This window comes from Lepidochelys olivacea (assembly GCF_965140295.1).
Source record: "Lepidochelys olivacea isolate rLepOli2 genome assembly, chromosome: 3".
Taxonomy (NCBI): Eukaryota; Metazoa; Chordata; order Testudines; family Cheloniidae; genus Lepidochelys; species Lepidochelys olivacea.
The window spans coordinates 108,141,607-108,213,695 of NC_140413.1; the positions used below are offsets into that span (position 1 = coordinate 108,141,607).

The 72,089-nt window shown below is 41.7% G+C and overlaps 1 long non-coding RNA gene across 2 annotated transcripts; it reads right to left on the reverse strand.

The window, feature by feature from the left end:
• Positions 1–2,862: 2,862 nt before the first annotated feature.
• On the reverse strand, positions 2,863–48,278 carry LOC311518163. 2 transcript variants are annotated; one of them, XR_014710904.1, is made up of 5 exons: positions 48,171–48,278; positions 47,964–47,991; positions 47,607–47,716; positions 26,815–26,958; positions 2,863–3,019 (listed from the first exon to the last, which is right to left on the reverse strand). It is a non-coding gene; the product is annotated as an uncharacterized lncRNA (long non-coding RNA). The 2 variants fall into 2 exon arrangements; XR_014710905.1 differs by lacking the exons at positions 2,863–3,019; positions 26,815–26,958 and adding an exon at positions 32,163–33,132 and having other exon boundaries at positions 48,171–48,276.
• Positions 48,279–72,089: the final 23,811 nt, after the last annotated feature.

Here is a 72,089-nt window from a genome sequence, read left to right on the forward strand (position 1 = left end):
GGCTTTTGGGACTGACCAATTACTTGCACACTAAAGAAGAGTGCAGATAGACAGCTGACACATAAGTAGAGCCACAGTCACACAATAAACAGAACACATCCTTAGTTTGGGAAACAGAGGGGCTTGTTAAATATGAACGCCAGTGGTGAATGGTTAGGCTTAAAAGAAAAAATCTAGCCTAACAGCCATGTTTGCCTCTCCACTGTTCTCTGCAGCCTCCATTGTATTTTTTTCTCTCTGTAGCCAAATGACCTCTAAACCTTGCAAACAGCACACAGAGCTTTTTTCTTCCTTCTCTGTGTAGACTATTATCCTTTCATCTTGAAAGGTCACTGAGTATCAGTTGAAGAAATATACCACTTAGCTTTGAGTGTTCCCTCTGTTTGAAGTGATTTGCCTGTTTGTTTTATAAATGGGGGGTCTGTCTACAAACAAATTGAAAATTAGTTAATCGCCTTTTCCAGGCAGTGTACTGTAGGTGCTGTGCCATAAGAAGAACAGGTTAATCCTAAAACAGATTGAAATACTTCATCAGCTGCAGCCACACACAGCTCAGTGACTCAGTGCGGTGATGAGGTGGTTGGGCATTCTGAGTGAACATAGTTCTAATTTTCAAATGCTGGTGTTCTCACAGCTGCTCATTCATCCCACTTTTGCAGTAACTAATATCCTGCACTAAAATGAGTTTGCTAGATCATGGGATGCACATATGCATATTTCAAGCCCCAGGATGGTGAGTCTAGACAAGTCAGAAAAAAAGCATTAGAGTTACCAATTGTACAGGACCAAACACGACAAAGGAATACAAAGTATTGTCTGATAATATCAAGCACTGAAGTGCGATTTCTGTTATGTATTTGTAGAAACTTATATAATTAAAAAATCCTCTTTTAGATACATTTATAAAGAAATTGTATAACCAAAACAGAAAAAAAAATCCAGTTCACTTTCTTTGCATTTGTTGTTGACCAAACAAACATTACATTAAAGCTGGTTTTTATGAAGTTTTCCATGCAAATAGATTGCAGTATAAACTAGCAAATGTATTTTATTATCTTATATAATTTTATAGACTTATTTTTTTAAATGTCAACTCTCTGCATTTCTAATGTATTCAGAAAGCAATGTGAAAAAAATGGAAAACAAAAGGGAGCACGATAAACAGGTAAGTAAAACAGGAGCCAAGTTCAGAGCTGCATGGTAGCAGAGACTTAGAGCACAGCAGGCTAGAGTGCTATAGATTCACACCATGGCCTGCCATGGACTAAGCCTCTGTGTCGACAAGCCCTAAGATTCTGGTTTCAATTCAATAGGTTCTTTTATAGTGTATTAATTCATAATATTAGATGGCACAGCCTTTATGTAGAACTTATTTTGATGGTGAGAAGACAGTAGGACAGATTGATATGACTGTCCAGTTCAGAAATAGAACTGATAGGCATTTAAAAGAAATAGATTTCTGTTTTGACAAACTAGGTTGTTTTTTGTGTAGGTGTTTTTTTGAAATGTAAAATGGCTCGGTTATTCCAATCTCTTAGGTGTTTAATGTCCAACATCACAAAATCACTACCAGAACACACACTAATTGGCAGACTTGCTAGTAACAGGAGATAAAGAATGAATGGGTAGGGAAACTCTCTCAGACTTTGAAGTGGATCTTCCAGTTAAGAGTTGAGACACTTTAATAGGGTAAAAACAATGAGGAGTCTTCGTGACACCTTAGAGACTAACAAATTTATTTGGGCATAAGGTTTCATGGGCTATAACACACTTCATCAAATGCATGGAGTGAAAAATACAGTAGGCAGGTATATATATTATCGCACATGAAAAGATGGAAGTTGCCTCACTAAGTGGTGGGTCAGTGCTAACGAGGCCAATTCAAACAGAGTGGATGTAGCCTGTTCCCAAGAGTTGACAAGAAGGGGTGAATATCAACAGAGGGAAAATTAATTTTTGTAGTGACCCGGCCACTCCCAGTCTTTATTCAGGACTAATTTAATGGTGTCAAGTTTGCAAATTAATTCCAGTTCTGCAGTTTCTCATTGAAGTCTGTTTTTGAAGATATTTTGCTGAAGAATGGCTGCTTTTAAGTCTGTTATTGAGTTTCCAGGGAGATTGAAGTGCTCTCCTACTGGTTTTTGAATGTTACAACGTTACAATATGTGATGTCTGATTTGTACTCCATTTAGTCTTTTGCATAGAGATGGTCCAGTTTGGCCAATGTACATGGCAGAGGGGCAGAGGAGAGCACTTCAATTTCCCTGGACACTCAATAACAGAATTCAACACGAAACTGCAGAACTGGAATTAATTTGCAAACTTGACACCATCAAATTAGGTGTGAATAAAGACTGGGAGCGGCTGGGTCACTACAAAAAGTAATTTTCCCTCTGTTGACATTCACCCCTTCTTGTCAACTGTTGGGAATAGGCTACATCCACCCTGTTTGAATTGGCCTCATTAGCACTGACTCCCACTTGGTAACGCAACTCCCATTTTTTCATGTGCAGTAATCTATATACCTCCCTACTGTATTTTCCACTCCATGCATCTGATGAAGTGGGTTTTAGCCCACAAAAGCTTATGCCCAAATAAATGTGTTAGTCTCTAAGGTGTCACAAAGACTCCTCATTGTTTTCGCTGATACAGACTAACACGGCTACCCCTCGGAAACCTGTTTGATGGGATAGTATGAGTCATGCTTGCCCCATCTCTCTCCAAGCTGTGTATATCTTTTGGGTAAATACGGCACTTCAGTTTCCAGGGATGTCAGGCTGGCACCTAACAAAAACACTACAAACATCATATTTTTCAAAGAATTGGAGTCTGAACATTGTGTGCAAGTTTTTTTGTGAAGCATTTAATCCTTGGTTTGATGACAAGCACATACAGTGATTTTGAAGACATATTGATGTTCTAACTTGCCATAGTGAATACTCCAGAAAGCAAAAAAGTACCATTTACTGGAAGGCTGCTTTGTTTTTTACTCCATGTTTCATTCTGCAGCTCAGAGATCCTAAAGGAAAAAAAGTGAGTCATTGGCATTGCTGTTGTTCTTATGTCATTACTCTTCCTTTCAGGACACTGGAAATTAACCATGTCTAAGTGTAGCTATAAGATCCTTGACTATTATACAGGATAAAAAAATCCCTTTAAGAAAACCCAGAGAAGTATTTCTTCTGTGCTGATGCATTTAGGATATGTTCACAGAGCCACAGAATAAAGGACTTTGGATCAAGTGAAGTACTGCGTGATTCAAGGCTGCTGAGCAAAGTGATGTATTTCGCCACAGACAAAGTTATCCTCCAGAATGTTAGACAAATGTGCAGTGTTTGCAGTGGCAGTCTGTTTATAGACCAGAAGAGTAATGACATCTCTATGTAGAAAGAAAATTTGCCCACATCAAACATTTTTCAAAAAAATAAAGAAAGGTAAGGACAGCTGATTTCAACTACTGCTGCTATATGTCCTTGGTAAATGTTTATCCATGATTTGCATAACTTCTGTTCAAATGACTACATCTTTACAATATGCTTTGCATTTTTCCTTTGCTTTAAAATTATTATTATTTATTTGTGTTAAGTAGCACCTAGATACCTCAACCAAGATTGGGACCCCATTGTACAAACACACAGTCCCTGCTCCAAAGAATTTACAATCTAAATACATAAGACAGACAAAGGGTGGGAGAAAGGAAGCATTATTGTCCCAGTTTTATAAATGAAGAGCAGGTAACTATTATAATGTATTTACTATATATACTCTATCATAAGCCAGTTCGTTTATAAGCCAACCTCCCTAAAATGGATAAGTAAAATGGAAAATTTTTATGACCCATTCATAAGCCAACCCTATAATTCAGGGGTCAGCAAACCTTGGCTCCTGGGCCACCAGGATAAGCCGCTAGCGGGCTGAGATGGTTTGTCTACCTCGAGCGTCCGCAGGCACGGAGGTAAACCTAAGTAATCAAAGTGTCCTGGCGCGCCAGCTGCTTACCCTGACGGGCTGGGACAGCAACTGGTGGGGAAATTTTTGGGTGGGGGGGAGAAGCTGTGGGGTCAGGGGAGTAACCCGTGACCACCCCCTAGACCGGGACCCCCACACTCTCCGGGGAGGGCCAGGGGAGGATGTCTCTGGCTCGGCTGGAGCTGCTCTGGCAGGCTGAGCAGTGTGGCCGCAGCCTGCTCTGGCAGGCCAGACCGGGCAGCGTGGCCGCAGCATGTTCCAGGAGGCTGGGCCGGGCGGCATGGCCACAGCATACTCCAGCAGGCCGGGTGGTGTGGCCACAGCCTGCTCTGGGGGGCAGGGGTGGGCGGTGCGGCTGCAGCCTGCCAGACCCGGAGCTGCAGCTGCTTCGGAGGCTGGGGGGAGAACAGCATGGCCAGAAGCGGAGAGACTCTGGCCCTACCTCTTCCCTTCTGCCTCTGCTGGCTGTGCTGCCTCTCCTTGCTCCCTCTGTTGGGGGAAGGGGCTGTGTCCCACCTCTCCCCCTCTCTATACCCATTCATAAGCCGCCCCCCTTCTCTGGTGCTTCCCTTTTTTACTAAAAAAAATTCAGCTTATGAACAAGTATATACACAGTAGTGTCCAAGGCCCACTGTGTTAGGCTGTGTATAAACATATAACTAAGACAATCGAAGAGCTTACAGTCTAAGATTGTGATTTGCCCAAGATCACAGAGGAAGCTTGTGGCAGAGCCAGAGAGTGAACCATATCTCGTAAATACCAAGTCAGTGTCTTACATGCCCACCCTTCCTCATCCTTCTTAATTTGACACATGCCTCCCTGGATGCTGAACTGATTGAGGTTAAAAAAAATCCGGATTGAAAGTTTGTTCAAAACTTGAAATAAAACCCAAATGACACTTTTTTTCTGATGTTAATAATCTCCCTTTTTTCATTATTAATTTTCATTTGCAGAGACCCCAGCACAGGTTCTGGCTGCGCTCAAAAGTGGCAGTGCATGATAGATTTTGTTCAAGGTATTTTGAGCGCATATGAAAGTAGGAAGTACCATTTCACAAGATAGTTTATCCTCAAAAAGTCCAGCTCAGATGGCAGACTCAATCATTTGACACTTTGTAAAGTTAGTCATATATTGGGACCCAAATTCTATTCTTAGCCAGACCTACACAACCACCACTGAAGTAATGGAGGCTGAATTTGTCACTTTTGAATGTTAACATTTGCACTGCATTAGAAAAAGAATGCAGCAGTTACAATATAGTCCTCCTGGCTTTAAATGTGACTGAAAAGATGTGGGATTTTAATCAAACCTTAATATAAGTGGATTCTCAATATAATAGTTACTTTTACAGAGCCCTACCAGCTAGATCAGGATTAAGCAACAGGCATTTCAATAGTGATCTACAAAAAAGAACTTTACAAGAAAATGGTAGCTAAGCACACACAATATAAGGATTGGCAGGAAGAATCCTCTTAGTGTCCTTAGTCAAATATTACTCTCGATTACTGTGCAGGACAGAGGGAGAAATGGGCAGTTGTAGACCTTTTGTAAATTTCACTGTGCAGCATATAATTGGCTTTACTGGCCACTGTATTGTGCTGCTCAGTTCACCAGGAAAGGCCAGAGAGATGGGCAGACAGATGAGGAGTATGGCAACAGTTACACCGGGATGTTTATTGGAGGTTCCTTGCCATTAAAACACTACCCTAAGCCTGCCATTTTTTTTCTTGCCTTTCTGTTGGCTTTCCCTATTCATTTATACTTTAAGTTCCAGGTTCCTGAAACTTGTGGTTTATTGTGATACGTTTAAAAATCCAACTTAGCACGTGGCACCTTCCTTTTTCTCAATGGTAGCAATGAGAGTCATCAACCAAGCCTAGCAAGATAGTGTGATATTTAATGGCACATTCTGGGCTGCAGGATTGTTTTTCAACAAAATGGTGAGGAAAGAAATTGTGCACAAATTGTAGAGAGAAACAATGCAGGCAGATGGTGTCTGAGCTGTTTAGTGCATTATGTATTTGTAAACAAATTATGTAAATTTTAAAAGGAAAAACTACAAATTGGTCTTTAAGACATCTGGTAAAAAACAGAATTTATTAAGCTAACATTGAATGAATGGAAAATAAGAAATTGAAAATACACAACCGTATTCTTGGTTCTCTTTTTAAAATTCTCATGTCCTCCCAAAATTGGTGAGATTGAAGTTAAAACTAAGCTGTTTGTGTCTTTCAGGTGATTCAAATATTGAAAGATGAGCCAGTATGCTGCTGCCAGAACTACTCATTTAATATTTGTTTTACAGGAACACTCAAAGGCTGTAATCAGGATCAGAATTCATTGTACTTGGTCACATACAAAGTCACAATTCCTGTTCACCTGGAGTTAATTGCAGGACCAGGGCATAGAAAAACAAATGGCACATAAAAGATGGGAGGAGAGATATACTATCAAATATCTACAATTTAATTATAGGAAAGGATGATAGCACTGCCTATAATTAAGGTTGCCTGCCCCTTCCCATTAGAAGGCCCTGTTTTCAGTTGCCTATACCTTTGATAAACGTTAACCATTTGGGCTGACATTTTTCATGCCTGGTGTCCACCTCAGGGTGAATTTTTTCTGAAAAGCTTTTGTTTCACTGTTCAATATTTTGTTTTATCCTCATTGTTGTGTGTAGCGTTAGCACTTACGTAGCACACCTATTCAAACCTGCTTTGAATACAGAATTATTAATTTCTGCACAAGCTTTTCTATGGTGTTCATCACTTGAGAGTTGGTGGGTTTCACAAACAATCTTCACAACTTACCTGTGAGATGGTATTATCCCTATTTTGCAGATAGGGAGCAGAGGCACAGAGAGATTAAAATTAAAAAATGCCCACTAATTTTGGATGCTCAATTTGAGATAAGTACATAATTTTTCAGAGTTCTTAGCATTATATATCAATGTATTTGTGCAAAGCACAGCTCTCATTGACTTCAGTAGCAGCTGTGCACTTCTGCGAAACAAACCCCAGGGTCTCAAGTCAGGAACTTAGAAGATGAGAAACCCTCAATTAGTGACCACAGCTGAAAAGTTTGGTCTAAGTTATTTGCCTAGCATTACATAGGAACTCCGGCCTAGGCAGGGATAGAATCAGATTATTCAGGGCAGCATTCAACTGCCTGAACAAGACCATCCTCTCTCTTCTGGCAATCCCCTGCCTCATTCAGTACACACCTTCCAACTCCTGCAAGAAATGAGGAAGGGATCCCACATACAACAGACTCCTTTACTACATAACCCTGATTCATCACAGGATGCACAGAATGAGGCAGAGGTTCTGTGGAAAAAAATAGCACGTGATCAGGTAACTAAAGACTGTATACTAATGCATATACACGAGGACAAATTAAGTTTAGGACAAAGAAAAGAATGACACAAGAGCTACATTTCTTCAACAACCCAGCTTTACATTAATTTTAATTCATAAACAAATTAATTGTAAATTAAAAGGAAATTTATTTTGTCCTCAAGGATTAAGGCCTATAAGTTTGAGGATGATATGTTGTATTCTTCATACATAACAGATGGGTTGAAAAAGAATTCTACCTTGATTATGGAGTTGCAACCAGTTCCTCTATTATAAAGGACCTCTTTTTTTTCTCCCTTCTAACTAGAGCTGGTAGAAAAAATGTTGGTGGAACAGTTTGCCACCTGTAGATGCAATTTCATCAAAAATGATACTTTTGCAGGAACATGTCAATTCTGGTAAAATTTTCAATGGGAAAAATTCAAAATGAATTGTTTATACTTTATTGTTTAGATTAGTTTCATTTTTACTACTAGTTTATAAAGTTTAATATTTTATGTATGTTATACATAATAATTACTCATTTATATTTTATTAAGGTTTTGACATTATCAAAACAAAATTTTGATGGTTCTGAATCAAACTTTTCTAAAATGTTCATTTAGTGGAATATATTGAAACAGAAACATTGGCTTTTTTTTTTTTAAGGAGTTGGAACAAAAACAGATTTCTAAATGTCAGGATTTCCTCCAGAATGGAAATTCCAGTTTCTAACTAGCTCTATTCCTGACTTATTTAACAGTCAGCCTATCAAAGAGAGACAGCCCTGGGTGTCACTTATCTTGCATATCCTTCTTTCTCCTTACCTAGCTCACAGCGGTATTATACTTGTCCAATTTCTTGGACGTGTCAAAGCTATTGGCATATGAGAAACATTCCCCACTGTAACTGGTGTTTTCCTATGTGTCTCATGATATATTCATTGCCTGTATCTCAGGTCCCTTCTCTATTGGATTAATTGTTTTGAATAAGCAACCTTTAATCAACTATAAACCTTCCTTGGAAAAACCATCACACAGTAATGGTGCCTCTGTCCATATTCATATCTTATCACCCCAAATAAATGCCTTATTGAATCAGAATGCATCTCCTCCCTCCAACAACAATCTGCTTTTGGTGCTGGCTGCTTGCATGATCCTTCTCGTTCTACTCTGGAAAAAGACAGGAGGTTTATTTAAATCATTTGGATAATGCACATCTTACTGATTCTTGTAGTAAGAGTTGTTATTTTTGTAGAGGATCATGTTAGTTGTCACTGCCTGTAATATTATGTGTCACTGAGAGGAAGAATATCAAGAATTACTTGGAGTATTAGCATTGTTGGGTAGAGCAATGCTTTGGGGAAAAAACTATATCAGGTATTTTCTACTGCAGTGGCTGGACTGCATTCCCAAAACCTCCAGAAGGATTATGGGTTTTATCCATGTGTGGTCACTTTCATAAACTTCAGTCTGGTCTTCAGTATTAGAAATAACCATTTAGGAAGTCTGGGGCTGTAACCAAATAATTATTGGACTTTGATTTGCAGACATTAGCACATTAAACAGAGATAATGTGACATGAGGAAAGAACATTTATTGATCCTATACAGGATTGCTTTTCAGCTTGGTTTCTTTGTAAGGCACTGACAGAATGAGATCAAATACTGAGCATTAATGTTTATGGATAAGAATTTGTTTTATGTGCTATCCCAGAAGTGTACCTTTTTTCTTTTCAAAGAAGGGTTTCTATGCCAGTATGTTCCTTAAAACTCAGACTCTTCCAAGAATATGTGAAACACCAAATGATGTTGTAGAATTACACATAATTAGTGGAACTGATTGAAATGTCTTGACTAATTTTTTGCCTATTAAAATCGCTTGTTTTCAAAAATAAAATTTTGGCACAAAAATATATAATATTAATTTCCCTGGTTTCCCCCCATTTTCACTGGCAAAATGGAACAAGGAGGGAGAGAAAGGGTCATAGAAGGGGGAAGGAGAGTGTGGTTCTATAGAGAAAAATTGCAGCATAAGATTCTGTATTTTTCATCCCTCAGTGATTTCAGATGACATTCCTCAGTTTATAAATCAAATAATGTTTTCTTCTAACCAGCACTCATGTAAATGCAGACTAGACTCAGAGTCAAGGTAGTGTCAGGACCCTGATATTTAACCCTGGCCCACCAGAACCTTAGGTGCTGGGCCATAGTGATGCACTAAATCATAACCCCTTACCAAAAGCCTTAGTGCTAAAGGCCTACAGACCGACAGCAGCCACACCCCAGACCCCTGACTGGAGGGACAGGCAGAACTTTTATTGGGTACCTGGACTACATAAAGACACCAGGAAGAGGAAGGTGTCTGAGCAACAGATCATTGTCTGCTGGTTGCTGCCCAGACCAGCTTGACTTTACTGCTCTGCCTAATCCTACATTATTTCCCTGCTGCCTTGCCTGACCCTACCTTCCCACTTCACCTGATCTCGTCTCCCCAACCTACTGACCTGGCCCCTTTGATTGGATCTTCTGGCTCCTGCGAAAACTCCATCAATTGCCGTGGACTGCCTCTGAGATTAATTCATCACCTTTCGACCCGACCACCTGTGCACACTTGACTACAGCTCTAGACTGTCCCTAGCCCACCGTTGCCACCGGGCATTACAATTTGCTCAGATTCCTTCAGTCTTCTCCTAGGCTCAGCCTTCCAGAAAAGGGTATTGTAATGGAATGCTAAATTATATTATACTGTTCAGCCACTAGATGGTACTGTGTGGAAAATACCTTATTTAAACAAAGCTCAGCCATACCTGGCAGAGCATTAAAGGATCTTATGATGAACACATCTGGTGTATAAAAGTAAGTTCTGTAGCCAGCCCATATGTGTACAGGGACATGATGTCAGAAGTAAACTAAGAACAGGAATGGAAGGAAAACTGCAACAAAGGTTGCAGACAGAAGAAACTAAGCAACAAAGATTTCAGGATCTCATCAACATGCCATTTCTCAATACCCCAAATAACTTCAGCTTTGACAAACCTTCACAGTGGACAGCCTGGAAGCAGTAGTTTGCAAGATTTTGAATTACAAACTCCACAAAACTGGAGATATACAGGTATCTTCTTAAATGTATACTGTGGGTAAGCAAGCAGAGCATATCCATAAATTCTTTGACTTTACTGAAGACAGTCACAAAGATGACTATGGAAGGATTCTGGCTATGTTTGATGCATACTTTATACCTCAGCGAAATGTGATGCATGAAAGAGCATGTTTCCACCTGAGAATTCAAGAACCAGGGGAAAATGTTAAATGTTTTATAAGAGCTCTGCATACATTGGCCAAAAACAATGATTACAGGAATGCAAAACAAAAATATCAGAAACTAGCTGGTTATTGGGTTAACAGATTAAAACTTTTCTCAGCAGTTACACTGGAAGACAGATTTAACTCTAGCCACAGCTATACAAAGAGCAAAGCAGTCCGAGGTGGTGAGACAGCAAAACCTAGAGCAACTTGACAAACTTGAAAACCCTGAAACAAGCTTAGAAACTTGAGTAAGCAGACATTTGAGTGTTAAAAGTCATCATAAAACCCTTGTCTCCTTGCCTCAGAACTCCCAGACAAAAAGCAACAAATTCCAGCCTACTTGCACAAAATGTGGAAAAAAGTCATATCCCAGAGATGATGCATGTCCAGCCAAAGGCACACAGCGTAATAAATAAATGAAATATGGACTTTTTGCAGCTGTTTGCCACACCAAAGCAGTCAGGGATTTGATTCATAATACAGACAATCAACAGTCACAGTTTCTGCAGTCTATTACTTGTGATGACATAGAACTTACCTGGAGAGTGAAATTGAACTTCATGGCAAGATGACTGACTTCAAAATAGATTCAGAAGCTGACGACACAGTCATCACAGAAAAGACTCAAAATCACCTTCAACCCCTCCCAGAGCTGAAATCACCTGCCACAGCTCTGACTAGCCCTGGAGGTATTCTGAACTGCATGGGACAGTTCACCTCAGAAACAATGTACAAAGACAAAAGCTATGCATTTAGAGTGTTATGTGACCAAAGGATGACAGACCAAATAGTCTTCTCTGCTTCAGCCATGACAGGCCTAGTGAGAAAGGAAGAACTCAATGGACTATTTGGGAATATTGGACTTTTCAAAGGAAACCCAGTACTAATCAACTAAAGAGACCTCTACAAGGGAAACCTTGGAAGAGACTAGTTGGATATTTATGCAAATTCAGATGACATCATTACCTGGTTGTGATGGTTGATTTCTCCAGGTAAATAGAAACAAAGTACTTGAAAGATATAACATGTCACAGTGTTACCGAGAAACTGAAACACACTTTTGCTCACTTCAGTATTTCAGAACAACTAATAATGGACAATTCACTGCAGCAGAATTTGTCATTCTGAATGAAATATGATTTTGATCAGCCTACATTACCCACAAGCGAATGGAGAGGCTGAGGGCTGTACAGACAGCCAAGAAAGTCCTACAGCAGGAAGACCCATTCCTTGCACTTCTGAGTTACAGGTCAACACTGATATGGGCTAGTGGATATAGTCCAGCACAGCTTCTGATGGCATGACAACTTAGAACTACTGTTCCAACTTTGGAAAAGAACCTATTTACAAAATGGCCAGACATGGACAGTTACCAAATTGGATAAAAAGGCTAAAAGAGCTTATGAACACTTTTACAACAGATGTTACTCAGTTAGGTCTAGAACCTGGTGACTGTGTGTCAAACTGAGCTCGGTATGGCCACTTTGAATATCTGGTGATGCCTTTTGGACTTACTACCATGCCCAAGACTTTTCAGCATCTAATTAATGATGTCTTATGAGATATACTGGACCACTATGTGATCGCCTTCTTAGATGACATTCTAATTTATTCTGAATACCAGCCTATGCACAACCAGTATGTGTGTAAGATCCTAGAAAAAATCTGCCAACGTGGTCTCTATGTTATGCTGGAGAAATGTCTTTGATCAGCCCACTGTGGAATTCTTAGGCTACATTCTCTCCACTGAGGGAGTCTACATGGGCTCCCAGGAGGTGGAAGTGGTTTGCTCTTGGACAACACCAAGAAACATTTCAGAAATTCAGCACTTCAGTGAGTTTGGGAATTTCTATAGATGCTTTATATGGGACTACTTCTGAATCCTGATCCACATATCCTCTCTGCTGTGACAAGTTTCAGAGTAACAGCCATGTTAGTCTGTATTCGCAAAAAGAAAAGGAGTACTTGTGGCACCTTAAAGACTAACCAATTTATTTGAGCATAAGCTTTCGTGAGCTACAGCTCACTTCATCGGATGCATACTGTGGAAAGTATAGAAGATCTTTTATACACACAAAGCATGAAAAAATGGGTGTTTACCACTACAAAAGGTTTTCTCTCCCCCCACCCCACTCTCCTGCTGGTAATAGCTTATCTAAAGTGATCACTCTCCTTACAATGTGTATGATAAGGAAGTTGGGCCATTTCCAGCACAAATCCAGGGTTTAACAAGAACGTTGGGGGGGTGGGAGGGAGGGAGGGGTAGGAAAAAACAAGGGGAAATAGGTTACCTTGCATAATGACTTAGCCACTCCCAGTCTCTATTCAAGCCTAAGTTAATTGTATCCAATTTGCAAATTAATTCCAATTCAACACTCTCTCCCTGGAGTCTGGTTTTGAAGTTGTACTATCGCAACTTTCATGTCTGTAATCGCGTGACCAGAGAGATTGAAGTGTTCTCTGACTGGTTTATGAATGTTATAATTCTTCACATCTGATTTGTGTCCATTTATTCTTTTACGTAGAGACTGTCCAGTTTGACCAATGCACATGGCAGAGGGGCATTGCTGGCACATGATGGCATATATCACATTGGTGGATGTGCAGGTGAACGAGCCTCTGATAGTGTGGCTGATGTTATTAGGCCCTGTGATGGACCCACGAGACAGTATGCATGCGATGAAGTGAGCTGTAACTCACGAAAGCTTATGCTCAAATAAATTGGTTAGTCTCTAAGGTGCCACAAGTACTCCTCCTCTCTGCTGTGAAACCCACCAAGTTTACTTGGACATCAGAAGCCCAAGAAGCCTTTGATTATCTGAAGACTGCACTCACCTCCACACCCATCTTCATACATACTGACCCAAGCCAGTCATTTGTCCTGGAAACCAAATGCTTCCAAAGTCACTATTGGGGTGATTCTGTCCTAGAAACAGGTCTCAAACAAGAATTTCATCCCTCTGTGTGCTATTCCTGCAAACTCACTCCTGCTAAGTACAATTATGAAATTGCAGACAAGGAGCTACTTGCCATCAAATGACTTTTGACACCTGGAGTCATTATCTAGAAGGTGTTCACTGATCACAAAATCTAGCATACATGCACTCTGTGAAAGCCCTAACCCACTGACAGCTCTCCTTTTTGCTACGTTTGATTTTTACTATCACCTACCACCCTGGTTCCCGCAATGGCAAGGTAGACCTCTGTCCCACAAAGAGGAATACTCCAACATTCCTAAAGGACCTTAAGAAGGTCACTCCTGCATCCTGAAACCACATAACTTTCTCAGAGGAGCATCGCTATCAGATTTGTTCATGACCATACATTCTGCCCTACCAAGTGACCCCTTCACACAGACGCTTCAAACTTCCAACACAAGTTCACACAAAAGGATGGACTCCTCCTCATTCACGGGCACATTTACATCCCTGAGGGACTCCACCATTTGGAGGCCCTACACATTTGCTGTTATGTCCCTTGGGTTGGACACTTTGGCCAGATAAAGGCAACTCCCAGAGCACATCAGTCATTCTTGTGGACAACACTGAAGTCTGATGTTCAATGTCAAGTCTTGAGGCACCTGATGCTGTACCAAAGTTCACTGAACTAAATCCCTTGGGACGTTAATACCCACCGAGACCCCATAGGGACCAGGGCTATCATTACAATGGACTTCATTGTTGAATTCTCAGAATCTGAGATGTCACACCACACTGACAATTGGTGATCAACTGACAAAGATGGCACTTTGGTGTCCTCGGTTGTGGGAAGAAGTGCACAGGGAACACCTCCTCGTCACACATGTTCCATCTCCATGGCATCCCAGACCATCTCACCTCAGATCAGGGTTCCCAGTTTGTGTCTTGGTTTTGAAAACAGGTTTTCCACCTCCTAGATATGCTTCTCAATGTATCGACTGCCCACCATTCATAAATCAACAGCCAGTCAGAAAGAGTGAACCAATTATTGCAACAGCACCTGCTATGCTACAGAAAATACCACCCAAATGACTAGGTTTCACTGATTCCATACTCAGAATTCCCATATAACAACGTAGACCATGTCTCAACCAAGATGAGCCAGTTTTTTTACAAAATGATGGCTTTTACCCCTTTTTTCACCCTACAGTGCCCACAGAACCCACAGGTCCTACAGCCTCAGGCCTGGTTCATTAAATCCAACAAACATAGGAAGAGTTGAAACAATACCTATTTGCAGCCAAGATGCTGGCCATCACCGACAGGACGGCCCTACATTTGCAGTAGGACAAAAGGTATGGCCAAGCACCTCACGACAGGCCGACTTGAATGTAAACTGGATTACCAGTACCTAAGACCTTACCAGATCTGCAGGCAAATCAACTCATAAACCTTTGAACTTCAACTTCTCTGCTACCTTAAGGTGCATCCTGTATTCCATGTCTGTTCTTAAACCCTTCCCCGACAACCCCTGTCTCAAATGTAAACAACCTTCCCCTCTGCCAGTCCAAGACCAAGAAAAGTTCCTTGTCCACAAAATTCAAGACTTCCATATACAGAGAGGGAAGAGATGGTACCTTGTCAACTGGGAAGGATATGGGCTGCAAGAACCAGCCCCTTATGTGCACACTCCCAAAAAAGCCAAGAGCCTTCCACAGAGCTCAACTGGACAAGCTCAGTCCTTCGGTGCCCCGAGGGAGGAGGGGTAATGTCAGAAACCTGGTATCGAACCCAAGCCTGCTATGTCCTTAGGAGGCATCTTCAGCTGCTGTGACATGGTGATGCACTGAACCACCACCCCTAACCAACCACCTTAGTGCTAAAGGACTAAAGACCCACAGCAGCCACACCCCAGGTCCTTGATTGGAGGGAGGGGCAGTACTCTCATTAGGTACCTGGACTACATAAAGGAAGAGGAAGCAATTTGAGCAACAGACTATTTCCTGCCTTTTGATGCCTGGCTTGGCCCTGCATCCTTGCACTGCTGACTCACCTGGCCCTCTCTTACCACCTCACCTGACGTCACCTCTCCAACCCTCTGATCCAGCCCCTTGGATTGGATCTTCCAGCTACTGAGCCCTACAAGAACTCCAACCATTGCCCTGGACTGCCTCTGCTATTTGACCAGCTCTGCATTCTTGACTACTGCTGTGAACTGCCACCTACCCTGCCTCAGCCACCAGGCATGGCAGGTAAGTTCTTTCCTTGTCATACCTCAACACAAATAAAGATTCTGCAGAATTAATTCCTTCCCTCACTTGCCACACGTGTCAATGTGACTGCTTAATTTGAAAACAACAATGTTGCAGTGGTGTAAATGGTGTGAGTTTTTGACTTGTATCTTTATTATTGTATTGATTTATGAGAAGGAAAGAACCAAGCTTGACTTTCAGAGCCTAGGAGGAGTTTTCAATTTGTGACAGATACACATGGAATCCTAAAATGCTGTTTTAACAGTCACTTTTAAGACTAAAACTGTACTTCATTTAACAAATAGTACTATAGTGAACGCTTAGAAGTGGAGGGTGAGAGAAGGGTTGGAAGACGCAACACTAGATGGATGGTTGTCATACAAGATGATATGATTAGCTGTGGAGTTTCCAAGGAACTGTATGAAGACAGACGGCAATGGAGAAAAAGGATTTGAAAAGCCGACCCTATATAGAGGGGACAAAAGCTAGAAGATGACAACTATAAGTGACTATTGTAAATTAAATGTAAAAATGCCAAGGAAAACAAAGATAAATAAGGTCTACTTTGAAATATAAGAAGAATCTGACTGAACAGCAAGAAGGCGGTCAGTCTACCTAGGGACAAATGAAATGTTATGGACTCATAAGATCAACTGTATTAATTTTTCATCTCAATATTCACAAAAGCAGCAAAGGGGTAATAGCCCAGCAATTGTCTTTGATACTTTCTTGTGGCCAGGAAAGTAAAATGTCAAAATTCTTTACCACTTCAGTGAAAACAAATAGATTTATAGCAGGCAGCTTCTACTACTCTAAACTGGCAAACCCTTGGCTCAGATCAATTATATCCACAGTATAAAAGATTGTAGTAGATGAGGAAAGCCTTTTAGAAAGACTAGCTGATAGCTCACTTGGGATTGGAATAGTGGAGATGATGGAACCTGGAATGTTTTGAAACTGTTTAGAAAATCCCCCAAAATGATGAGGTCTGATCCAAATGTGGTGAGGGCTTCTCATTCCCTTTTCTGCCCCAACACGATTCTTAATGCACCATCCTTTTCTTCATTTCTCCATATCAACAGATCTTTCACCCTTCTACTTACAGTCTGAGTCTCAGTTCTGCTCTCTTCCTCTTCTATGCTACAAGCAGGATTTTGAAAATCTACTTTATATATTGCTGCCCCAGATATTCTTTAACTTCACTTGTGCCATAATGTAGTCTTAATACAGAGGAGAAAGTATATTTTCTCTGTCAGGCCTTCAGAGAGGAATTTTGTAGCCTCTGAATTCCTGCAGAGAATCCAGGAGACTATGCAACACACACAATACATTGTCTTTGCAATTTCCAATACTGAGGGACAAGAAGAAATGCTCATACTTTTCAGCTGTCATTAATCTAGTGTATTTTTATATAAATATTTATAATGAATCTATATTACTTGGAAATTCCCGGAAGGAACAGAGTGATTTCAAGCCACTTTTTGATATATAGTAGTGCTTAATAAGAAAGAAGAGTTCCGGTATTGAATTTGACTAGCATGTATGAAGCAATATAGGTAAGACTTTTTTTAAACTACAAGTGGATAGAATGTTGAATAAACTGCTGAGTCAGCAAGAGAGATAAGTAGTGTACAATAAGATAGCAATGTAATACAGAAGCTGAAATATCTTTAGAAAAGGAATATAGGCAGTTCAATGACTTTTTTTTTGCATGAGGTGATGAGAATAGATGGCTATATACTTCCAAGATACATGAAAGAGGATATTGATTAACGATATGATGCACTCTAGGCTCTCATCTTCCTTCGGGGTTGGTTGGGAGCAGAAATTCTCACATTTGATAGCTCACTAACTCTGTTTATTCCAATTCTGTTTCTATGGTATAAGCCACAGGAGGCATAGCACAGGTATTATATTCCTAACTAAAACATAGTAAAGAGATATCTCCAATGTGCCCTCCAACAGGGAGGTAAGAATAATTTGTGCCAAAATCAGAGCCGATTTTAAGGTGTAGATTTGGACTTAAAGCACACTAGTCTAAATCGATTGATTACAGTGGAGTCATTGCACTGGTGCGACTGAGATCAGAATTTTCCCGTAACAATCTAAGGGATTCTAAGTGGGGATAGCTTAGAAGGAGGCATATAGCAGGAAAAGCAACAGGAGAACAATACGAATGTCTGTGACAGTTTACCACGCTTGTAACTTTTACCTTCTTGCATCTTCTTCCAGTTCCTCAGCATGTAAAATTACACTAGCTTAGATTTCTTTACATTTGCTTAGCTCCAGCTCATGGATGGACTGTTGTGATGATTTGTATTATACTGATTTGGCAATCCCACTACAGTTAAGATTGCATCACGAGTTCTGTTAAAGGTTCAGTTCCATGCTTAATTGGATTCTTTTGAAATTTGGTGACTCTCAGGAGAGTGCAGGGTAGGGTTAGTGATCCCAATTTGGGGTCATTTGACTGGAACTGCAGAGATATAAGCCCCACCCCAAAAATAGCCATTTTGCAAAAGTTTCTAGGTGGGGATTTTTTTTTCACAGAGCTGGAGCTCAAACTATGTATGTGATTGTCACTGGGTCTCAGTAGGTCACAGTTGAGAATATCAGATTCAGGACAAACTTCTGAGAAATAGGGCAGACTCACCCCAAACTAGTGGTTATTCTATTATTAGATATACCAAGCCAGTAAAAAAGTAAACTTCTATCTCACCACACTGGCTAACAGTCTCCTTAGGCACTCCAGCACTCATTTCACTACCCAGACACTAGACTTTATGATGAGTGGTTCTTTAAACCAATTTCATCAACCAAAGGGTCCTTCTAATCCTAAATGATCATCCACATAGCCAGGTCAATATATAACTCTGAATTTACCCAATAATCATTCTGTTGCCAATCCTTTGGTATCTAATATCTAAAGGTTTATTTATAAGAGAAAAGAAGGAGAGAGTTAAAATGGTCAAAGAAGTCTCATACATAAAATGATTGCAAAGTTTTTGGATCAGGTTTCTAGCAGTGATGTTATAGACTGCTGGCTTGTAAATGCTATGGTAACTTCCAAAACGTTGGAAGGTCCTCAGTCCTTTGGAATGCTCTTTTTAGTGTAAGTCTATAGTCCAAAGATCAGAGCAGGAAAGAGGCAAAATGGAGATGCTTCCAGGGTTCTTTATACCTTCACCCATGTGGAGGGGATGCTCTCAGTCTTAGTTTGTGGAAAATTATAGGCACAAGATAGAGTTCAGGGTCACATGAGCTAGTCACAAGCCCTTGCATGTTTTGATGACTCATAGGAGTAGCCATTACCCATGTTCTGGCTAAAGCATCCCCCCAGGAAGTCTCAAGTCAGCAGGGAGGGGAGATGAGCAGGGAGAAAGGAGGCATGGTCCCTTCAGTGGGGATGGGGTGGGGGCTTCGTTGAGGTCTGAGGCTCCTGGAAGGTGGTGGGGGTAGAGCAGTGGTGGGCAACCTGCAGTCCACGGGCCACATGCAGCCCATGAGGGTAATCTGATTGCGGGCTGCGAGACATTTTGCTGACATTGACCGTCCACAGGTGTGGCCTGCCCAGCCCCGGCAGCCAGTGGCCATGGTTCACCGTTCCTGGCCAATGGGAGCTGCGGGAAGAGGCAGCCAGCACGTCCCTGCGGCCCGCCGCTTCCGGCGGCTCCCATTTCCCAGGAATGATGAACCATGGCCATTTGGATCTGTGGGGGGCCATTCCTGCGGATGGTCAATATCAGCAAAATGTCTCACGGCTCGCAATCAGAGTACCCGGATGGGCCATAGTTTGCCCACCACATGGGAGTAAAGACAGATGCTCCTGCTTTTCTAACTTTGTGTGGATTTTAACTCAAACTCTTAAAAGTGAATAGATACTCTACCCCCTGATATTTGTGTGTCCCAGATGTATATAAAAATATACCTGAAAAAATAGCCATTTTTCAAAAAAGTTTCTAGGTATGTTTTGTTTTTCTACAGAGCTAGAGATCAAACTATTGCTGTGATGCAGGTCAATATCATTTCAATTAGTCAATTTTTACTCAAGATAGTGCATGGCACCCACTAAGACTTTGGTATTTCAGAGCATGTTCACTTCTTCACTTGCATAACTTTGCAGTCTGGAAGGATTACTGTGCACATGTGCCAAGAAAAATGGGGAGAAGGTGTAAAACAGAAACCTCTTGGTGCCAACTGGGTTAGAGGGATGTCCTGGGTTTACAAAAGGTGTCATGTAAGGGCTCTACTGAAAGCCTATGTCACACTGGTCATCACAACGACTGTGAGATGTATGGGCAGATAATGTGAAAGGAGTTATGTATGTAACCTGAAAATTACATTCTTAATGTATATAAGTTAAGACAGGTCACAAGAAGGTGATGAACAGATTTTAGGCAGGAAGGGGGTAGTAAACACCTACCTGTCTGGCAGACCACTGTGTATGCATATGTCTCCAGGCCAACTCAACCAGGATAAAAAACATGGGACGTATTTGATGACAGGCTATGTTTCCTGCCAGGTACAGGCCCTGAGGACTTACAAAGACAAGGGAATTCCAAGATAAGGGGACCTCCAGAGGGCGAGGGACCATACTCTGTAATAGCATAAACAAAGTGGAGAGAGGCAAATTTTCATCCTTCAGTCTGAGAAGACAAGCTGCCAGCAGGCCTGATCTTATGAAAGAAAGGTGTCAGCCCTCCTGCTTGAATAAAACTGGTAAAAGGGACTTGAGGTAAGCTATCCTGTAGGAGACTAGATAATGTCTTATAATTAAGTTTAGGCTCTAGAGAATGGGTTATGTTTTTGTTTTATATGTAACCATTTTTTCCCAATAGTCTTATTCTTGTTGTCACTCAAAATCTGTCTGTGTGCTGCATGTTATGTGGTCTGTTGATCCTGAGTTAAAACAAGCTGGTGTGTACTGGTTCTTTGGGAGAAGCGAGTAGGAGAATTCTGTAAGTGTTCAGTGGAACAGGGGCTGGGCACTCCAGAGGTTCACACAGAGGACTCAGAATTTGGTGCGTGCCTATCACTAACCTGTGGAGAGAATTAGGGCTGTGGAGGCCTGGAAGTAGTGCTTTGATTGGTAGATGCAGGTGGAGTCAGTGAGCTGACTCACAGGAGGCACAGACAAGACTTCCTCACATGAAGGGCTCAGGATAGCAAGATACCTCACAATCCTGGGTACCCTGGGGAGTGTCACACCACTTTACGCTTGTTTGGATAGTTCGAGGAAATGTATCAATTCAATTGCTTATGGTGAATACCCTGCCACTGACATTTCTTGTCCAAACCTTTTTACACATGTGTAATAAAGATTTACTAACATGTTGCTTGCTACAAGCTGTCTCTGTTATAATATGCTTTATGTTATGGGGAGGTTTACTGTGAACAGAGCAGAATAGTGAGCAGCTGGTTTAATCAAAATTGTTCTCAGGTGGGGAGGAGCTGGAGAAAGAGGAGGAATGGGTGGACAGGGACAGGATTCATCGATTCAAAGGTCAGAAAGGATTACTGTGATCATCTAGTTTGACCTCCTGTAGAACACAAGCTATAGAACTTCCCCAAGAGTATATATAGTAGGAAAACATCCGGTCTTGATTTTAAAATTGCCATGGAGAATCTACATGTTTCAATGGTTAATTACCCTGACAGTAAAAAATGTACACTTTATATCCACTCTGAATGTGTCTACTTTCAACTTCCAACTATTGAATCATGTTACACCTTTCCCAGCAGGATGGAAGAGCCCGTTATCAAAAATATGTTCCCCATATAGATACTTATAAACTGTGGTCAAATCAGCCTTTAACCTTCTTTGTTAAGCTGCATCATAGAATATCAGGGTTGGAAGGGACCCCAGAAGGTCATCTAGTCCAACCTCCTGCTCGAAGCAGGACCAATTCCCAGTTAAATCATCCCAGCCAGGGCTTTGTCAAGCCTGACCTTAAAAACCTCTAAGGAAGGAGATTCTACCACCACCCTAGGTAACGCATTCCAGTGTTTCACCACCCTCTTAGTGAAAAAGTTTTTCCTAATATCCAATCTAAACCTCCCCCACTGCATCTTGAGACCATTACTCCTCGTTCTGTCATCTGCTACCATTGAGAACAGTCTAGAGCCATCCTCTTTGGAACCCCCTTTCAGGTAGTTGAAAGCAGCTATCAAATCCCCCCTCATTCTTCTCTTCTGCAGGCTAAACAATCCCAGCTCCCTCAGCCTCTCCTCATAAGTCATGTGTTCTAGACCCCTAATCATTTTTGATTACTTCTTGTTACTCTTAACATCCCTTGCTAGCTGCAACTCCAGGTGTGATTTAGCCTTCCTGATTTCATCCCTACATGCCCGAGCAATATTTATATCCTCATCCCTGGTCATTTGTCCAATCTTCCACTTCTTGTAAGCCTCTTTTTTGTGTTTAAGATCAGCAAGGATTTCACTGTTAAGCCAAGCTGGTCACCTGCCATATTTACTATTCTTTCTACACATCGGGATGGTTTGTCCCTGTAACCTCAATAAGGATTCTTTAAAATACAGCCAGCTCTCCTGGACTCCTTTCCCTCTCATGTTATTCTCCCGGGGATCTTGCCCATCAGTTCCCTGAGGGAGTCGAAGTCTGCTTTTCTGAAGTCCAGGGTCCGTATTCTGCTGCTTTCCTTTCTTCCTTGTGTCAGGATCCTGAACTCGACCATCTCATGGTCACTGCCTCCCAGGTTCCCATCCACTTTTGCTTCCCCTACTAAGTCTTCCCGGTTTGTGAGCAGCAGGTCAAGAAGAGCTCCGCCCCTAGTTGGTTCCTCCAGCACTTGCACCAGGAAGTTGTCCCCTACAGTTTCCAAAAACTTCCTGGATTGTCCGTGCACCGCTGTATTGCTCTCCCAGCAGATATCAGGATGATTGAAGTCGCCTATGAGAACCAGGGCGTGCAATCTAGTAGCTTCTGTGAGTTGCCGGAAGAAAGCCTCATCCACCTCATCCCCCTAGTCCGGTGGTCTATATAAGACTCCCACCACGACATCACCCTTGTTGCTCACGCTTCTAAACTTAATCCAGAGACACTCAGGTTTTTCTGCAGTTTCATACTTGAGCTCTGAGCAGTCATACTGCTCCCTTACATACAGTGCAACTTCCCCACCTTTTCTGGCCTCCCTGTCCTTCCTGAACAGTTTATACCCATCCATGACAGTATTCCAGTCATGCGAGTTATCTCACCAAGTCTCTGTTATTCCAATCACATCATAATTCCCTGACTTTGCCAGGACCTCCAGTTCTCCCTGCTTGTTTCCCAGGCTTTGTGCATTTGTATATAGGCACTTGAGATAACCCGGTGATGCCCCTCTTTCTCAGTATGAGGCAGGAGCCCTCCCCTCTCACACGCTCCTGCTCGTGCTTCCTCCCGGTATCTCACTTCCCCACTTACCTCAGGGCTTTGGTCTTCTTCCCCCGTTGAACCTAGTTTAAAGCCCTCCTCACTAGGTTAGCCAGCCTGCTCGTGAAGATGCTCTTCCCTCTCTTTGTTAAGTGGAGCCTGTCTCTGCCTAGCACTCCTCCTTCTTGGAACACCATCCCATGGTCGAAGAATCCAAAGCTTTCTCTCCGACACCACCTGCGTAGCCATTCATTGACTTCCACGATTCGACGATCCCTACCCCGGCCTTTTCCTTCCACAGGGATGATGGACGAGAACACCACTTGTGCCTTATACTCCTTTATCCTCCTTCCCAGAGCCATGTAGTCTGCAGTGATCCACTCAAGGTCATTCTTGGCAGTATCATTGATGCCCACGTGGAAAAGCAGGAAGGGGTAGTGGTCCGAGGGCTTGATGAGTGTCGGCAGACTCTCCGTCACATCGTGAATCTTAGCCCCTGGCAAGCAGCAGACTTCTCTGTTTTCCCGGTCAGGTTGGCAGATAGATGACTCAGATGAATATATGAAGCTCTTTATGGCTATCACAATAAGGCATGTTTTACCAATCCTTTAGTCAGTCTTGTGGCTCTCCTATAAACCCTGTACAATTTATCAACATCCTTCTTGAAGTGGGGACACAATATTCCAGCTGTAGTCTCACCAGCCAAATACAGAGGTAAACTAACCTCCTTGCTGCTACTCTAGATTCCCCTGTTTATGCATCCAAAGATTGCATCAGCCTGTTTGGCCACAGCATTACATTGAGAGCTCGTGGTCAGCTGATTATCTATCACCATGCCCAAATCTTTTTCAGAGTTACTGAGTCCCAGGATAGTGTCCTCCACTGTAAGTGTGACCTACATTATTTGTTGCTAGATTTAATATGGCTAAATATAAATGTATAGAACACAATGTTTGTGCCCAGCTTTCCAAGTGATCCAGATCGCTCTGTATCAGTGATCTGTCCTCTTCATTATTCACTACTCCAATTTTATGTCATCTGCAAACTTTATTTTTTCTTCCAGATCATTGATAAAATATTAAATAGCACAAGGCCAAGAACTGATCCCTGCAGGTCCTTATTAGCAATACAACCATTTGATGATGTTTCCCTGTTTATAGTTACATTTTAAGACCTATCAGTTAGCCATCTTTTAATCCACTTAACATGTACCATGTTAATTTTATATCATTCTAGATGTTTAATCAAAATGTCATGCAGTAACAAATCAAACACTTACAGAAGTCTAAGTATATTCCATCAATACTACTATATTTATCAAAAAATATTTCTCTTTTTTGGTGAGATTACAAGTTAGATTGACATAATCTATTTTCCATAAATCCATGATGATTGGCATTAATTTTATTACCCTCCTTTAATTCTTTATTAATTGCATCCCATGTCAGCCACTCCGTTATCTTGCCCAGGATCAATGTCCAACTGGCAGGCCTATAGTTACCCAGGTCATCCTGTTTACCCTTTTTAAATATTGGCACCCCATTAGCTTTCTTCCAGACTTCTGGAATTTCCCCAGTGCACTAAAACTTACAATATTAGTGGTCCAACAAGCTCATCAGCCAGCTCTTTTAAAACTCTTGGAGGCAAGTTATCTGGACCTACTAATTTTAAAATGTCCAATTTAGTAGCTGCTGTTTAAAATCCTCCTGAGATACTAATGGAATGGAAAGAACATCATCACCACATTATATGACTATGTATTTTTCCCAAATCTAGAACCAAAATATTTATTGAACATCTGCCTTTTCTACATTATTATTGATAATTCTACCATTTCCATCTAGTAAGAGACCAATACCATTGTCAGAATTCTTTTTGTTCCTAGTGTAGGGTTTTTTGTTTTTGTTTTGTTTTGTTTTGTTTTTAATTCTTGTTAGTGTCCTTAACTCTGCTGGGCATAGATTTCACCTTGTGTCCCTTTGGTTGCCTTATCAATTTTCTAAACTTCCTATCAGAGAGGTAGCCATGTTAGTCTGGATCTGTAAAAGCGACAAAGAGTTCTGTGGCACCTTATAGACTAACAGACGTATTGGAGCATAAGCTTTCGTGGGTGAATACCCACTTCTTCGGATGCAACCAACAAAGCGGGTATTCACCCACGAAAGCTTATGCTCCAATATGTCTTTTAGTCTACAAGGTGCCACAGGACTCTTTGCCACTACACTTCCTAGTAATGAATACAAATCAAAGCTATCAAATTCCTCTCTCTTCAATGTATTTTTTATAGCTGCCTTCATTTTTTTTAAAACCAAAACAATTCCTTGATTGTGGCTTTTGGGGCATCTACTAAAGTGTTAAGCAATTTCTAATTATTATTCTCACTTACTGATTTAGTTGTTCACAGCTGATTTGGCTCAATTGTTTTCAGCTTTGTAAAATTGGCCCTTTTAAAAGCATGGAGATACAGGGCTCAACTTTGGTGAGCCTCAGAGCTTCAAGGAGAATGCAGAATGGGCATAAGCGTCTTCCTCAGTTCACACTGAATGTAAAGATTTTCAATTCATCCCAGAGCTCTTGTTCTGATCACTTGAAGGTGAAGATACAGCATAAGTTGTGTGAAAGGGCAAAAACAACCATGTATGCATTAAACTGCATTTGCTAGAAACCTGGTAAATTTCAATTCCACAAACCAGTAAAAGTGGTTCAGAGGGAAGATTTGTCAATCTTGTACCCTACACTAAGTGATTATGGATATCAGCCATATTTGAATAGATATTCACTGACCGTACTGAGGTGTTTGTCCTTTGTGACTTGAAGTGAATACTGGTAGATGTTAGATTCATATGCATATTAAAATCAATTCATAGTCCATTTCCTTGCTCTTACATCAAACCATGAACAACGTTTATACAGTGAATTGTTTATTCTCTGTGTATGGTTTTGTTTTTAAGCTTTCCTTACCAAAATCTACTGTATAAGTATCGTAGCAAAAAAAACCTTGTTTACACTTTTTTTTCCCCACACTAAAACAACCTAGCCCTACCATGGAGCTCCCAGACAAAACTACTTGTTAGTTGCTTGCATTCCTTCCCATTAGTGTACATTTTTCTTTTTAATCAAGTATTTTAACATCATGTGTAATGTGTTGAATTGACTGTAAAAGCAGAACTATTCCTGACTTTTTGAAATGGTAAGTGGCACTGAAACAGTTAAACTGTTTCTTCCTTTTCACATTGGAATAAAGTTAATAAGCAACCAGTGACAGGCTGTAGCTGCAGAAGCTAAAGTTATAAGTAATCCTAAAGGGAAAGAGGAAAATTGTTCCTGACAAGCTGAAATTCCATTATAAAACCTCCTGTATGTTGAAGAGCCCTGAGTTGTTCAGGGCATGAAGCTTGTTTCAATGTTTAACTAAACCTGTTTATAAAGAAAATATCTTACCCAATATCAGTTTTCCTAAAGCATGCCCCTTAACCCCAGTTTTTTGTTTCTTTTCATTGTTGGCATGGAAACCAAGAGGTACTCCATTAGACTGATCAATGCATGGTTACATCAACATAACATTTTCAGTCAAGTTCCCAGGAGCCTTTCTCCTGAATCTGTCATTTTGATTCAGATAACTAAATCAGGCTAAGCACTGCAATGATAACGGATGACTTGCCTCATTAGCTGGCTCCTGCTGCTTGACTCTGTCAGGAAGCACCACAGTGACTGTCTGGGTTCCTGGGAGAGAGAACTGGTTTCCCTGATATTGCTTTGGTGTCTTTTCCCCTCCCCACATTTCTATCAATTCTTTTGTCTCTATCTATAGAGAGAGAAAGAAAAAAATACCGAAAATCTTTATGCAGAGAGAGTAAGAATTTCTCGCAAATGTTAAATAAATAGCTGATTACATTTTGAGTAGCATCCTAATAGCAGTACTGTATATACATTCACCACTAACTCCATACTTCCTATTCTCTTTATATAGTCTTGAGGGTCACTCTTTTTTTCATCAGTATGCCTGTGATGGAATTTATAAACCCTGCAATGGGACACAAGGGGTTAAGGAGCAGTTCTGGACCCAGGTGGCGATGCCCTGCTGCACCTGCAGAGCCTGCTCCAGCTGGAGGAGCTTAAAAGAGAGTCAGACAGCTCAGAAAGGGGCAGAGTGGGTGAAAGGACTGACCTATATTGGGAGCTCCTCAGTAAGGGGCCTGCTGGAGTCCTAGCTGCAGGGGAGAGGTCTGCAAGCACCAGCTCCCTTAGAAAAGTCCCTTAGGACTTTACTAAGCTCTGAGGAACTCCATTGTCTGGGGACCATTTGTGATGCTGTTTAACTGTGCCCTGAATTAGGAATCAGAGTAGCAGCCTTAGTTAGTCTGTATTCACAAAAAGAAAAGGAGTACTTGTGGCACCTTAGAGACTAACCAATTTATTTGAGCATAAGCTTTCGTGAGCTACAGCTCACTTCATCGGATGTAGCTCACGAAAGCTTATGCTCAAATAAATTGGTTAGTCTCTAAGGTGCCACAAGTACTCCTTTTCTTTTTGCTGAATTAGAAAGTGGCCCAGAGAGGCAGCTAGGAAACACACTTAAGTGTTTGATATTGCTGCCTCTTGTAGGCCTCTGGGCTGGAGCCTGGACTTCCCTCCCAACACCCTTCCCACAAAGAGGGCACAAACACCTTCACCACTGAAGCTAAGGGGGATTGAGACATTGTAAGACCTGAGGAAAATGCTCACAGCACACAAAGGCTTTGACCTGGGCTGAAGACCCTTTCCCTTGTGGGGGACATTAGGCTTGTATATATTTTGTTGGACTCCATTACCCCCAGACACCTCTCCCCACAGCCCCAGAATAGGGGGTGGACTCAATTGGTAACCTGGCCAAAAGGCTGAGTCAACCCTCCACCAGAAAAGAAGACCACAGATGGCATGACTGCATGGCCCCACAGTATGCTAACATTTTTATGGCGGACTTAGAACAACGCTTCCTTAGCTCTCATGCCCTAACGCCCCGACTGTACTTGCGCCACATTGATGACATCATCATCTGGACCCATGGAAAAGCAGCCCTTGAGGAATTCCACCATGATTCAACAATTTCCATCCCACCATCAACCTCAGCCTAGACCAATCCACACAAGTGGTCCATTTCCTGGATGCTACGGTGCTAATAAGCAATGGTCACATAACCACCACCCTATACCAGAAACCTACTGACCACTACACTTTCCTATATGCCTCCAGCTTCCATCTGGGACACACCACATGATCCATTGTCTACAGCCAAGCTCTAAGATACAACTGCATTTGCTCCAATCCCGCAGACAGAGACAAACACCTACAAGATCTCCATCAAGCATTCTTACAACTACAATACCCACCGCTGAAGTGAAAAAAATAGATTGACAGAGCCAGAAGAGTACCCAGAAGTCACCTACTACAGGACAGGCCCAACAAAGAAAACAACAGACCACCACTAGCTTTCACCTTCAGCCCCCAGCTAAAACCTCTCCAGCGCATCATCAAAGATCTACAACCTGTCCTGAAAAATGATCCATCACTCACACAGATCTTGGGAGACAGGCCAGTCCTCGCTTACAGACAGCCCCGAACCTGAAGCAAATACTCTCCAGCAACCACACACCACACAACAAAAACACTAACCCAGGAACCTATCCTTGCAACAAAGCCCGATGCCAACTCTGTCCACATATTTATTCAAGTGACACCATCATAGGACCTAATCACTTTAGCCACGCTATCAGGGGCTCGTTCACCTGCACATCTACCAGTGTGATATTCGCTATCATGTGCCAGCAATGCCACTCTGCCATGTACATTGGCCAAACCAGACAGTCTCTACGCAAAAGAATAAATGGACACAAATCTGACATCAGGAATCATAACATTCAAAAACAGGTAGGAGAATACTTCAACCTCTTTGGCCACTCAGTCAAAGACTTAAGGGTGCCAATTTTGCAACAGAAAAGCTTCAGAAACAGAGTCCAACAAGAAACTGCTGAGCTTGAATTAATACGCAAACTAGATACCGTTAACTTGGGTTTGAATAGAGACTGGGAGTAGCTGGGTCATTACACATATTGAATCTATTTCCCCATGTTAAGTATCCTCACACCTTGTCAACTGTCTAAATGGGCCATCTTGATTATCACAAAGTTTTTTTCTCCTGCTGATAATAGCTCATCTTAATTAATTAGCCTCTTACAGTTTGTATGGCAACTTCCACCTTCTCTGTATGTATGTATATATCTTCTTACTATATATTCCATTCTATGCATCCAATGAAGTGGGCTGTAGCCCATGAAAGCTTATGCTCTAATAAATTTGTTAGTCTCTAAGGTGCCACAAGTACGCCTGTTCTTTTTGATAGAGCTAGACACTGGGGAGAGTTGTGAGCCAGGTACCTAACCACTAGGCCGTACTACCAGTTAGCTCCTCCTGTCAATGCCCTACTTATGTTAATATCCAAAAACACACTTCTATATTAACTTTGTGTTTAAATATACTGTAAGTATAAATACAATACATTCAGATATTGTAAGTTGTATTACTTATGAGTGTGACACCCTGGCACCCCAATATTTGCTACTGTCATGTAATTAGGATATGTTTTGTACAAAGTATGCTTTGTGAGGAATCATTCAAAAAGTCTTGATGTGCTGGACATTAATAGCTCATTTGATTGTACATGCTATCATTGTATGTGAAGTTATGAAGTTTGGCTATGCATGTGTTACTGAAACATGCTGTGAGGTTGAAAACACCCACAAGCAGCCTTTCAGGTACAACAGTAGAAAGGCCAAACAATGTTAATGTCTCACTGAGAAAACACACACAACCACAAGGATTACCCCAGGAACTGTGTACAATAGAAGCCTCTCAGAGATAGCACTACATAATAGGAACTGTTTGACCCAGGTCACAGCAAGTGGGAAGAAGATATAAAAGAGGGAAAATGACATCATGGGGGTACCTCATTCTCCCTACAACAATGCACCTGGAAACACCTGAGGAATAAAGACTGAACAGGAGGGAAGTGATGGTCCCAGGCTAAAAGGGATTTCTAACCTGTGTACGAAATCCTGGGAAACCCAAGATGGAAGCCAAGGCAGCTTGAGGCTTAAGAATCTGCCAGCCTATTTATCACTCAGGGTAAGAATTTGTTAATTCATGTCTTACCTATCTAGTATGTTAAGCTCAGTTTGCGGTTTTGTTTATTTACAAGGTAATCTGTTTTGATCTGTTTGCTATCACTTAAAATCTCTCCTTTTGTAGTTAATACACTTATTTTGTGTTTCAATCCAAACCAGTGCGAGTTTGACTAAGGTGTCTGGGGGAAATCTCAGCTTGGTTACCCCAAGTGTGCATGGTCCTTTTCACATTGAGGGAGAGGCAGACCCATACACTGGCCAGATTTGACCAGGGCAGAACAGTATTGCTCTGGGGTCTTAGGCTAGGAGGCTGGTGGTTAGAGAGCCTGCATGTGACTGCAGCTGGGTGTGTCCCTACCTGCGTGAATGCTGGGGAAAGTGCAAGCTTTGAGAGCTTTGCAACTTGTCACAGCAGCACAGAGTGAGAGGGAGCCCAGGTTGGTGTGTCAGAGGGCTCAGTGATACTCCAGTTCCAGGTGGCACCCCAGGGACAAACCCTTCTCAATGGATTTTAAATTGCAATCAGCACATAGCTCGTGGGTGCACCCCAGGAAATAATTTGACCAAATGTAAGACAAAGTGAGGCCAAAGTCCCACTTTTTATCTATATACTAATGGAACAAGGAACAACTTATTGACTTGTATAACACCTTCTGCCTTTGCAGGTAGATGCCTTAAATATAGAAAAATTTAGAGCCAGATCCATTAAATAAGCCACCCACAAATGCTGGTACTCCCTGCACCTGTGCTATGCCCTGCATAGATGTGCTCAGAGCAAAGAAGAGTGGTTGGGATTTCTCATCTAACTATATTCCATGGCATTCAGGATTTTAAAGATCATCCTACAGAGGAAAGATGGTATAAATAATGGCTGGGGTGCTAGCCTGGAATAGGGGAGACCCAGGTTTAATTCCTTGCTCTGCCACATAGTGGTGTCCCTGTCAATTTTATAATCACACAGTATCTTGGCCCACTTTTTGAAACTTGCTGAAGACTGGCCACTTGAAAGAGCTTCCAGCCAACTGAGCAAGTGAAACTGACAGAAGGCTGGCTGAGTATATTTGTATCTCAAGGACCTCACTTTAGCAATCACCTGTTGATACCTTCCTTCCCTAGACCATCTAGTGATAACTCCCTCTCCTTTGCACCAGCCATAACCCACATATAGAGTCAGACTCAGAGGATAGCAGGGAAGGGATTATTTGTCTAAGGAGAAAGTACCTTTTTCCTCTTGCCTCCCATGCGCCACGCTGGTACACTCTAAAACAGGCCCCTGTGCATTCTGACACACACACACACACCCTGCATAAAATATGCTGTTTCTTCCTGTATTTCCCCCACCCATTTTCTTAGACTAGTTTGAGGGGCTGGATGAACAGGGGATTCACCTAAATGAAGTTTCTTATGGGACAATGACTGACTGAAAATCCCACCTGTTAAGATTAAAACCCAATCAAGCTTGAAGTTGTTAAATGGCCTTAATTTGAATTAATGAGAAAATTATGTGAGCAAAACCTCACTTCATTTATTAGTTAGAGGAAGGTGATGAGAGATTTCTTTAATGATTTTCATACTAATAGGAAGACTCATTTCTAAGTATTCAACCACTTAAACTGTCTCACATTGTTAGAGTCAACATCAGAAGCTTTTTTTGTTGAACGATCACAGGTATTTGATTCTAGCTTCTCTGATCTTTGAAACAACTGAATACTACTATAACATTTCCCTTAAAAGCACTCTGTGAAAGACAGGCAGATCAGAATAAATAACGACAATAGGATTGCAGCTTATGCTATAGAACAAAAAACAGAGCAAATACGTTTGGTGCTCATGATTGTTTACTCAGCATTTATTAGACTGTGTACCAGTTAAACATTATGTAGAAAACCTGTTGTACAAGGATTCAAATGACTAATAAAAGTCTGATTTTATTTAAGTTAAGTTAGAGCTATAAGGTTACAAAGCTGTTTCTTTATGGCCTTGAGTAGTGAGGCATCTAGCAAAACACCAGCGCTTCACAACAACCTGAGGTTTGATGCCCTTGATCCATGTTGAGAGCATATTGCCAAGTTCCTCAAAGTATTTTCATTTTCCCACAAGGATCACTTAAGTCTTTGCTACACTGGAATTGAGCCAGTGGCTCTTTTTACAGCTGGTGATTCCTTCTAGGAGTTGGGACGTCTAAGTGATGACAAAGGATGTATTGGTGGAAGTGTACAGTTGAGTATTACCAGCATATCAGCACTGGACAATTAGCCATGTCAAAGGCTGCAGAAAGGTCCGAGTATCAACAGGCAGGTTTGTTTGTTTTCCAAAGCCAAAAGCCGCTTGTCCATTAGTGCCACTGAGGTTATTTCTGTGTGGTTTCCTGATCTGAAACCTGATTGTGATTAAGCTAAGACACTAACAAAGGACAGTCTGGAGTCCGTAATTGCTGTTCCCACCTCCACCTCAAAATGTTCTAAGATATTTCCTTCTTCTGGGTCTCAAGGTGTACTTGACTTGTGTTGACTGTGAGTGAGATCCTGGCACTACTGAAGTCACTTCAGAGTTTTGTCATTGACCTCAATGGCAGATCTCTCTCTCTGCACCTCTCATTGTTTGGGAATTAGTGGTCAATGGGCCACTGGAGCCATATACTGCATCTGGGGATACATGGTGAGAGTGATGTATCAGCTCCCCTCATGGGAAGTTCTGATCCAGGGTGAAATTATACCATCTCCTGTAGCAAATCACTATTTCAAAGGGAAAATAATTTTCTCCTCTCAGCAAATGAGTTTATCCCAGATAGAAATTCATAGTACAGCCAACTCCAAGCACTGAAAAAAAAAATCACAAGTCAGGAACCCTAAAATCATATTTGTTTAAAAAAAATCTGGTTTTGCTTTGTCTTCTGGGCCTTTAGGGTGCACTCTTCATGTCTTCAAGCTTTTATCCAACCATGCACCCATGAGTTAGAAGTGCATTTTTTTAAAAACGAAAACTGAGATTCTCATGGAATCTGAGGCTTTAAGAAAAAATACCAAATATCGTCAGGCTAGCAATAAGTCACGAGTTGACAACCCAGTTTGTCATTTTCAAAATGAAAACATCTTTGTGGTTAGGGACAGTCTTCTGCCCGAGAACGGTCTTACATTTTACAAAAATCCCTGAGTCGTCATCTGCACACTTTCGTTTTTTAAATCAACAATTAGGATTTTCTTGCACAATTTTCTGAGCAAGCTCTTGCATCTGCTTCTAACCTTTCTACGATGTGACTTTACTAGCTATTTCCCCCACAGGTTTAAGTAGAATATAGTATTCTCCTTTTAGCTAAAGAAAGATGAAGATTAGCACTGTCTCCCAGTCTGAGATTCCCTCTTTTCAGCAGTAGATTCCCTTAGGGTAACTACTTATTGAATCAAATAAAGTTCTCAACATTCTGTGTCATCCTGACTTCAGGAAGCTGAACTATAGTGATTTTTCTAGACTCAGAACATCTTACTTCTACCCATTGCAATGTAGGCAATACCAAGTATTCAAGAAATCTTTACCCTTGAAATAGATGTTTAAAATTCTGTTGACTGGCAAATTTTGATCTGTGCAAAAGAAAACAAACTCTTTCTAAAGCCTTTTGGTATGCATGGGTTTCGGGAAACTCAGTTTCCCAGTCTAACATGCCCTTGCTGTGATGCTAAAAGTTCAGTTACTTCAATCATATTGCATTTAAGGCATTTTCTCTTTAAGACATCTGGAGATAAACTGAGCCTTTATGAAGCAATGTGAATCTGCTATTTCAGAGATACCCACTCTTTGCTAAACTATTTAATATCTCTACATTCTATTACGTAGCACCTGTGGCAAATCACCAATAGCAGTGTGTGCTCCAAAGTGAATTACAGATTCTGCTGGCTTTACACAGATATTATCTTCACTTCCCAAAGCAGTGGCTATTAAAATTGCCCAATCATTTCCATTCTAAGTTTCTCAGAGACTAAAGCTTCCCCCTCACTGGACTAAAATATCTAGGCCTCATCTGTGTCAACAGGTAAATTGTTTTGGAAAGTTTGAGGGGAAAACAGTTCTGAGTTTCAAGTGTAAGAAATACATGTTCTTAATTAAGAATATTCTTATGACTTATCTTTTAAAATAGTGCTAGCTCTTAAAATGGCTGACTAAAAGCTGAAACATTGCAAGGAAAGATAGGGGGAAGGCCTTATGAGGTGAATTGCTATTGAGCATTCCCATGAATACTGCTTTTTCACTTGGCTGAGTTGTGAGCCTTCAAAAAAAAAAATCAGTCTGCACATGTGCAGGGGGCTGCACAAGCATTGCCTTATTTTTCATACATCTCTTGTAAACATGCATTGGGCCAAAGATATCAGAGTTCACTGTCCAAAGCGTAGAGGGTGGAATGCACACTTTAGGAAGCTTGCACTGAATATTGTAGGGGTCAATAGAGCCATACTTCATTCAGTGAATACTTAAGTTGAGCATTGGAAAAAGGTATCTAGCAATAGTCTGCCAGTATCAAGACAGTAGATTATCTAAATATTAGTAAGTAGTATACAAAACTTTAAAATAGTTCTTGTAAGATCATGAACATATAGCAATCTTAATTCTAAATCCCAAAAAAGGATGTTGTAGTCCCCCAGGATGAAAATGAATATTTTAGAGGAGATGAAACAGGAGAGCCAGGTACTGAAGTCAGACAGAGAAGAGATTTGGATTTATATTTTGAGAATTTATGTTTAGTTTTTACAATAGTGTCTAATGGCTCTTTATTTAGTGAGAGGGATTAGCCTAGATCAAGATAAACTAAGGTTAAGTGGCAGAACTGAAACTCATCAGCAGGTAGTGTTTTCCAAAAATCAGTGCAGTGTCAGGGACAGTTATATCATTTCTGTGGCCTGCTGAGTTTCCATATGAACCAGGTTAGTACAGACAACACTTCACAGAGATAGCATACTTAAATACATAGATGACAGCTGAAAAGCACCCTCAAGTATTATTACTCATTAAGTTACTTAAGGGTAACTATTAAAGCTAAGAAAAGAAAATGTGGAAGAATCATTCATATGGGGTTAGTTAGTCAAACTCTCAAACCTCACTAAAAATTTAGATGTAATTTAGCTCAAAGGATGGGTGAAGTTTTGGGAGCCTTCTGATGTATAATACATCTGTTTTGCTAGCACAGTAGCAATATATTGTTGCCATTTAGCCATGATCCATTAGAGCATTTTTAACACAATGTTCCATCTTAAACCCAAAACCCTTTAACTTAAAGATGCTGAAGTATTTTCCTCACATCCACCCTTAAATCTAAATATTGGCATAACATTTAAAATAGGAGAAACTTCCATATCAGGTGGTGTAGGGTGCCTAGCACAAGGGAGAACCATTCTTGGCTGGACATTAAGTACTGTAGTTTGCTTTTAACTACACTGATACCAGATATCAGAGTAGCAGCCGTGTTAGTCTGTATTCACAAAAATAAAAGGAGTACTTGTGGCACCTTAGAGACTAACAAATTTATTTGAACATAAGCTTTCATGAGCTACATCCGATGAAGTGAGCTGTAGCTCACGAAAGCTTATGCTCAAATAAATTTGTTAGTCTCTAAGGTGCCACAAGTACTCCTGTTCTTTTTACTGATACCAGAAAACATCAGCAGAGGAATTGTCTGAGCAAAAGCTCAATCACTCATACAAGGGTATATGGATCATCTCATTCTATGATCATCAATGATAGATATTCTCTAGGTTCCATCCAGCTGAATTTACTTGGATGGCATCAAGAACAATTTATTTCAGTTAACTGAATAATAATCTTAAAAGTATCTTGTTTTAAGATAGTCTTATGAACTATAAAATTACACATTGCACTTATATACACAGCAATGAAGACAATACTGATTTCTGGGTGACCAACTTGAGACACTCACTGCTGGAGCCACCTAGTAGTCAAGCCGGGGCATCTCCTTTCTGGACAACCATTGCTGACAGCCACTCCAACCCTGTAGTGGCCTGCTCCTTCCACAACTCAGCCCTCCAGCTAGGCTGTTCATTTGTGTCTGTCCATTTAGGGGTATATAAAGAGTCCAGAGAGTAGCCCTCTTAAGCAAGGGGCTCTGGGCTTCCCCTTGGATCAGGGTTTCATAGTCCAGACCCTTCTGACTTCAGGGACTCCTCAACTGGATTCCCCACACCAGGGGGAGACTTTAGGTACCCGCAAGGGATTGGTAGAGGAATCCCAGTCCACCCTCTCCACCAAGTTGTAATTTAGGACCCAGTGGTAAGCAGCTAAGTCCTGCATCAATTAGAAGTAACAGAGGAGGAGGAGGACCTTGGTGTATTGGTTGATCATAGGAGGACTATAAGCTGCCAATGTGATATGGCTGTGAAAAAAGCTAACAGTCTTGGGATGCATCAGGAGAGGTATTTCCAGTAGGGATAAGGAGGTTTTAGTACCGTTATACAAGGCACTGGTGAGACTTCATCTGGAATACTGTGTGCAGTTCTGGTCTCCCATGTTTAAGAAGGATGAATTCAAACTGGAACAGGTATAGAGAAGGGCTACTAGGATGATCCGAGGAATGGAAAACCTGTCTTATGAAAAGAGACTCAAGGAGCTTGGCTTGTTTAGCCTAACTAAAAGAAGGTTGAGGGGAGATATGATTGCTCTCTATAAGTATATCAGAGGGATAAATACCGGAGAGAGAGAGGAATTATTTAAGCTCAGTACCAATGTGGACACAAGAACAAATGGATATAAACTGGCCACCAGGAAGTATAGACTTGAAATTAGACGAAGATTTCTAACCATCAGAGGAGTGAAGTTTTGGAATAGCTTTCCAAGGGAAGCAGTGGGGGCAAAAGATTTATCTGGCTTTAAGATTAAACTCGATAAGTTTATGGAGGAGATGGTGTGATGGGATAACATGGTTTTGAATATTCATGGTAAATATTCATGGTAAATAGGCCCAATGGACTGTGATGGGATATTAGATGGGGTGGGGTCTGAGTTACCCAGGAAAGAATTTTCTGTAGTATCTCGCTGTTGAATCTTGCCCATATGCTCAGGGTTTAGCTGATTGCCATATTTGGGGTCGGTAAGGAATTTTCCTCCAGGGCAGATTGGAAGAGGCCCTGGAGGTTTTTCGCCTTCCTCTGTAGTATGGGGCACGGGTCACTTGCTGGAGGATTCTCTGCTCCTTGAAGTCTTTAAACCACGATTTGAGGACTTCAATAGCTCAGACATAGGTGAGAGGTTTTTCGCAGGAGTGGCTGGGTGAAATTCTCTGGCCTGTGTTGTACAGGAGGTCGGACTAGATGATCATAATGGTCCCTTCTGACCTTAGTATCTATGAATCTAAGTGTTTTGACCAAAACTATGACTATAAGAGTTATGATTTTATTTCATTTATCGAGGTTTCTCTATACTTGGATCTGTGCTGTATGCAGCTCGTCTTCTTACTACAGTTTGTTACAGAGTAGCGTATAATCTTCTGTAGTCACTATCTCTCATAATCTTCTTTATCAGTTTGCCCTTCTCTCTTTCTTATAAGTAGAGAATAGCTTTGTCTTATTTTTTTCCATTTTTAAAGCTTTAAAAAGTAGTGATTATACTAGCCTGTCTATCTAAATGCACTTTTACAGGATTCTCTGAAAATGTCTTCTGTGTCTGGGTGATATTATCTCTAGCTATTGCTAGAGAAACATCAGTTCTGTCAGACAAAGACATATACTAGATTGTCACTTGTCTTAGCTCTGATATCTCTTGGGAGTATTTTGGATCATACTGACATTTATTTCAGAGGTTCACTATGATCATCTTTAACAGGGTCATATATAACCAAGTTACTCAATCATCTCTCTCCTTTTTCAATTGAATTCTCTTGTAAATCAGGTTATTTGGTTGGCTAAATGCTTTACCTCTTTTTCTGATACCTTGCCTGCATTGTCCTCTCTGTATCATACAGTGTTTGTACACAGTTCTGACAAAATGAAGCTGTTTTCAATTCTGCTATATTTCTCCCTAATTATACTTTCATACAAAACAAATTGTAAATGTACTGATAATGGATGGAAACTATCTTAATAAATCCCCTGTGCTGCAAGATATAGCATTGCTAGGCTCTTTTGTTATACAGTAAGTAGATTCAACCATTCAAAATAAATGTTAGACATTAAAGGGATGTTATTTAACACAGTGAATAATTAAAATATCCATTTCTCATACAGATGCTAGCACTGCTCATATATTTTGCCTTCTTCTGTATTGCCATATTCTCTTGCTTAATGGAGAATCTTCTGTGAAAAGTAGTAAACACACAAGTAACTGAAATGCAAAAATGTGCAACAATTCTTTGTACGTAAGTCAAGGGAAAGATACATGTTGGTTTCAGTGAGCATTTGATCAATCCTTTGTATAGCATCTTCCATCCAAGGATTTCAATGTGCTTTTAAAAACTTCCAGCTTAGCCTCACAACACTCCTGTGAGGTACCATAGATAAGTGCTATGCCTATTTTACAGATGGGCAAACTGAGGGACAGAAAGTTTCTGGGGCCAATTTACCACCTCTTTATTTATTTTTCCCAGATAAGGGACTGAAAAGTCCATAAGGGCTGTCTGGCAGAATTTCTGTTGGTGGGGATGCATTCAGCTTTTGCCTCCTTGTGGAAGTGACAGCAAATCTAACCCCTGAAACCATAGCTCTCCTAAGATCTATGTAGATCAGGACATTGTGCCACTATACAGCCATCTAGCGCCACCTCCTGAATGAGCCATACTCCTATCAAGTACCACAAACGACCAAACTGCATTAAGTTAGCCTAGAAATCCCTTCAGAGAAGGATGAGGTCATGGAAAGCAGCTTTCATTCACCATCCACTGAACCTGATCCTATGGCACAGCCAAGGACTGGGTGAGATGAGAGAAAGAGATGGTGAGCCAGTCCTGTGGCATGCTCACCCTATTCCCCTCACCCCTCAAGTCTCAGGGAAGAGCAGCATGTGGCCATATGTGACTTGCCCAAGACCCCACAGGAAATAGTCAGCAAAGCCAAGGAATAAAGCAAGGTCTCAAGCTAAGAGTACAATCAAATATAGAGGTGTCTAAATGCCATCAGTTGCATCAGCACTTATAGGCACTTGCAAATTTGGAATCTGCTTCTAAAGCTTTCCTCCAAGTTAAATGTTCTGGAGTTAGTTTTTGTGGAACTATTCATGCAATAGAAACTGCTTATATTTCTGCATCAGAGCCACAGGATCATCCTTCTAGGTGCCTCCTCCTTCCACTTCAGTCTAGGGCCAGCCTAGTGGCTTGTAGCCAAGTCTAGGATTCTGGCAACCTAGGAGCTGACTTTCCAGAAAAATACAAGGAATCTGCATCCCACCTCTGTTCTAAGATTTCAATTAGTTATAGATATCCCCCCAACAGACTGCTTTTCTGAATATATGCAGCAAGTCTGTCCCAGACTTGTATTTTTAGCTTAAATGCTTGTTTGCATTATTTGACTAAGCATAAATTGTGTTCTTGACTACATAACATTTAAAATAAATTCAGTCTTAGGAAGTTTTGAAGAGTTATTAAAGTGTTAAAATTATACTTTTCTCTCTGATTTTATGAAACAGACTTATGTAAAGGGCAGTATTTAAAGATGTCAAATTTTAGTTTGAGTGAAAATGCAATGATTTGACAAGAAAGCAATATCTTTATTATTTGTGTTTTTATTATTATATTTTTTCCTTTTCTTATTTCCTGTCAAATTTTGAAAAGAACAAAAACATTATGCCACAGCAACTTCTAATTATGAGGCCCTACAATGCAGTGTGTCACCAATTCTTAAGACAATACAATTCATTCAACTTTCCTCCTTAATTATACATTTCCTTTGTAAAGTGTACTATTAATAATTATCCATTTCATTCATTTGTATATGTCTAAAATAACCAAGGCGTTTTTCAGTGTTTAAAGTTAGGCACTACTAGTAATACAAATAGGTCCAATAAATTAAAATTGCTGAACGAAAGAGGCAACCGAAAAATTTTGAAATTTCAGTGAATATGTTGAAAAGTCAGTTTAACAAAAATGGATAAACTCACCTTTTTTGCTGAAGCACTCACTAGCTCTCACTGACTTCAAAGGGTGCTACTCAGCATTTGTGAAAACCAAGACACTTATTTAGGCTCCTAAATAGGGATTTAGATGCTCTAACTATAGGCAAAAAGAAAAGGAGTACTTGTGGCACCTTAGAGACTAATCAATTTATTTGAGCATGAGCTTTCGTGAGCTACAGCTCACTTCATCGGATGCATACTGTGGAAACTGCAGCAGACTTTATATATACACACAGAGAATATGAAACAATACTTCCTCCCACCCCACTGTCCTGCTGGTAATAGTTATATAAGTGATCATCAGGTTGGGCCATTTCCAGCACAAATCCAGGTTCTCTCACCCTCCACCCCCCCACACACAAATTCACTCTCCTGCTGGTGATAGCCCATCCAAAGTGACAACTCTTTACACAATGTGCATGATAATCAAGTTGGGCCATTTCCTGCACAAATCCAGGTTCTCACATCCCCCCCACCCCCATACACACACAAACTCACTCTCCTGCTGGTAATAGCTCATCCAAACTGACCACTCTCCAAGTTTAAATCCAAGTTAAACCAGAACATCTTGGGGGGGGGGGTAGGAAAATACAAGAGGAAATAGGCTACCTTGCATAATGACTTAGCCACTCCCAGTCTCTATTTAAGCCTAAATTAATAGTATCCAATTTGCAAATGAATTCCAATTCAGCAGTTTCTCGCTGGAGTCTGGATTTGAAGTTTTTTTGTTTTAAGATAGCGACCTTCATGTCTGTGATTGCGTGACCAGAGAGATTGAAGTGTTCTCCGACTGGTTTATGAATGTTATAATTCTTGACATCTGATTTGTGTCCATTTATTCTTTTACATAGAGACTGTCCAGTTTGACCAATGTACATGGCAGAGGGGCATTGCTGGCACATGATGGCATATATCACATTGGTGGATGTCCAGGTGAACGAGCCTCTGAGTGTGGCTGATGTTATTAGGCCCTGTGATGGTGTCCCCTGAATAGATATGTGGGCACAATTGGCAACGGGCTTTGTTGCAAGGATAAATTCCTGGGTTAGTGGTTCTGTTGTGTGATATGTGGTTGTTGGTGAGTATTTGCTTCAGGTTGCGGGGCTGTCTGTAGGCAAGGACTGGCCTGTCTCCCAAGATTTGAGAGAGTGTTGGGTCATCCTTTAGGATAGGTTGTAGATCCTTAATAATGTGTTGGAGGGGTTTTAGTTGGGGGCTGAAGGTGACGCCTAGTGGCGTTCTGTTATTTTCTTTGTTAGGCCTGTCCTGTAGTAGGTAACTTCTGGGAACTCTTCTGGCTCTATCAATCTGTTTCTTTACTTCTGCAGGTGGGTATTGTAGTTGTAAGAAAGCTTGACAGAGATCTTGTAGGTGTTTGTCTCTGTCTGAGGGGTTGGAGCAAATCATAGAATCATAGAATATCAGGGTTGGAAGGGACCCCAGAAGGTCATCTAGTCCAACCTCCTGCTCGAAGCAGGACCAATTCACTGTTAAATCATCCCAGCCAGGGCTTTGTCAAGCCTGACCTTAAAAACCTCTAAGGAAGGAGATTCTACCACCACCCTAGGTAACGCATTCCAGTGTTTCACCACCCTCTTAGTGAAAAAGTTTTTCCTAATATCCAATCTAAACCTCCCCCACTGCATCTTGAGACCATTACTCCTCGTTCTGTCATCTGCTACCATTGAGAACAGTCTAGAGCCATCCTCTTTGGAACCCCCTTTCAGGTAGTTGAAAGCAGCTATCAAATCCCCCCTCATTCTTCTCTTCTGCAGGCTAAGCAATCCCAGCTCCCTCAGCCTCTCCTCATAACTCATGTGTCCCAGTCCCCTAATCATTTTTGTTGCCCTTCGCTGGACTCTCTAATTTATCCACATCCTTCTTGAAGTGTGGGGCCCAAAACTGGACACAGTACTCCAGATGAGGCCTCACCAATGTTGAATAGAGGGGAACGATCACGTCCCTCGATCTGCTCCCTATGCCCCTACTTATACATCCCAAAATGCCATTGGCCTTCTTGGCAACAAGGGCACACTGCTGACTCATATCCAGCTTCTCGTCCACTGTCACCCCTAGGTCCTTTTCCGCAGAACTGCTGCCTAGCCATTCGGTCCCTAGTCTGTAGCTGTGCATTGGGTTCTTCCGTCCTAAATGCAGGACCCTGCACTTATCCTTATTGAACCTCAGATTTCTTTTGGCCCAATCCTCCAATTTGTCTAGGTCCTTCTGTATCCTATCCCTCCTCTCCAGCGTACCTACCACTCCTCCCAGTTTAGTATCATCCGCAAATTTGCTGAGAGTGCAATCCACACCATCCTCCAGATAATTTATGAAGATATTGAACAAAACCGGTCCCAGGACCGACCCTTGGGGCACTCCACTTGATACCGGCTGCCAACTAGACATGGAGCCATTGATCACTACCCGTTAAGCCTGACAATCTAGCCAGCTTTCTACCCACCTTATAGTGCATTCATCCAGCCCATACTTCCTTAACTTGCTGACAAGAATTCTGTGGGAGGCCGTGTCAAAAGCTTTGCTAAAGTCAAGAAACAATACATCCACTGCTTTCCCTTCATCCACAGAACCAGTAATCTCATCATAAAAGGCGATTAGATTAGTCAGGCATGACCTTCCCTTGGTGAATCCATGCTGGCTATTCCTGATCACTTTCCTCTCATGCATGTGCTTCAGGATTGATTCTTTGAGGACCTGCTCCATGATTTTTCCAGGGACTGAGGTGAGGCTGACTGGCCTGTAGTTCCCAGGATCCTCCTTCTTCCCTTTTTTAAAGATTGGCACTACATTAGCCTTTTTCCAGTCATCCGGGACTTCCCCGGTTCGCCACGAGTTTTCAAAGATAATGGCCAATGGCTCTGCAATCACAGCCGCCAATTCCTTCAGCACTCTCGGATGCAACTCGTCCGGCCCCATGGACTTGTGCATGTCCAGCTTTTCTAAATAGTCCCTAACCACCTCTATCTCCACAGAGGGCTGGCCATCTCTTCCCCATTTTGTGATGCCCAGCGCAGCAGTCTGGGAGCTGACCTTGTTAGTGAAAACAGAGGCAAAAAAAGCATTGAGTACATTAGCTTTTTCCACATCCTCTGTCACTAGGTTGCCTCCCTCATTCAGTAAGGGGCCCACACATTCCTTGGCTTTCTTCTTGTTGCCAACATACCTGAAGAAACCCTTCTTGTTACTCTTGACATCTCTGGCTAGCTGCAGCTCCAGGTGCTATTTGGCCCTCCTGATATCATTCCTACATGCCCGAGCAATATTTTTATACTCTTCCCTGGTCATATGTCCAACCTTCCACTTCTTGTAAGCTTCTTTATGTTTAAGATCCGCTAGGATTTCACCATTAAGCCAAGCTGGTCGCCTGCCATATTTACTATTCTTTCGACTCATCGGGATGGTTTGTCCCTGTAACCTCAACAGGGATTCCTTGAAATACAGCCAGCTCTCCTGGACTCCTTTCCCCTTCAAGTTAGTCCCCCAGGGGATCCTGGCCATCCGTTCCCTGAGGGAGTCGAAGTCTGCTTTCCTGAAGTCCAGGGTCCGTATCCTGCTGCTTACCTTTCTTCCCTGTGTCAGGATCCTGAACTCAACCAACTCATGGTCACTGCCTCCCAGATTCCCATCCACTTTTACAAATGCGGTTGTATCGGAGAGCTTGGCTGTAGACGATGGATCGTGTGGTGTGGTCAGGGTGAAAGCTGGAGGCATGCAAGTAGGAATAGCGGTCAGTAGGTTTCCGGTATAGGGTGGTGTTTATGTGACCATTGTTTATTAGCACTGTAGTGTCCAGGAAGTGGATCTCTTGTGTGGACTGGACCAGGCTGAGGTTGGTGGTGGGATGGAAATTGTTGAAATCATGGTGGAATTCCTCAAGGGCTTCTTTTCCATGGGTCCAGATGAAGATATCAATATAGCGCAAGTAGAGTAGGGGCTTTAGGGGACGAGAGCTGAGGAAGCGTTCTAAAATCAGCCATAAAAATGTTGGCATACTGTGGGGCCATGCGGGTACCCATAGCAGTGCCGCTGATCTGAAGGTATACATTGTCCCCAAATGTGAAATAGTTATGGGTAAGGACAAAGCCACAAAGTTCAGCCACCAGGTTAGCCGTGACATTATCGGGGATAGTGTTCTTGATGGCTTGTAGTCCATCTTTGTGTGGAATGTTGGTGTAGAGGGCTTCTACATTAATAGTGGCCAGGATGGTGTTATCAGGAAGATCACCGATGGATTGAAGTTTCCTCAGGAAGTCAGTGGTGTCTCGAAGGTAGCTGGGAGTGCTGGTAGCGTAGGGCCTGAGGAGGGAGTCTACATAGCCAGACAATCCTGCTGTCAGGGTGCCAATGCCTGAGATGATGGGGCGCCCAGGATTTCCAGGTTTATGGATCTTGGGTAGTAGATAGAATATCCCAGGTCGGGGTTCCAGGGGTGTGTCTGTGCGGATTTGATCTTGTGCTTTTTCAGGAAGTTTCTTGAGCAAATGCTGTAGTTGCTTTTGGTAACTCTCAGTGGGATCATAGGGTAATGGCTTGTAGAAACTCGTGTTGGAGAGCTGCCGAACAGCCTCTTGTTCATATTCCGACCTATTCATGACGACAACAGCACCTCCTTTGTCAGCCTTTTTGATTATGATGTCAGAGTTGTTTCTGAGGCTGTGGATGGCATTGCGTTCCGCATGGCTGAGGTTATGGGGCAAGTGATGCTGCTTTTCCACAATTTCAGCCCGTGCACGTCGGTGGAAGCACTCTATGTAGAAGTCCAGTCTGCTGTTTCGACCTTCAGGAGGAGTCCACCTAGAATCCCTCTTTCTGTAGTGTTGGTAGGGAGACCTCTGTGGATTAGTATGCTGTTCAGAGGTATTTTGGAAATATTCCTTGAGTCGGAGACGTCGAAAATAGGATTCTAGGTCACCACAGAACTGTATCATGTTCGTGGGGGTGGAGGGGCAGAAGGAGAGGACCCGAGATAGAACAGCTGCTTCTGCTGGGCTAAGAGTATAGTTGGATAGGTTAACAATATTGCTAGGTGGGTTGAGGGAACCATTGCTGTGGCCCCTTGTAGCATGTAGTAGTTTAGAAAGTTTAGTGTCCTTTTTCTTTTGTAGAGAACCAAAGTGTGCGTTGTAAATGGCTTGTCTAGTTTTAGTAAAATCCAGCCACGAGGAAGTTTGTGTGGAAGGTTGGTTTTTTGAGAGTATCCATTTTTGAGAGCTCATTCTTAATCTTTCCCTGTTTGCTGTAGAGGATGTTGATCAGGTGATTCCGCAGTTTCTTTGAGAGCGTGTGGCACAAGCTGTCAGCATAGTCTGTGTGGTATGTAGATTGTAATGGATTTTTTACCTTCAGTCCTTTCGTTACAATGTCCATCTGTTTGCATTTGGAAAGGAAGATGTCTGTCTGTATCTGTACAAGTTTTTTCATGCAGTTGATAGATTTCCACTCCATACGGCTAAATGCAGTGCCTTGCATAATGACAGGTTTCAGAGTAACAGCCGTGTTAGTCTGTATTCGCAAAAAGAAAAGGAGTACGTGTGGCACCTTAGAGACTAACCAATTTATTTGAGCATGAGCTTTCGTGAGCTACAGCTCAGATACAAATCAGATGTCAAGAATTATAACATTCATAAACCAGTCGGAGAACTCTTCAATCTCTCTGGTCACGCAATCACAGACATGAAGGTCGCTATCTTAAAACAAAAAAACTTCAAATCCAGACTCCAGCGAGAAACTGCTGAATTGGAATTCATTTGCAAATTGGATACTATTAATTTAGGCTTAAATAGAGACTGGGAGTGGCTAAGTCATTATGCAAGGTAGCCTATTTCCTCTTGTATTTTCCTACCCACCCCCCCAAGATGTTCTGGTTTAACTTGGATTTAAACTTGGAGAGTGGTCAGTTTGGATGAGCTATTACCAGCAGGAGAGTGAGTCTGTGTGTGTATGGGGGTGGGGGGGATGTGAGAAAACCTGGATTTGTGCAGGAAATGGCCCAACTTGATTATCATGCACATTGTGTAAAGAGTTGTCACTTTGGATGGGCTATCACCAGCAGGAGAGTGAATTTGTGTGGGGGGGTGGAGGGTGAGAAAACCTGGATTTGTGCTGGAAATGGCCCAACCTGATGATCACTTTAGATAAGCTATTACCAGCAGGACAATGGGGTGGGAGGAGGTATTGTTTCATATTCTCTGTGTATATATATATATATAAAGTCTGCTGCAGTTTCCACAGTATGCATCCGATGAAGTGAGCTGTAGCTCACAAAAGCTCATGCTCAAATAAATTGATTAGTCTCTAAGGTGCCACAAGTACTCCTTTTCTTTTTGCGAATACAGACTAACACGGCTGTTACTCTGAAATCTAACTATAGGCAATCGGTAATAGTTAAAAGTTGTTCCATATTGGATTTTTTTTCCCCACTTCATGTGTTCTGCAAGAAATTGTGCCACAAAGGGTATTTTCCCCATCCAAAACTTTAAATTATGAGTATTCCCATTCACAATACTACTTAAACGAGTTACAATACCACTCAGATGAACAATATTAGGTACATGCTTTGAATTTTTCAGTGACCCATTTTCCCCACCAAAATTTCTGATTAATCAAAACTAAAAAACTGTTGGCTGGAAAGGATCAGTTTCAATTAATTTCTTGACTTGAAAAAAAGAATTCAAAACAAGTTTCAAGATAGTGTCAAAATGCCCTATTTTAACATGTTCTAAGCAAAAAAGAGTTTCAAAATTTGAGCTAATTATATATTTTGTTTTAAATTGGCCAAATTTAAATGTAACATTTCATATCATTAAAATAAAGCGTTTTGATTGACCCAAACAAAAAATAAAATCTGTGTATTGATTTGCAAACTTTCTGAGATACTGAATATTCATCCTGATTTGGGATGGAATTTTTTCTTTTGAAAGCTCAAATATTTTTCTCATATGGGAAAAACATTTCCCACCCAATTCTACATGTACATGAGTGTTTGCATGAACAGGTCCTTAGATTATAAACACCCCAGGAGTGGAAAGTCAATGGGACTTAAGTTCCTCAGTAACTTGATCACTTTATTTTATATTTTTAAGCTCTTATCTTTTTATATGCCTGTAAAGTGGCACTCTCAGCTTTGGCAGTATATAAATAAATAACAAACCAAATAGCTTTATCACTGTCTTACCTTGGTCATGTCAGCAAATACATGTGTGTTCATTTTATGGTCCTCTTGCAATCTCTCTCCTCATGCTTTATTTTCTCACGTAACTTTTTAGTTGCCTCAGCCTGTTATAGCTAAAATAGACAGGATTTGAGAGCAATACTGTGTAGTATACAACATGTCAGGAATATTTATTCTAAATGGAATTTTTATGTGACTATATGAGATACAAAACATACACAATGTTGACCATGAAGAAAAAATGCAGCACCAGAATTATGAAGACATTGGAAATGTAAGATGTCAAAACCTTTGATTGATCAGGTATGTCCTTGAGATTCATTATATTTCTAAAGATTTGAAGATTTTGAAAGTCATTACCTGGGTCTTGAAGGCATAACAGCGTCACCTGGAAAACAGCAATAAAAACATTGTATTTCTCATCTTTAATTACAGAACAGAATAAACGTTGATTAACTTGGGATATATGAATTTATAGCCCCTCGACAGCCAACCTCCTTTAATGTGATCAGTTTCAAGTATATCTGCCAAATCAAACTGTAAGAATCCTAGCCTGATTCTGCGTACATCACAACCACATCAGAGATGTTTACAGTTGAAATCACAAACCACAGGACCCGCCTATTCAAGGAATGGAAGGATCTGTGGTTATAAATTTGTTTTAGACGGAAGGCTGAAAATTGAGAAGCACAAGTAATTTATTCTATCCAGAATGGTTGAGAAATGAGCACCTTCACTGAGAGCAAAGTCAAGTTAGAAAGATAGCAGTACTGTTAATAATTAATTTCAGTCTATTGTGTCTGGCATCCTGGCTACGATACCACAATATCCAGTCAGAAACTGTCATATCTCCCAATGTGCAGTAATCCAGTTGAGATGCATTGTGCCTTGCTGTGGTACTGCCCAACATTATAAAATTAAAGGAGGAAATACTGTCAGAAACACCCACCTCATTTAATGTAATTAAATCTAATTTGGAGGTGAGAGAGTAAGTCTAAAGCACTGGCCCAAAGTTGGGAAATCTATATATTGCAATCCCCATGTTAGGGGTTCGTAAATCATGTTTGATAACCATTCTTTCCCCCTGAACTTCCATCCAATTTTTTTTATTTAACTCAGTTCAGAAGGAACCATTTCACATTTTCAAATTATGGGATACTGTGACTCAATCCTGCTGAAATAAGCATATAGTGAAAGCAGTTGAAATTTTCTATTTATATGGCTCAGTTTTCTTGATTTGGTACATCAAAGTTTGGGTAAGCTCTCTCTATGGAAGAAATACTATCTATCCAAGGTATTTGCAATAATTCTCAGCTCTTTTATAGTGTTTTTCAGCAGTAGATCTCAAAGCAATTCACAAATATAATGTCAATATAATTAGCCCCATTTTTATAAGTCAGGAAATTGAGGCACAGAGAGGTTAAGTGACTGGTTCAAGGTTACCCATAGGCCAGTGGCAGAGCCACGAACAGAACCCAAGTACTCTGAGTCCCTCAGAGGCCTATCCACTAGGCCCCGCTCTCTCATTTGCCCCTTCTCTTACTGTAGTAGCTCAGTGCCTCAGAATCTTTCAAAAACATATCCTTCAATATCCTGGCTAAGTAGGGAAGTGCTACCATCCCCATTCTACAGATGTGGAATTTAGGGACACAAACTAAGCTCAAGGTCACAGAGGAAGTCTCTGGCAGAGCAGGAAACTGAGCCTCAATTTCCCAAGTTCCAGACCATAACCACTGAATTATCTGGTCCCTTGGTGCAGGTGTCTTCCATGCTCATCTCATACGTTAATTCCTCAAAGTCTCTGCTAGTGTAACCCACACACCTTCGGGGTGTGGTGTTCTGTCGGGGGGGGGGGGGGGAAGAGAGCACGCTCTACAGCCATAGCTAACAGGAAGTTGGCTTTCAGCTCATGCAGAAGAGGCTCATGCACTAAGGTCGCGAGGTCCCTGGTTTGATCCTGCCTGCCGACGACTGGGGTCTGTTGGCATTACACTAGCCTCCTACTTAAACTTTTGCCTCTGAACAGAAAAGTGTCAGAGGCCATTTGTTCTGCAGATGTTTTTAAAATGAGGGCTTTTAAAAATGTATTTTTGATACCTGTTACAGCAATATACAAAGTTATCTAAAGTGAAGACTGGAGAAAGGCCATAATGAATTATTCACCAGTTTTCTCAGTGTGTAGGACCTGAGCCTGCACCACTGAATTCAGTGCCAGCTTTGCCATTGCCTTCACTGGGTGCAGGATCAAACTTTTAATGGATAATGTTTTGAAATGGTCTGAGGCCTGGTCTCTGTTAGTTGCCTTAATTTGCACCTGCAAAATTTGCTCCACAACATAAATTTAAGGTTTCAGCCACAAAATTTAGAACAAGAGCTCTTATACCTCAGAGTGTGGAAGTTTGGACCCAGGGATTTGGCTTAGAGCAATATAGTGATGGAGGTCTGTGCAATTTGATTTCCAGATCTCCCTCCCTATGTCTAAATTTCATGATAGTTAGAATATAGGGTTTTAGTTCAGGCTCAATTCTAACAGAAATTGGCTGCATGTCACCTTGTCGTCATTTTCCCTAGGGCAATGTTGATTTTACCAATCACTAGTCAGTCTATGGGCTCTTGAAATTCCTGAGTGTTCTGTATGGATCTTGGTGTTAGCAGATAGATCAAAGACCGTCTACTTGGTCCCCCTTCTTCTTTCAATGTACTTCTGTAAAGGGTGGATATTTGGTTTCAATGTGCTTACAAGGTTTCCAATGGCTAATTTCAGTAGCCAGAAATAGTATTCCTTGAAGAGATTTCTGCTTTACAGAGCATACACTCAGCTTTCACCAGGTTCCCATCGCTCTCTGAGCAGCTCCCAGACAAAGCTTTTCTCTTTCTCTACAGTGCTTCAAAATGGAGGCCTTGCACTTCAAAATCAGCCAGTCTTGCTCTTTTAAGGTTGACTGACCAATCAACACACAGAAATCAACAAGATTAGGTGATGGGTGAATCTCAGATCCATCTCTCTCTTATCCTAGTAATTCCACATGCAATTAAATAGAGTCCTGTGCAGATCAATCAGTATTTGTCACGTTTCTAGCTTTGATCCATTGTATGATTATTTTAGGAGTTTTAGTTCAAACTTCACAAACTGTTAGTGTCAATGATTTGCATATTTCTCTACAATATTAGGGTACGATAAGGAATGTCTAAATAGTTTATTTAACAGCAAGGTACTTAAATACATTATTTCTTTTGAAATTATTATACTGTTCTGGCACTGTGGGTAGATGGCAAAGTACAGTCAGTCCCATTTCATACAATGGTATTACGGTTAAAAATGTTCATGATATAAGGAGCTGATTATTTAGGATTGTTCTCTTATAGTTTGTAGATGAGATGATTGTAATTGTCTTCACTTTTGTTTGCACACTTTAACAAACAAGTTCCCCTGTCACATTTAATATATTTTATTATAGGCCCTGGAATTTATATTGCAAATGCAAAAAAGTTGCTGTACACAGCGTGGGGAATTAATAAATATGCTATGCTATTCAGATGGCTGCAAGTTGCTATTGTAACATACTGTGGTTTAGATTCATTTTTAGTATCTATTTTTAAATATAGGAAATTAAGCTGGTTAACTGTGCCCTCCCCACCCCCAGAGTCAAGCAAGCACATACAACATACTTGTGTACATTGTACTCTGGTTATGAACACAAATGTTAATTACCCTAAACCAAACATTACACTCTTTAGGCAGACTTTTAGGACTTGATCCTGCAAGCTGCTGAGCACCTTTAACTTCAAATGAAGTCAGTGGGGATTAAGGCTTCTCAGACCCACACAGGTGCATGCAGCACCTTGAAGGGTTGATGCCGTACTTAATAAAGAAGGACCTATCAAGTAGTCTGTCTGTATACAAGCAATATTCCTGCTGATCTTAGCAGGCATGCCACCTGCATATATAGTTCAGGAGGAGTAAGGCCAGTGGAAATTGGTCCCCCACGTGGACAAATTGAGGAAAGTCCAGAGAAGAGCCACAAAAATGGCTAAAGGTTTAGAAAGCATGACATATGAGGAAAGATTAAAAACATTTGGTTTCTTTAGACTGGAGAAGAGAAGACTGAGAGGGAACATAACAGTTTTCAAGTACATGAAAAGTTGTTACATGGAGGAGGGAGAAAATTATTCACCTTAACCTCTGAGGATAGGATGAGAAGCAATGGGCTTAAATTGCAGCAAGGAAGGTGTAGATTGGACATTAGGAAAAACATCCTGTCAGGGTAGTTAAGCACTAGAATAAATTGGCTAGGAGGTTGTGCAATCTCCATCACTGGAGATTTTTAAGAGCAGGACAAACAAATACCTGTCAGGGATGGTCTTTCGTCCTGGTATGAGTGCAGGAGACTGGACTAGATGACATTTCAAGGTCCCTTCCAGTCCTACGATTCTATGAAATAAGTGGCACCAGTTTTAGTTAATTTGCCTGTATGTTGTAATAAGCCTGAAATCAATCATCTGTTTCCCAGTAGGCCCAGTAAGAAAGAATTACTCACCCATTTATATGTTACTCTAAAGCATTATTCCCATCTTCTCTGTAAGTAAGTGGAAGACATATTGGGTGTTTGATTTAACTGTGTAGCAAGCGTGCTGGTGTTGGAACTTTGGGTTTATAATTTTTTGGGGGGTGGGGGGGGGAGGATATTCGTTCTTCAAAAACTTGCTTTGATGTTGGGTTATTATTCCTGCCAACCATTGCTTAACTGAAAGTGTTTTATTTAACAAAATAGTAGCCTTATTGAAAGAATGCATTTAAAAACAGTTCTGGGCTTACTGCAATGTCAGAATTATTTGAAATTTTTGAAATGTGTTTTCTAAGATCTTGCTCTGATCGTCTTTAAATTACTTTTCTTTTCCCACATCAAGAATACTTATCTCTTTACTTTTAGAGCATTTGTGCACAGAGGGCTCTCACAAAATTTCCTTGATAGTAGCCATATGGAAGCTATAAAGTCCCCAGAAAAACATCTTTCCTATATTTAAAGGGAATGTGATATTCTTATTCTAATATAAAGATTTATATCATTATTGGACACTAACCACACTCCTTTAAAATGAGAATAAGATAATGGTTTATGATACTGTTGCTTGAAATGGTCTGCACTTCTGAAGTTTAGCTTGAATGAAAATATATCGAGCTTTGACAGAGTCTGCAGCAGTGTTTTGTAATCTGTATAATGTTGTCACATTTACAAGCAACTACCATGGGAAAATATTGTTCTTTTTATGACTACTCTCTCTATTTCAAATGTTTCCCCTGATGAAAGAATTTCACATACAGCACAGAATTAGGAAGTAGTGTATCTTCTGCAAGAACCATATTCCTAAGTGGAATACAAGTCCAAGCTTATTTCACTTCTCTAAAACTCCTAAATGTGTTTTGCTTGTTACATTCCATTTGTTACTCTATTTTTTCTGTCCTCCCATTTCTGGCACACTCATATCCTGTCCTGTAATATGGGACAAATCCTGGCCAGTACACCACCCTCTTTGCACAGCCAGTATAGATGGCCTCACTTCTGGTGGCTAGTGGATCTGTGGCCATCAAACATGGCTTAAAGACGCCTATGCCACCAACTCGGGAGTTGTGCCAAACGTAGCTCAGTTGCATAAGAGAATCCGGACCCAAGTCTCTATCCCTTTTTCCTTTTTAGAGGAATACGTAAACTAATCACTAGGTTTGAAAACAACAAGTGGGATCCTCTTCTCCTCCAAGAAGTGGGACCCTAAAGATTCTCCCTGCTACTACCGCCGCACATGTTGAAGGAGTAAGTTAATGTCTGAGTGTCTCTTCCCCCCCACCCCGCAAAAAAAAATCCGCTTTCTACAAACCTGTAGGCTAAACTTGTGCAAAGTGGTATGATCATGGTTGGCATGAATGAGTTTGTATTCAGTGGGACAGTGAAAAATTGTCTCACAGCTCCTGATGAAAAAGCTAAAAGATCTATTCACACAAATGAAAGCTTCTTCCCAAAACCACGTGTGAAGAAAGAGGTCTACATTGACTGTGAGAAGCAAATTTAATAAGGTTTGAACTTGGTTAGACTGAGTTGTAAGTAGAAAGTTTTTAGATTTTTGAATTTTTAGGGAGGGGGAGAAAAGGCAGAAAAATTTGACATATTCAACTTTATGTATTAACTTTTTGCTTGTTAGAGCTCAAACTGGAAATCAGATATATTGAACATTTGTTAATTGGGCTTTGTGGGAAATGGTTTAAGATTTTTGAAAACTTTTTTGTCCCAAATCAGGATCAACATATGCAATTTCAAATTTTCATGAAGAGACAACCTCCTCTGCCCAAATCCATCAAGAACTTAAGAATGGCCATACTATGTCAGACCAATGGTCCATCTAGCCCAATATCCTGTCTTCTGAAAGTAGTGAATGCCAGATGCTTCAGAGGGAATTAACCGAACCAGGCAACTATTGCAGGATTCATCCCTTCTTGTCCACTCCCAGTGTCTGGCAGCTAGAGGCTTAGGACCCCCAGAGCACGATCATAGCTAATAGCCATTGATGGACTTATCCTCCATGAACTTATCAAATGCTTTTTTAACCCAGTTATACTTTTGGCCTTAACATCCCATGACAACAAGTTCCACAGGTTGAGTGTGTGTTGTTGGAAGAAATAAATACTTCCTTTTGTTTTTTTAAATCTGTTGCCTGAAACCAGTCACCTAAAACATTTTGTCTTGATAGTATCACAATGTTTCATTCTGATTTTAACCTCTCTTTCTAAAATATTTGTGTTGTGTAAAAAAACATTTAGTTGAGAATTTCCCAACTAGCTCTAGTTGTGAGTACAGTTTCTTACTGCTCACCGAGCCTGGCTTCTGACAATAACTAACCATGGCTCTTCTGCGGGGCTGGATAGAAAAAGTAATACATATCACAGATCTTCAGGATATTTCTTTTAACTTTTAGCTGAGGCTGGAAGAGTTTAAACCCTTTTAATAGGCAGAAAGGTGGAAACAAGTCCTTAGAGCCCATCTGAGCAGTAAACCTGGAGAGAAATTATGAGGATTTATGAGGAGAGGCTGAGGGAACTGGGATTGTTTAGTCTGCAGAAGAGAAGAATGAGGGGGGATTTGATAGCTGCTTTCAACTACCTGAGAGGTGGTTCCAGAAAGGATGGTTCTAGACTATTCTCAGTGGTAGAAGAGGACACAACAAGGAGTAATGGTCTCAAGATGCAGTGGGGGAGGTTTAGGTTGGATATTAGGAAAAACTTTTTCACTAGGAGGGTGGTGAAACACTGGAATGCGTTACCTAGGGAGGTGGTAGAATCTCCTTCCTTAGAAGTTTTTAAGGTCAGGCTTGACAAAGCCCTGGCTGGGATGATTGAATTGGGGATTGGTCCTGCTTTGAGCAGGGGGTTGGACTAGATGGCCTCCTGAGGTCCCTTCCAACCCTGATATTCTATGATGCTATGAAAGCTGGTGGCTGTGGATTGTTAGGCTACTGGGAGATGGAACTGAGAGCTTTGCCTCCGAAGTGGGAGAATCTATAAAAAGGAAGCATGTTTCTAGAAAGGAGGTGCTGGTGTTGTTGCTGGTTTTGTCTGTCTCTTAACCTGGGAGACTTCTGAACCACACCCTGGCTAGAGGAAAGACTTATTTTGTTTGGGTTTTTTCCCCCCCAAGTGGATCCTTGGTTGAATGAAGCAGCCTTGTGCTATTTGTGGTCAGTTTAACTGAATGGAAACTAGCTGCCCTACATTTCCTTTGTTTTACTTGAACTACTAGTACTTCTTTCCCATATCCCATCATCTGGGGCTGGGTTGTCATGCAAGCATCTGCATCTGTCCAAGGCACATTAAGATCACCTGCTTACCACCATCTCTGATGCAATCCATCTATTGCTTCCTTTCCTTGGGATCTCTTTCCTACCAACCTCTTCTGCAATTCATCTTCACCAGGTCCTCTTCATTCATCCTCTGTACATATCTGAACAAATACTTCCTAGATTTTGCCAGCTACATGAGACTTTTACTTGCATCCCATTGATTTCACTTTGAAAGCTCTTTGTGCAAGTCTTTTAATAGCACAAAGACCTCATATCTCGAACTCCCATAGGCACTGAATCTGTCTCTTTTCCACCCAGGGTTCTGCCATAGAGGCTGCACCACCATTCTGTACAGCTGGGCTTTCAGTCTGAGTGGTACATGCTTGCACACACAACACCTGAGTTGTCCCACACTTTTCCAGCACTCCCTGGTCTGAACTGTATCTCACATTCAGATTCACTATCTTCTGTAATCCAGCTGCCAAGGTACTTGGACTGGTCTGCCTGGTTTAGTCATAGTCCATTAATCTCTATGTCAAATTTCCCTGGGGCACCTCTACTGACCCACTAGATCTCAGTTTTAGTCATGTTCATTTTTATCTCCTGTCTGCTTAGCTGATCATACCACTGGTTACCATTTCCCCCTAGGTATTTTTTTTGATGACACCTTTATTTATATGTCTTCTGCATATCACAGTGCCTCCCCTTTTTCCCCATTGGGATCTTCCTGCTGACATAGTCCATCAATATGATAAACCAACAGTGGACTTATCCTGATGCATGACCCCTGATGCAGTCTGCCTTCCACTTCAAAGGGACTCACCATCCCAAAACATGTTCAGTATTAGATGCTCTATATAGGGCATTCACTGTAGTTATTAAATCCTCAGACACTCCATATTTCCTCAGCACTGATGTGAGAATCCTTCTGTCCACTTTTACTTGAACCTCTAGCCAAAAGAGCTGCCTTGTGATGGATATTTTCTCCTCTGGTGGAACCTGGAAGTTTTTTTCCTCCTTTTTGGGACCCAACTTAAAGGGGTTGCTATCCCAAACTTCAAAGGTAACAGGTGGTCCTGTTACTTTCCTCTCTAAAGGAAGATGTGGGACTTACCGACTAAAGTATACCTTGCTGAGTAAATCCTTATGTAATCAGTCAATAGCAAGATTCTTTAGTGGTAATAATAGCTAATCACTTATGACACAGTGGCCTTACACAGGCAAATCTAGGATCTTGCTGAAATATTTTTATCAAGATATTTCCCTTTCCTGTGACTAAATTGTTATGTCACAAACTAATTATTGAAGGGCTGAGCTAATTTGACAGTCTCTTCTCAAAAGAAAGTACTGTGGGTTGACAGGTTTGGCATGGGAAGACTAAGAATTATCTGAGCCTACTAAGAATAATATGAAAAGCAAATTGAAAGTGTTTTAAAAACGACAGTGAATGGCTCTAACATATTGCTGGTATTTATATGCCCTCATGCACATGTCATCTTTTCAATATTGCTACTTAAATATTTAAACATTTTTCTCAGATGCTGATTAGCTCTCTGGAAATGCTTTGGTTGATAGTCCTTTTTTCAGCTTGAAGATTCCTTTGTAAAGATTTCCAGTATTCTTCTCTCTTGCTTGCATGCTCTTTCAAAACACAATATGGCTCCAACTCCAGCAAAGCACTTACACAATTGGGTGCCTTTAAGCAAGTCACATTGAAGTTGCTGGGTTTTTCCCGTTTTGCTTTCAGCAGTTCACTGCTGAAGTCAATAGGAGTTAGATATGCATGATGGACAGAACTGAGCTAAATTTTATTTTCTTTAAAAAACATTTCTTCAAGCAAAATTGCACACTACTCCATTTGCATTATATCTTTAGTGTAAGAGGCTTTCTGGGGCTCAGAGGAGTAAACAGTAAGGGTAATGCAAGTTTGATAAAGGGAGGCATGAAAGGATGCAGAGCAGCATTCAGACCTTAACCAAAGCTATGCTAATCTTTTGAAGCATGCTTATCACCTATCTGGTTGCTTCTAGAAAACATAGTAGGACCCATGAGGGAGACCTCTTCCTCATCCTTCCAATCCCCTTATATGTTCTGGCTTTCTGTAAACAAACCAGCCACATTATTTATGGTTCATTAGAACTAAATACCAGCACACACCTTCAATTTAAAAAGCAAACCAAAAACCTTGTACCACAGGATTACGAAAAGTGAGGTAAAGATTGAAGGAATAGCTGTGGGCATACATATTAAAAGAGAAGAGACCTTATGTTTTAGATGTTGAGCATATGAGAACTAAACGTTAGTTAAGACAGGTTTTACCACCACAAAACCAATTTTCTATCTTATTTTAACTCACTCGGCTAGCCTCTACCTACACTGCAGCACTTGATCAATTTTCTCTCCTTTGTCCCTCATACATTCTTACTACAGTATTTTGAGCACTGGCTGTATGCCATAATAATGGACACTTCACTGTGGTCTGACAAGAAAAGCCAGATTTGTCAGCAGACTATAAAGCACATGGTGAGGAAAATCAGTTCTTTGCTACACAGAGTACATTCAAGGTAACAGGCAAAAGTTGCCTTTTGTTTGCTGGCAGAATGCAATTTGTCACTGTCCTGTGTGGAGCCACTTTATTACAGTTATTAAGAAACATTGCATGAGATCTAGAAGTTGTAAAGAAGATGAAATGAACTGGTGCTACAAAAGTCAGCTGTACTGCTAGAGACATTCAGAGTCGAAAAATACCCATCTTTTGTGTTTGTGAGGGCCCTTTATATGTATACATGGGTTGAAGAAGAGATATTGGTGACAGTGTGCTGGAAATTTAGTGAAATACTTAGTTTACATGATCCTATAAAATAATTGTATGCTCCTATTTTTACTTTAGATACTAAGATGCTCATAAGGGTCTAGATGGACTGTTTGACTGCTTGCCTTGCATATTTAGGATGTATTCTCTGACAACGAGCTTCCAATGACTGAGAAGAACTGTCACTGTCGTCAAAACTGAAACCAATGAATCTAAGTACATCTCTATGTCATTTGGCGGATATCTCCAGCAAATTGGATATGAAGACTTGCAGGAAAAGAAATAATTCCAGATATTTGCTGCTGGTTTCATTCCAACTTATAGAGGTAGTATTTTTCCCCCAAAGGCTTTGCCTTGTTTCTTGATACATGACTACTGAAAATAAAAAAGTCTGATCACACTGGGTGGCTGAGGTTGCACAAGGAGAAAATGTAGATGGTTGCATTTATCCACTATTGTTTTGAATAGTTTTTATACCATCACCTTTCTCTAACTACTTGCGTTGACTCTGTCTCTGACTATTTGCTGTTAATTATTTGGCCTGTTTGATCACCTACATCCCATAGGAGTAGGTTCACAGAAAGACTTAGGAGTTAAGCCCATCAAGGCCTAAGCACTCTGCTACCCAATAGAATTCACAGCCCAAAGTTGGGTGCCAAGGCACCCCATACACTGCATGGGGAGAGTTAGGCACCTAAGAAAGGATCTCAGAAGCCATCAAGCTGAATGCAGACCCACCAAAGCTAGTCAGGAGTGAAATAAAGAGGAAAGGGGAGGTGCTTAGAGTCCAGATTCACAATGGTGCTTAGGAGCCTAATTCCCATTGATCTAGACCTTTCATACCTGACTGACAGCCTGGAGGGAGGCACCTCTCCACCCAAGATTCTCAGCTATGAACCCTCTCCTGGAATAAGTCACTTAAACCAGGTCAGTCCTTTCTTGCCCTTCCACACCACAAAAAACAAATGAGAGAGAACCACTCCATTACAGTCAAGCGGTTAGAGCACTCACCTGAGATGTGAATGTGTAATGGGGTTCACTCACCACTCTGATGCCTCCTACTTACCATCTTGGGGATTAGCTCTGCATGTTAGTGCGCCCTCTTCAGGTGGTCCCTCACCGCCATCACTCCTGCTCTAGGACCGACATCTCTCCAACGACTGCAGCATCCTCTTCAATGACACAGCCCTTCAGCTATGCCATACACTGTGCTCCCCCTTCTGGGGGACCTGCAGTCCACTGTTCAGCCACTTCCCTTAGTGGGTACTGGAGAAAATTAAATTGTCTGGCCACTTCCTCATGGCCCCAGTATCCTCTTTGCCCTTGCCTCAGTGCCTCAGCCCTCAAGCCCCAGCAGCCAGCCATGAGCTGTCTCCCGGTCCTCCATCCCTACTAGCAGCACTGCTCTGTCCAGGGTGCTGGCAGTTCTCTCAGCCCTCCAGAGACACAGTCCTTCCTCCCTTAGCTCCCAGCAGAGAATGGCTTCCTCTGCCCTGCATCTCCCTTTTTATATGAGCCTGTTTGGCCCTGATTGGCTGCTCCTTTTAGCCCTTCTCTGATTGGCTGCCTCCTGCGCAGCCTCACTAGGGCTCTATTAACCCCTTAGAGCCCAGTGTGGGGCAGGTGCCCCATCACAGAGTGCCCGAATTCACAGAACTAGTAAGTAGGGTCAAATGAGAAGAAAATCTAGGAGAAAAGGGAGTTCAGGATAGTCAGCAGTTTCTCAAACAGATAATGTTAAAAGCACAGCAGCAACCTATTCTGATCCAAAGGAAAGAGAGGAAGAATAGTAAGAGGCCAACTTAGCTGCATCAGGAGCTTGTTAATGACCAGATTAATCAAAAAGGAATTCTATAAATAGTGGAAACAGACAAATAGCTAAGGATATGCACAAGCATGTAGGTGCACCTAGCAAGGGATATGAAAGCCAATGAGAATTGGTTCTATAAAGACATTAGGAGCAAGAGAATGATGAAGAAAAATGTAGACCCAGTACTTAGTGAAGGAAGGCTAATAACTGATGACAGAGTAGGCTAATGCCTATTTTGGTTCAAGAAAAGGAGTACTTGTGGCACCTCAGAGACTAACCGATTTATTTGAGCATAAGCTTTTGTGAGCTACAGCTCACTTCATCAGAATGCATCCGATGAAGTGAGCTGTGGCTCACGAAAGCTTATGCTCAAATAAATCTGTTAGTCTCTAAGGTGCCACAAGTACTCCTTTTCTTTTTGCAAATACAGACTAACACGGCTGCTACTCTGAAACCTATTTTGTTTCAGTTTTCCTTAAAGTTTAATGGTGACCAAATGCTTCATACATTTAATATTAACAACAAGGGAGAAGAAACAAACCAAAATAAGGAAAGAACAGGTTAAAGAATATTTAGTGAAGTTAGATGTATTCAACTCAGGACATGATGTAATTCATGCTAGGTTACTTAAGGAACTAGCTGAAACAATCTCATAACCCTGAGCAATTGTCTTTAAGAACTTTTGAAGGACAGATGAGGTCTGGAGAAGAGAAAATATAGTACCTCTCTTTAAAAAATAGGGCAAAAATCAGCCTAACTTCACTACACAGAAAGTTACTGGAACAAATTATTAAACAAACAGTGTGTAATCACCTAGAGGATAACAGGGGGATAAGTAATAGAAAATGGATTTGTCAAGAATAAATCTTGCCAGACCAATCTAATTTCCTCTTTGATGGGCTTACTGGCCCAGTAGACATGATGTATCTTGATTTTTAGTAAGGTTTTGACATCCCATGACATTATCATAAGTAAACTAGAGAAATGTGGTCTAGATGAGATTATAAGGTGGGTGCAAGCTGGTTGAAAGTCAGTCATTTTCAATGGTTTGCTGTCAAACTGGGCTGATTTATCTTGTTAGGTCCAACTGGGGTCTGTCCTGGGTCTGGTACCATTCAATATGTCTATTAATGATTTGGACAATGGAGTGGAGAACATTCTTATAAAATTTGTAAATGAAACAAAGCAGGTAGGGGTTGCAAGCACTTTGGAGAACAGGATTGGAATTCAAAACTACCTTCACCAATTGAAGAATCGGTCTGAATTCAAAAGACAAAATTCAGTAAAGATAAGTGTAACCTTCAAATATGTTAAGGCCTGTCACAGATTATGAGCAACTGTTCTCCATGTCCACTGAAGGTAGGACAAGAAGCAATGTGCTTAATCTGCAGTAAGGGAGACTTAGGTTAGATATTAGGTGCGTGTCCGTGCACTGTGGTAATGCACATCAGTGGGGTGTGAATTTTAATGTGCACCAGTGTGTTGCATGCTAACTAGTCCATGTAGACCTTGCTAGCATTAACTTGATATACCCTAGGGAAGTGTTAGTGCACGATAGCGGGCCACTGTGTAATGAGTGGACCACTGTGTAATGAGTATGCACATTAAAATTCCTTCCCACTAGTGTGCATTACTGTTGCATGTAGACAAACCCAAGGAAAATCTTTCTAACTACAGGGGATTGTTAAGTACTAAAATAGGTTACCAAGGGTGGTTGTGGAATCACCATCAGTGAAGGCTTTGAAGAACAGGTTAGACAAACCAAATACCTATCAAGGATAGTTTAGGTATATTTGATCCTGCCTCAGTGCAAGGGGCTAGACTAGATGACCTCTCAACATCCCTTGCAGCACTACAATTCTGTGATGTGGGGGACCATCAAATCCCTGTTCTGCTGGATTTGGAGGAGATACTTGAACCTAGGTCTTCCAAGTGAGTGCCCTATAGCCTGGTTATTAGGACACTCACTTAGGATGTGGGATACCTGGGTGCATGTTCCTGCTCCAAATCAGGCATTTGAACTTGGGCCTCCCATGTCTCAGGTGAGTGCCCCAATCACTCAGGTGTTCTTGGACACACACACACGTTTTTGGGCCAGGCCCCAAAATTCCTGACCTGCTCACCCCAAACTGTCTTGTGTGTGAGGTACAGAGCACGCATACCAGATCAGGCCCACAGGCAAAATTGGCAGGGGAATGTCTGCTTTGAGAATCTTGCTGGGGATGGCAGAAGTGAGGACTCACTAGTTATAGGGCAGCATCAGGACTTAGGCAGCTTTGTGCATGCCTGATGGAAGAAACTTCACCATGGGACTTAAGGTCTCTACAGGGTTAGGCAGCAGTTGGTTGAACAGTAGATTTGGCATCTAAATGATGGGCTTAAGCACTAACTGTCTCTTCAGGGAACAGTGTACCTTGGTGAATCTGGCCTCTGGGGCCTAGTTTTCCATTGCATCACACTGTGGGCAGTCACCTTATCTGTGTAACATTTTTTGTTTCCATGGAGTTCTTATGAATAAATGTTACCTATATTAAGATTCAGGGGGGTGGGGGGAGACAACAAATTTTAAAATGGTATTGAATACCATTAAGCAAACTTGTGGGTATTTCTCAGAAACGTTTCCAGGAATATTTTACAATTTTTGCCCTCTGTATTTCTGAGTCTCTGGGTCAGCTTGATCAAAGCAATAATAAGGATTATCTGAAATTATGTATAAGTGCATTATATTTTGTGTATATAGAAGTCACTATTAAAATCTCTGTAATTTTGACTTTGCAAGTAACTAATTATCCTAGTAATAAGACAGAAATTTTTATTTTAAGAGTGAAAATCTGGCCCCATTATGATGTACACTCCATATTCTTTATGGAAATATGCTTATTATATGGATATGACATAACTGATGTACTTTATGCAAGATGGCTTATGTAGGATATCATTGGAAAGGTTATGATTTACTGAATGATTATTCAGTTTGTATTCCTGTGTCATTTCTGTGTCTAAAATTAGGAATATGGACTATGTAACAATTACAACTAGGGCTGTATCGGGAAGACATCTACCAGACAACAGGGCGTCAGATTTGATGGGCCATTAGGAAGGAACAAGAAGACTGTGAAGACAAGACTCGCTCTCTCTCCTGGGAGGCATCCAGGGACGTAACTGTAACATTACTAATTCAGGTGGTCTTGTCACCTGATACTGAACATTATCTTGGACTTCTTGTAACTTTCCCCTAAAAGGGGAGGGAGAGGGTCAAGTCTGGGAAACAAAGGATTCCCGCCTTATGTAAACCTTATTTAAGGGTGGGGAGAAAGGCAAACTGGACTCCTCTCCGTGGCCTGTCTGCCAAGAAGAAAGACTGCTAAAGACATCTGAAGGGAAAGGCCAGTGCGGAGTCCAGACTGACACATGGGTCCAGTCTGAAAAGAAATATAACTGGAACTCTACACTCCAGTACAAACAGCTGCATGAGGCCTAGGGCTAGAGTAGCTAGCCTTGAACAATGGGGCACAGACTTATTCACATTGGTGCAAGCTCCATTTTGAAGTGTCTGCATTGGAGGTTTGCACCAGTATAACTAGTCTGTAGTCTTTACTCTTGTCATAAATATAAAGGGAAGGGTAAACCCCTTTGAAATCCCTCCTGGCCAGGGGAAAGCTCCTCTCACCTGTAAAGGGTTAAGAAGCTAAAGGTAACCTCGCTGGCACCTGACCAAAATGACCAATGAGGAGACAAGATACTTTCAAAAGCTGGGAGGAGGGAGAGAAACAAAGGGTTTGTGTGTCTGTCTGTAGTCGTCTTGGCCGGGGACAGAACAGGAATGGAGTCTTAGAACTTTTAGTAAGTAATCTAGCTAGGTATGTGTTAGATTATGATTTCTTTAAATGGCTGAGAAAAGAATTGTGCTGAATAGAATAACTATTTCTGTCTGTGTATCTTTTTTGTAACTTAAGGTTTTGCCTAGAGGGGTTCTCTATGTTTTTGAATCTAATTACCCTGTAAGATATATACCATCCTGATTTTACAGGGGGGATTTCTTTATTTCTATTTACTTCTATTTTTTATTAAAAGTCTTCTTGTAAAACACTGAATGCTTTTTCATTGTTCTCAGATCCAAGGGTTTGGGTTTGTGGTCACCTATGCAAATTGGTGAGGCTTTTTATCCAACATTTCCCAGGAAAGGGGGGGTGCAAGTGTTGGGAGGATTGTTCATTGTTCTTAAGATCCAAGGGTCTGGGTCTGTAGTCACCTAGACAAATTGGTGAGGCTTTTTACCAAACCTTGTCCAGGAAGTGGGGTGCAAGGTTTTGGGAAGTATTTTGGGGGGAAGGACGCGTCCAAACAGCTCTTCCCCAGTAACCAGTATTAGTTTGGTGGTGGTAGCGGCCTGTCCAAGGATAACGGGGGTAATATTTTGTACCTTGGGGAAGTTTTGACCTAAGCTGGTAAAGATAAGCTTAGGAGGTTTTTCATGCAGGTCCCCACATCTGTACCCTAGAGTTCAGAGTGGGGGAGGAACCTTGACATGGTGGCACAGTGGTGGGATTAACCTGAAATCATTTTGAGATCCAGTTGAGATTTTTTGAACTAGAAATACAGATTTTAAAAAGGAATTTTTAGGAAGTCCAGAAGGCAGCTTTGAAACTGAAAGCAGCTTGGTTTCTCTCTGCTTTGTGGCCAAGCAGAGACAAAAGGGGATTATCTTGTGAATTGCAGGTTTTCTTGCCTGGAGGCAGGGTACTTAACTCCTGCAGGGAAATTCACAGTCTTCCAACCCAGAGGTTTTTTTTTTTTTCTTTTCTTCCTAAAAGTAAATAGGGGGTGTGTGCTCTACCCATTTGCCTGGAGACAAAAGTGGCAGGGTTTTTTTTTTAGGATTTTGATTTTTTTTTTTTTGTTTTACAAGGAGCACAGGTTTGAAAAGAAATTTTTTTTTTCTTTGGGCTGGGTAAGCAGTTTTCCAAGTAGTTGGAGGTTTTTTGCTTTAATTTGGGCCCAGAGCAGAGACAAGGGAATTGTCTTTTTCTGTAGGCTGACAATCACTATCAGAGAATAGGTATTCTATTCCAGCACAGCAAAATTTTACAGCCAAGTTTTGTTTGTTTATTTCTGAACCTCGGGTGTAAAGTTAGTTAAAAACAGAGAGGTTAGAATGGGCAAATCCTCAGCTCGACTACAGCTGGAATTAGCCAAATTTCAGGCTGAGGAAAAACAAAGGGAACATGAAAGACAGATAGAACTCATGCGGCTGAAGGAGGAGGAGAAGGAAAAAGAGAGGAAGCATGTGGAGGAGATGGAGAGGATAAAGGCCCAGCAGAATATACCAACAAACCCTAGCAATCCTTCTCCAGGTACCACTTCCCATCCCAGAAAGTTCCCCACCTACAAGGCAGGTGATGATACTGAGGCCTTCTTAGAAAACTTCGAAAGGGCCTGCCTTGGGTACAACATCTCTACTGACCAATACATGGTAGAGCTGAGGCCGCAGCTCAGTGGACCCTTAGCTGAGGTGGCAGCTGAAATGCCTAAAGAACACATGAACAAGTATGAACTGTTTAAATCCAAGGCGAGAGTCAGAATGGGGATAACACCCGAGCAGTCTCGTCGGAGGTTCAGAGCCCTAAGGTGGAAACCAGACATGTCATTTACCCGACATGCCTACCACATTGTAAAACATTGGGATGCCTGGATATCAGGAGCAAGTGTTGAATCTCCAGTAAATTTGCCCTTCCTAATGCAAATGGAACAATTCTTAGAGGGTGTTCCTGAGGAAATAGAAAGATACATCCTAGATGGGAAACCCAAAACTGTAATTGAGGCAGGAGAGATTGGAGCCAGATGGGTGGAGGTGGCAGAGAAGAAGAAAACTGGTTGCAGTTGGAGCGGAGACCAGAAGGGACCACCCCAGACCACACCCTATTACCGGGGGCCGCCCAAAGCCCCACCTACCTCCCAAAGAACCCTCCAGACCCCTTATCGTCCCACCACCCCGTTCTCCAGCAACCCTCCTCGCCCCAGTGACCCGTCAGCTGGACGATGTTTTAAGTGTAACGAGCTGGGGCATGTAAAGGCCAACTGCCCCAAGAACCCCAACAGATTACAGTTCATTGCACCGGAATCCCACCAGAGGTCCACAGGCCCAGATACCTCCCAGATACCCTTGGAGCGGAGGGAGACTGTGAGTGTGGGTGGGAAGAAGGTCACCGCGTGGAGGGACACCGGAGCACAAGTGTCAGCTATCCATGCTTCCTTAGTGGACCCCAATTTAATCAACCCAGAGATCCAAGTGACGATTCAACCCTTCAAGTCCAACTCTTTCAATTTGCCTACAGCCAAGTTGCCTGTCCAGTACAAGGGCTGGTCAGGAATGTGGACTTTTGCAGTCTATGATGATTATCCCATCCCCATGCTGTTGGGGGAAGACTTGGCCAATCATGTGAAGCAGGCCAAGAGGGTGGGAATGGTCATCCGCAACCAGGCTAAACAAGCCGTGAGGCCTAGCTCTGTTCCGGAAACTTCTATCAGGACCCAGTCAGAGGTGATGGACCTGGACCCCAGGCCAATGTCTGCAACAGCAGTAGTAGATCCAGTCCCAGAGACCCAGACGGAACCAGTCCCAGAACCGGAACCAGCCAAACAACCAACACCAGACCCCGTGTCAGCACTGAATCCAGTACTTGCAACCTCAACACCAGAGGGCCCCACCGAACCTGAACTGGCAGCAGCCGATAACCCTACACAAGAGGCTCAGCCGGAGCCTGAATCCCAACATAGTGCACCAGCGGAGAGCGGTTCACAGTCAACAGAAACAGCTCCATCCCCTATATCGCTTCCAGAGGGACCAAGCCTAGGTCCACAATCCCATGAGGAACTGATGTCTCCAGCATCAAGGGAACAGTTCCAGACCGAACAAGAAGCAGATGAAAGCCTCCAGAGAGCTTGGACGGCGGCACGGAGCAACCCACCGCCTCTCAGCTCTTCTAATCGATCCAGGTTTGTTGTAGAAAGAGGACTTTTATACAAGGAAACTCTTTCTGGGGGACACCAGGAAGACTGGCATCCTCAGAGACAGTTGGTAGTTCCAACTAAATACCGGGCCAAGCTCTTGAGCTTAGCCCATGATCACCCTAGTGGCCATGCTGGGGTGAACAGGACCAAAGACCGTTTGGGGGGGTCATTCCACTGGGAGGGAATGGGCAAGGATGTTTCGACCTATGTCCAGTCTTGTGAGGTGTGCCAAAGAGTGGGAAAACCCCAAGACCAGGTCAAAGCTCCTCTCCAGCCACTCCCCATCATTAAAGTTCCATTTCAGCGAGTAGCTGTGGATATTCTGGGTCCTTTTCCGAAAAAGACACCCAGAGGAAAGCAGTACATACTGACTTTCATGGATTTTGCCACCCGATGGCCGGAAGCAGTAGCTCTAAGCAACACCAGGGCTAAAAGTGTGTGCCAGGCACTAGCAGACATTTTTGCCAGGGTAGGTTGGCCCTCCGACATCCTCACAGATGCAGGGACTAATTTCCTGGCAGGAACTATGAAAAACCTTTGGGAAGCTCATGGGGTAAATCACTTGGTTGCCACTCCTTACCATCATCAAACAAATGGCATGGTGGAGAAATTTAATGGAACTTTGGGGGCCATGATACGTAAATTCGTAAATGAGCACTCCAATGATTGGGACCTAGTATTGCAGCAGTTGCTCTTTGCCTACAGAGCTGTACCACATCCCAGTTTAGGGTTTTCCCCATTTGAACTTGTATATGGCCGTGAGGTTAAGGGGCCATTGCAGTTGGTGAAGCAGCAATGGGAGGGATTTACACCTTCTCCAGGAACTAACATTCTGGACTTTGTAACCAACCTACAAACCACCCTCCGAACCTCTTTAGCCCTTGCTAGAGAAAACTTACAGGATGCTCAAAAAGAGCAAAAAGCCTGGTATGATAAACATGCCAGAGAGCGTTCCTTCAAAGTAGGAGACCAGGTCATGGTCTTAAAGGTGCTCCAGGCCCATAAAATGGAAGCATCGTGGGAAGGGCCATTCGTGGTCCAGGAGCGCCTGGGAGCTGTTAATTATCTCATAGCATTCCCCACCTCCAACCGAAAGCCTAAGGTGTATCATATTAATTCTCTAAAGCCCTTTTATTCCAGAGAATTAAAGGTTTGTCAGTTTACAGCCCAGGGAGGAGACGACGCTGAGTGGCCTGAAGGTGTCTACTACGAAGGGAAATGTGCTGGTGGTGTGGAAGAGGTGAACCTCTCCATGACCCTTGGGCGTATGCAGCGACAGCAGATCCAGGAGCTGTGCACTAGCTACGCGCCAACGTTCTCAGCCACCCCAGGACTGACTGAACGGGCATACCACTCCATTGACACAGGTAATGCTCACCCAATTAGGGTCCAACCTTACCGGGTGTCTCCTCAAGCTAAAACTGCTATAGAACGGGAGATCCAGGATATGCTACAGATGGGTGTAATCCGCCCCTCTGAAAGTGCATGGGCATCTCCAGTGGTTCTAGTTCCCAAACCAGATGGGGAAATACGTTTTTGCGTGGACTACCGTAAGCTAAATGCTGTAACTCGCCCAGACAACTATCCCATGCCACGCACAGATGAACTATTAGAGAAACTGGGAAGGGCCCAGTTCATCTCTACCTTGGACTTAACCAAGGGGTACTGGCAGGTACCGCTAGATGAATCTGCCAAGGAAAGGTCAGCCTTCATCACACATCTCGGGCTGTATGAATTTAATGTACTCCCTTTCGGGCTGCGAAATGCACCCGCCACTTTCCAAAGACTTGTAGATGGTCTCCTAGCGGGATTAGGAGAATATGCAGTCGCCTACCTTGACGATGTGGCCATATTTTCGGATTCCTGGGCAGACCACCTGGAACATCTACAAAAAGTCCTTGAGCGCATAAGGGAGGCAGGACTAACTGTTAAGGCTAAGAAGTGTCAAATAGGCCTAAACAGAGTGACTTACCTTGGACACCAGGTGGGTCAAGGAACTATCAGCCCCCTACAGGCCAAAGTGGATGCTATCCAAAAGTGGCCTGTCCCAAAGTCAAAGAAACAGGTTCAATCCTTCTTAGGCTTGGCCGGTTATTACAGACGATTTGTACCGCACTACAGCCAAATCGCTGCCCCACTGACAGACCTAACCAAAAAGAAACAGCCAAATGCTGTTCAGTGGACCGGAAAGTGTCAGAAGGCCTTTAACAAGCTTAAAGCGACACTCATGTCTGACCCTATACTAAGGGCCCCAGACTTTGACAAACCGTTCCTAGTAACCACAGATGCATCCGAGCGTGGTGTGGGAGCAGTTTTAATGCAGAAAGGACCTGATCAAGAATTCCACCCTGTAGTGTTTCTCAGCAAAAAACTGTCTGAGAGGGAAAGCAACTGGTCAGTCACTGAAAAAGAATGTTATGCCATTGTCTACGCTCTGGAAAAGCTACGCCCATATGTTTGGGGACGGCGTTTCCACCTGCAAACCGACCATGCTGCACTAAAGTGGCTTCACACCGTCAAAGAAACTAACAGAAAACTTCTTCGGTGGAGTTTAGCTCTCCAAGATTTTGATTTCGACATCCAACACATCTCAGGAGCTTCTAACAAAGTGGCTGATGCACTCTCCCGTGAAAGTTTCCCAGAATCAACTGGTTAAAATCGTCCTTGAGATGTGGAAAATATTGTTAGTCTTTATGTACTTGGTAGTATATTTAGAGATGCATGTGTCTTATTAACTCTGTTTTCCTAGAGCTCCAGGAAGAAATCCCAGCCAGTGTTTCACCCTAGCTGAGATTTGGGGGGCGTGTCATAAATATAAAGGGAAGGGTAAACCCCTTTGAAATCCCTCCTGGCTAGGGGAAAGCTCCTCTCACCTGTAAAGGGTTAAGAAGCTAAAGGTAACCTCGCTGGCACCTGACCAAAATGACCAATGAGGAGACAAGATACTTTCAAAAGCTGGGAGGAGGGAGAGAAACAAAGGGTTTGTGTGTCTGTCTGTAGTCGTCTTGGCCGGGGACAGAACAGGAATGGAGTCTTAGAACTTTTAGTAAGTAATCTAGCTAGGTATGTGTTAGATTATGATTTCTTTAAATGGCTGAGAAAAGAATTGTGCTGAATAGAATAACTATTTCTGTCTGTGTATCTTTTTTGTAACTTAAGGTTTTGCCTAGAGGGGTTCTCTATGTTTTTGAATCTAATTACCCTGTAAGATATATACCATCCTGATTTTACAGGGGGGATTTCTTTATTTCTATTTACTTCTATTTTTTATTAAAAGTCTTCTTGTAAAACACTGAATGCTTTTTCATTGTTCTCAGATCCAAGGGTTTGGGTCTGTGGTCACCTATGCAAATTGGTGAGGCTTTTTATCCAACATTTCCCAGGAAAGGGGGGGTGCAAGTGTTGGGAGGATTGTTCATTGTTCTTAAGATCCAAGGGTCTGGGTCTGTAGTCACCTAGACAAATTGGTGAGGCTTTTTACCAAACCTTGTCCAGGAAGTGGGGTGCAAGGTTTTGGGAAGTATTTTGGGGGGAAGGACGCGTCCAAACAGCTCTTCCCCAGTAACCAGTATTAGTTTGGTGGTGGTAGCGGCCATTCCAAGGATAACGGGGGTAATATTTTGTACCTTGGGGAAGTTTTGACCTAAGCTGGTAAAGATAAGCTTAGGAGGTTTTTCATGCAGGTCCCCACATCTGTACCCTAGAGTTCAGAGTGGGGGAGGAACCTTGACAACCCTAATCTAAAGTACTTAGGTCAGTAAATTCTCCATTTTTCTCTTGCTCTTATCTATCTTGTTCTTCATCCACAGCTGGATCCAATGTTTCACTTTTCTGCCTTATCAATTTCATCATTTTCTAGAAATCTTTTCTTCTCTGGTATGACCATACGACTGTATTAGTCAGATAACTCTTCTCTTCCATGAGTTTTCTTAAGTCTGTCCATACAAGGTCTATTTTTACCTCTTTATTGCTAAAGCACATGAGATGCCATCAACACAATATATTTTTTCAACTGGTTCCAATTAAGACAGCTTCAGACACACCAAATACCTTTAGATATACAACAGGTAGCATGATCACAGTGGCAGAAAAATAACAAATAACGAACTTCTGCACAGTCCCATCACTACAACTTGTATACTTGTTAGAACTGGGCAAATAGCTTGTAACAAATAATTTGACACATTTTGACTTTGTGTCCTCAAATTATCTGTAAACACATTAGCCTAACTTTATGCATTATTCAGAATTTATTCACCAAATAATTGATCAGTAACTTGTTCATGAGTAGACCGTTGAATTTTCTATAGACAAACTACGTGGTTTTAACTAGATATGTAGGGCATATAATACATTTCTGTTGCGAGATTGGATGTACTTAACTCTTAGAATTTGGGTTTTCAGGGCAATTATTCATTATTATGAATTTGACATTTTCTTTCCATTAACATTCTGTAATGTTTACTTTAAGAGTACTGGGCTTGTGTTTGATGAGAATAATTAGAGAAAGGCAACACAAAGGGGTAAGACCACAAGAAAGGGATTTAATTTATTTAAAAATATTAAATATTTATGAGGTTGTTTTTTTTACAATATCTGCCTCTAACATTTTGAAGGACATATTATAGGAATCTTTAGCGACAGAATAATTGTGTTGTAGAAGGATTTTATTGTGGATCAGATCCTTAGCTGTAGGATCCTTGGATAATGAAGCTTTGCCAATTTACACCAGCGGTGAATCAGGCCCATAAACGTAAGTGGAATTTTCTTGAATTTGGATGAGGAATTTACTTTGGTTACATTATTATGAATTGCCAGGCTACCACACCTTAATGCAAATGTGGTTTTACTACTCATGTTGCTGATATCGCAAAACATGATAAATCCCTCAGCAGCTTCTGTGAGAGGCTAGCTTCTGTTGTGTGAATGTTCATGTTCAAGTGCAGGGGATATTTATTTTGTGAACAATGCTTTTGCTTAACGGGATGTCTTGTTTGAACATATTCCTTCGAAGAACTTCACAGTG